The sequence below is a fragment of the Cupressus sempervirens genome, chromosome 8 (genome assembly GCF_028749045.1).
Source record: "Cupressus sempervirens isolate cs-2001-9-10 chromosome 8, ASM2874904v1, whole genome shotgun sequence".
Lineage (NCBI taxonomy): Eukaryota > Viridiplantae > Streptophyta > Pinopsida > Cupressales > Cupressaceae > Cupressus > Cupressus sempervirens.
The window spans coordinates 374086334-374158422 of NC_143125.1; the positions used below are offsets into that span (position 1 = coordinate 374086334).

At 34.3% G+C, this 72089-nt stretch overlaps 1 pseudogene; it reads left to right on the forward strand.

The window, feature by feature from the left end:
- The first annotated feature begins 14444 nt into the window (after nt 1-14444).
- LOC149542870 (cyclin-A1-4-like) lies at nt 14445-17471 on the forward strand (annotated as a pseudogene).
- Nucleotides 17472-72089: the final 54618 nt, after the last annotated feature.

The following is a 72089-nucleotide window of genomic DNA, read 5'->3' on the forward strand; positions in this document are numbered from 1 at the left end:
ATCTTTTAGTCATCTTCATTAGTTGATGCATTAATCAAATTAGTCATTGCTATCAGGATTAGTCATGGCATGCTACTGTTAGCACCTAAGTAACTTTTAGCTTGTGACATCTCTTTGAGGCATTTTCTAAATAACTAAGATACATTTTCTATAAATCCACATTTTGCAAACATCTAGGCCTTCTAGAAATTATAGGATCATTTTAGTTACATTTGAAAACATTAATCAACAATTTCCATATGTGCAGATATAAACATTAACTACAAAATGTCCAATTTATTTACAGGTATATTTTCCTGTGAAGAAAGACCACGCCTAACAGTATGAACCTAGAACAAAATAATGAGATAGTGGCTGCATTGTGGGCTCAGTTATGAAGAAAACCTGATAAATGTTATTATCCTTGCAAAAAGTGTAAGGGCTTAAAAAATTGAAGAATTCTAATCACAATAGCCTAGAGTCATTGTAGGCAATATGGTCATGTTGAAGGGGGCCATGATTTTCATCCATTGTTGAATGTAGATTTCCTACTGGAGGAACATGGAGGTGTGAATATCCAAGCTGAGGATAACACTCCCATGGAAGAAGATGATAATGTGCTAGAGGACATGATTAAAGAAGATGGTATTGGGGAAGGTGATGAAGAGGCTCACAATGATGGTACTAGTGAATCTGATAATAATGATGAAGATGGTCTTGATATACCTTTACTTGAGAAGGCACACGAGCCCTTATACAAAGACTCCCAAACAACTCTACTACTGGCTATAGTGTTGTTGGTGAACTTAAAGGTTATGAATAGTATATCCAATGTAGCAATGTCACGTATGCCAAGTTATATCATTTTTGTCATCTTTAATGTTAGCATACAATTACTATTCATTATATTAACAATGCATATTTTTTATTGTAGGTTGATTAGTGAGTTTTTGTTACCACCATCAAACATTTTTTCTCGTTCGCACCGAGAATTATCTAACATTATGGATCAGATTGGAATAAAGTATCAGACAATACATGTATGTCTCAATTATCACATTCTATATCATAAACAACATGAATTTGCAACAGAATGCCCTAATTGTTATGTTAGTATATATCAATCAGATCAAATAACAAAAAAAGTGCCTCACAAGGTTCTTCGGTACATTCCCATTATTCCACATCTTGAATAGTTATTCACGTGTGCTAGCTTGGCATAATTTATGGATTACCATGTGCATGCAATAGAAGTTAGGATGACATTATGTGAATGCCTGATGATGGTTCTACATTTAAAGAGATAGAAGAAACATGGTCGCACTTTAAAAAAGAACCTCATAATCTGAAACTTTTAATGGCGGCGGACAGTGTCAATCCATATGGAGATATGAGATCTGTTTACTCAATATGGCCTATTTTTGTTATTAACAATAACATTCCTCCTTGGATGTCCATAAAGAGGGAGCACATAATGTTGTCAATGATTGTGTCAGGTATTTTTTTATTTTTTATTTATCTAAATTAATTTATAAATAGTGCATGAAAATGGCTATAATAATTACGTAATGTTTATGATCATTCAATTGCTAAGTAAATACCAAGTTAAAGATATGAACAAGTATATTGAGCCCCTAATTGATGAGTTTTTGAAGTTATGGAATGAAATCACTATGTATGACATCTCTAGACTGATAAGACATTGACAATTTCAATTCCATGCAATGCTTGTATGGACAATACATGATGCCCCTAGGCTAACTCATTTTTGCAGTATGTTATATTGTTAAGATCACATATTTTTGGTCTGTTATAGTGCTTACACATTACTATTGAATGCTTAAGTTGCGTATGATAATTGTACATGATCCAATTATACATGATCTTTTAGGTCTTCAGACAAAGGGAAAATTTGCATGTCCAGTTTGTGGTCCGAAGATGAAATGTCATCATTTGAGAAGTTTAGGAAAGTAGGTGTTTGATGAGTTTAGAAACTTTCTCCATAATAATCATAGGTATCAAATTGCTGAAAAACATCTTTTCAATGAGAAAGAAGAGACATCATCAAGGCCACAAAGAATGACACCTCATTTATGAAAGTTAGAATAGGATTGACTAAATCATCGAGGTAATGTCCAATTTGTCATTCAAAGTTTATAATTTGTATTTTAATATTGTCTTATATTTACTAATGCTATAATTGATGCTCGTGAAGGTCGTCAAGGCATCAATGACCAACTTCCTAGAGGAATGAAAAGTTATCCTACTCAATTTAGTAGGTTACCATACTACAAGAATCTCCCAATTGCACATTTGTTTGATGCTATGCATATTGGAAAGAATGTAACAGAGACACTATGGAAAATGTTGGATGGAAGGCATGATAGAGAACAAATTGCTAAAATTTTTACTGATATTCATGAATTCAATCATGCACTAAAATTTTTCATTGAATCAAATAGGAATGGAGACCGCATAAATACAAGTGCCCTTCCTTGGTTATTAATGGAGCAACAAAGTGATGCATTAAAAGAATTCATAAAAAAAACAAAATTTCCAATAGGATATAAGCACTCTTCTATCAAAGAAAGGTGATTTTGGGCTAAGGTTGAAAACACATGATTGGCATACCTTCCTCAAGGTAAGTCATATTTTCTATTTACAATATATTTGTAAGATTGAATGTAGTACCAATTGCATTATTTAATAATATATTGAAATGATTATTTTTTAATGATTGCAGTTTGTCCTACCTCTATCCCTTCCACAATAGTTTGACAATAGTATTAAACAAGTTATATATGGTTTTGGAAAATACATGAGGTTAGAAGAGTGTTTTTTCTTAGATTTGTAGCTTCTTATCTAAAATCTATTGTATAATTTTATTTGAAATCTCCTTTATGTGTTTTTGCATGTTGAATCTCTTTTAGGTGGTTATCATCTAAAGAAATTGATAAAAAAGATATAAAATATTGGAAGAGAAAAAATCCACAACTTATGTGTGAAATGCAAAAGTGTTTACCTCCAACATTTTTCAATGCTCAAGAACACTACCTCATACATCAAGTTGAGGAGATTGAATTGTGTGGACCTGTACAAGCTAGATCAATGTGGATGGTTGAGAGGCACTTGAAATTTATGAAGGGCTTGGTTCGAGAAAGAGCACATCTTGAGGGTTCTATGATAGAGGGATATATGATATACCAGACCATGGTATATATCAGTGAATATCTTCCAAAGTTTGCAGCAAGTATCTATGTAGATCGCATTTGGGATCCCAACTGTAATGACAAATTCAAAATGGAGTACCTAATGGGAAAAGGTATATTGAGGAGGGTGAGAGGTAATTATAAGTTTTTTTTGATAATTTAGCAATTCTTATCCATCATCAATATATATATATATATATATAAGTTGTTTCTAACTAGTGTAATTATCTTCTTTATAGTTGGTCATGAGTGGGATGCACTACACTTGTATATTGCAAACAATCTTGATTGGATGATAGTATGGATTGAACATTCTCAAAAAATGATCGCTCATTAACATGGGATGGTGTTGTATCATTGGTTAAAGAAGCTCATCATAATGGAGATCTCAATATTACACCAATGGTACTTGATCTAATATATAGCTTAAGAGATACAAAAGTATGCATAAGATTACTAATCATGAGACATAAGTTTAATATCAACTCATACATCAATGAGAAGATTCTTGACATGTTTGAATAATTGTAGGTCAAACACCGCAAAGTTATGTACTACCATGGCTATAAATTTCACACAAAAAAGTTAGATAAAATGAAAAAAATGTGTGATTCCAGGATAAGTGTTGTCTTCGCAATCACCAATATTTCATCTAGAACTGACATACATCCTCAACAATCTAAAAATTGATACTATGGCATTTTGGATGATATACTTGAGTGTGACTTTAATTCATTCAAAATAGTTCTATTTGTCATCAAATGGTTTAGGTTATGACTGAATCAAAATGATCCCGATAGGACTGTTATTGAACATGATAGTGAATTTACTATGATTAATACAAGGTCATTTGAGCCAGTTAGAGATGAGCCCTATGTTCTTCCAAGCCAATGCGAGCAAGTGTTTTACTTTGGTGTTCCACACAAACCAGGTTTGTCATTTTTTTTTAGACATGATCCAAAAGGAAGGCCAATAAAGTATGATGTAATCGAAGAAGAAGATATTGAAGAAGCACAAGAGGAAGTAAATGATTATCATGAACAAAAGTTACCCAGTGATGAAGAAGAAGAAGATGGTGATGATTTTGGTCATGCTAATGATAATGGTGATAATGATGATGATGATGATGCTGATGACGTTCATGATAATGGTAATGAAGATGGTGATGATCATGGCGATGATGGTCATGATGATGATAGTGATCAAGAGGATGATGATGGTGATGAAAATGGTGCTGGTGATGATGACAATTAAAGTGACAAGTACGATGATGGTGATGATGATGATGATGATGACATGGATGAAGATCATGATGATCAATGAAATATTCAAGTAAGATCAATGTCAACTATGATGGGGTCTTATATGACCAAATATTTGTTTCCAAACCATATGTGCACATATAAACATTAAGTAGAACATGTCAAATATTTTTTTAGATATAAACATTAGTTACGCTAAATTTTTAACTTAAGAAAAATGATTTACATATACAATCTACTTTATTATTAATATTTTTTTGGTAAGTCTATTACTTTAATTTTGCTACTGATTTCTAAGACTTACTAATTTTTTTCACAGGGTGATATGGATGCACCATCTCAGACACCTTCAATAGAGGTAAACATTAATTATTGTAAATTTTAATGTTAATATAGAAAAAAATGGCATATTATTATGTTCTTTTCTTTATGGCTTTGGAGTTATTTTGATGAAATTATACAAATATTTGATGTCACAAATGACAAGAAAAAACTACAATGATCGTTGATCAAATGCAATCTGAAATATGGGCGTCATATCTACATGGCATTGGCCTTAGTACTGACTCTGTATCCATCACCCAACAAATTATGCAAAGATACACTAATGAACTTGTTAACATTATCATCAAGGGTGATAGAAGTGAGGAGAAAGAGGCACTGAGAATAGAATTGGACCGTAGAATCCAATCTTTGAAGGTAAGCAATAATTCGACTAAAGCAATAATAGAAGTTCAATAGATATTAATATTTTATAGTATCTTATGGATCATGATCTCTAATTTTATGTGTTCTTGTATAGACATATGTGCCAGTTGCAACATTACATGGTGAACATGGTCAAGGTTGTTGCACAGTACCTTCATGTAAGTAACACTTACTTTGTTTTGATCAACATTATAACACTTACCTTTTTTTTGTGGGCGTTTCTTGGTAGTATCCCATTTTATCTTTATCCATTGCAAATATCTTTGCTAACAATATTCTATTCTTTAGCTCATGATGAAGTGTGGACTCCTCCTTCAGTTGGTGGTCCACTATTGTTTGCTACATTATCGGCAACAAGGACCATGCAAACATCATCGTCTATGCCCACTAGAACTGGTAAAACCTTATTTTGCTATATTTTGTAATGTCGTTCTACAAGTTGATGAACAACGAAGTAGCATATCAGTGCTTAAATGATGTCTACAGAAGGATACATACACACAAACACATGCATACACACACCACACATACATACATACATACATACATACATACATACATACATATATATATATATATACACCCACACATAGAGAGACATGGACATAGGCAAGGAGGTAGACCAACAGAGAGCAGTGCTAAAATTGTCATTTACTTGTTATGATGTTTTAGTTGATAGACCAACAGAGAGCAGTACTACTAATGCTAATCCATTTCCTGGAGCAGTTTGTGTGATTAGTACTGGTTCGTATGAAGGGACATTGTTGCTGAATAAGAAAACTATGTTTCCATTAAAAGAACGAAAGCTTCCAGGTGCTTTAAAATTGATATTATTTAAAGTGTAAATTTATTTTACTTTTACATTACTCATTTTGGACTGATAAATCCTTTTTATTTTTGTAGGTAATAATGCTTTCTTTGAACATCTTTTTCATATGACATTGAGACTATTTGGACCCACCATACGTAAAAGGTACGTAGTTTCATATCATTGCTACATAATTTTTATTTTCTTCTATTTATTGTAATATATTAAAGTTATTGATCTAATAATCTATTTGTTTTTAAAGAGGTGAAATTTATAAGCTGTGGAATTAAAATATTAGCTGATTGCATCTATTGAGGAGAAATTTGGGAAAAATATTTTTGACATTGGCCTACTTCTAAAAAGAGCAGCAAAGCATATAAAGATTGTGAGGGATCAATATAGAAGGGCTCTTAAGGATAACCTAAAGTATGATCATCCTCCTATGATTCTACCAATGGAGTGGAATGAAATAATAGAAGATCCAAAGGAGAAAAGACTATGTGAAGATAGAGATAATGAAGTAGCACAGGGAAAAAAGAGGTATGTCATTATAGTATTATGTACATTGTAATCATGCATTAATTATTGATATTTGTAAATATATAATCTAAGATGTTTGAAATTGTTCATAGATTGTAAGACACATCTGTGGCTACAAAAGTGAGAGTAGAAAAGGTTGGCCAACACAAACTTGGCTCTGGTGGCTATATGAATCTATAGTCTCAACTTGTAAGTAGAGCAATGAATTTTATTTTATTTTTAATATAATGTTGCAAACAGTTTTGTTTAATGAAACCATACATGGAAAAATGATGTTATCAAGCAAAAAACATAGGGCAAAAAGTTCAATGTGGAGGTCATAGATGAAGATAGAAAAATTGCCTTGAAGGAAGGTTATAAAGTTGTGGTTGCACACCTACATGAAGAATCTGTAAGCCTTGCCCAAGAATCCAGTGCACCAAATGATATCTCACAGGTAAATTGGTCAAATGAAAAGTAAATGAAATTAAATAGTTGAGAAGATTATTTTTTGGTATTAGTTTTAAACGTAAATTGACTACATAACAATGTGCATAACATTTTACTGTAGCCTTCATATCCTACCACAGAACTTGCTCATGATGAAGGCCATGATGTGTATATAGTGGTGGAGGTATTAATTTGCTATTGGAAATTAGTTATGCAATTATGAATACAATTTAACATCTTCAATTGGAATTTGACATGTATCCTTTTTTTGAATATTTCAGAGCATGTTGAACATCATGCTAAAGGAGTGGACCATGTTCCAAGTGTTCAACATGTTGACATGGTGGTAGATCAAAATGTTAATGTACATGATATGGCATTGTCAGGTAAGAAAAATGCATTTTATCTTGTACTTGTACTTAATTACAAACTTGTAACAGTTAGAAAAAGAAAAAGAGTATGGCAATTTATCCCATTCACTTGTTCTTGCAACAGAGCCCCCTTTAGTGCAGCAAATTCCTACTCCTCCAAAGAGGATCCATCATAATTTGACATTACACGTGCTAGAAGAGGAGGAGAATGAAGCAGATATGGATGCTCCTATGAGCACTTTTCTTAAGAGAGCTCAGAAAAACAAAAAAAAGAAATGATGTTTTAAAAATCTTCTTTGATAAACCTTGTTGGATAATGAAAGAACTTTGTTTAAAGTAATTATGTATGAATGATGCGTATTAATACAGATTTTTATATTATGTTAATGAATATTGTTATGTGTTAATGAAGTTTTGATTAGTATTGTGTATTAATAAATTTTATATCATATTAATGAATGTTATTTGATTGTATTGATTGAATGTTATAGTTCATAAATGGATGAATGAATGAATGAAGTATGTAATTAGATGATAATGGGTACTTTAGATTGATGTTAGGGGGAGGGGGGTGAGGCTAGATGAGCTTCCACCTTCACATGGTTGGCCTTGTTAAGTAGAGAATATTATAGTATTCTTGAAACCAAGTGAAGTTCAAACATAAAATGGACACTTTGCATGTCGTAGGTCTAAAATGATCCACAACTACTGTTGCCCATAACATAAAATGCAAATGTGATATGGGATTAATGTGTGACTACCTACAATGTTTGATATTTGATCATTTTTTTCCCTTTATATATTTACCCTTTTTTCTTTGCCCTCAGCAATAGTTGTCAATAATGATATTCTAAACTATGCATTAGGTGACTTAAATGACCATTATGGGTAAATACTACAATATCATTCTAATAGAAATGGTTGATCAAAGATTCATCTCCATCTTTGGGGAAGAATGCTTATAGGATTTTTGACAAGGGAACATGCTTGCTTGTGACTGAGCTAGGTTCTATAGCTATATGTCTCTTGTTTTTCCTCTTGATGTTAGCTCAGTTGTTGAGGTGAATTGTGTTTATAGGCCAGGTTTGTTTAAAATCTTTGATTAGAATTGTCCTACTCATGAGATTGTTTCCCTTGATTATATTTTGGATAACTAGTTGAAAATGTTAAACTATTGTGGATGCAATGTAGAGAGTTTGTTTTAACTCATTTGTTAAATGTGTTGATCATGAACTTCTTATGTTTGAACTGCCCTTGACATCAACAATAGTATTTATTCAGAATATGATAATAGCTTTATCAAAGTTTAAGAATTTATGGTAATATTCAGGTCAATAAATTATAGCTTTATTTTTTGAATTAGAGGGCTTCATTAATACCAAAGACCCTATCCCCAGTATGTCAAGTGTAGGCCCTAATATGACAAGACTAAGGACCCTGAGTGTATATTATATATATGCCATATATTTGGTCAATATATCTAGCTCAAAGCTTCAAGCTAAACTCTTCATTCTACCATATGCATTCAACCTTAGGATTCATGGCACTAAATTTTGCTTTAAGGTTAGATTTCCATTTTAATATGAATAATGACATAATATTTTATTAATATAGTTTAAAAAGATTAATATGGTTCTAGATTTTTATGGATATAGAAGTTTTAGGCTTCATATATATATATATATATATATAATCTATGTCTTGCATTGACATACCCAGATTGTACCCTGACTTCTGCTACTCGACTAGAAACGTAGGCTTAAGAAGGGGTCCCTATAGTGATAGTTGTGTAGCTACCAATGACCATATATAAATTGATACATGTAACCTTCTTCAAATATTTTTGCATCACTAAAAGTTCTTAATATTTAACAGCTATGTGCAATCTGATTTTGTTTAATAGAGTTCAGTCAAATTTTATAAAAAATTGAAGTGTTCAGTCAAGTTTTATAATGATTAAATATCAACATAATGATTTTCAAGGACATAAAAAAAATGAATATGCTCATACATGCATTAGTAGTATTGAAGCTATTTTACAAGTCTTAGATTTGTAATTGGAATAGCTACAATATGCAGGGTCTGAAGCAGGAAGTGATTATAGATCTTGTTGGACAATGTCATACTTACAAGCAACACATGATGCATCTTGTCAATACAAATTTGTAAGTTGCATTTTCTATTTATGATTTTCATTTGGAATCCATTGTTTTAGTTCTGAGATGAATTTGGTAAAATTCTTTTTGAAATGAGTGAAAACTCTAAAATATTGGGATGTCCTTTGTAAGTTATTATGTTGAAACATTGTAATCATTTTAAATGCTAACTTTCATTGGACACACCAATTCTAGTTTGGGTAATAAGGTTATACAGAGAATAACCTCTCTTAGTGCAATCTTCACATTGTCTCCAATAATGAACGAATTGTACTTAAATATTTTAGATTGAAGCCACTACAAGGAGATTTGCACATCTAGAAATATAGGTAAAGCATTTTACATATGCCAAATGTCTCAACTGTAACTCCTAACAACACCTATAAGGATTTTAATTCTAAGCCTTCAGACAAACAAAATTACAGTTCCAAGTACTTCAGAAGACCAAGAAACAACATTGTATTGTCTTGTCCCTAGAAAACACACAATGTAACTTTCTTGTTGGTCTGATATGCCATGTTGAGACCACAACACCTCATGCAACAACGATATTTGGCTTCTTGTGCTCTATTATGGTTGGTCATTAAAGTATCTATCCTTTCATAAAGTGCTTGAAACACATACAACAATTATTACAACAATGCTTCACCTATAGAACCTATTGCTAGACTCGTATATACATAAAATATTTTTTGCCATCTCATTTGGAATAACTGCAGCCCACATCCAAATTTTGTTTAGTTGCATCTAGATGGTCTTCTAAACTTTGGCCAGTGATAATACTTTTACAAGAAAGAATTTAATTTGATCAGCTTAAACTTATTTTATTAGAAGTTCCTAGGAGTCTTGGTTTCTATACCCAAATGAATAGATACCCTTTGCCTACAACATAAATGTACAAGTCAATAGAAAGTGCCCTATATGAACTTAGCTTAAAGGTACTAGTCAAAAGAATATATCCCCTCCACATGGCATGTGACTATCCAACAAACTAAACCTCAACCTCATATAAAGATTTACTTGAACCTCATCTAAAGACAACCTTTAAAAAACACAAAATGACCCCTTGGTAAGGCATGTGTTTTAGTTTGTTGTTTGGATGTTTCCCTTTGCATGAGTTTCCCCTTCATAAGGCATGCATTTTAGTTTTCTCCTTAGATGTTTCCATTTACATGCACCTTAAAAGCATATGTAGCAAAACTTGTTGCATACAACAGTTTAGTTTGTGCACCTGCAAGTTCAGACAACTATAAATTGTTGCCACTTCAAGAGTTATAATATACTATTTCTTGGTACCAATAAATAGGTGTTAGTTGAAGGAAACAGTTCCCCTTTTGATTTCAAAAGGACACAAAATCTAGTCAAGTTGAACAATGCTTGGGCTTTTCAAGGATTTAAATGGCTAGAATTAGAATATAGAAAACTTGTGACAGAAACTAAATGTCACATTTCCTTCAATTCCTCTCTCACAACACAAAGGAATTTCCTGAGCAACACAAAAAGCTTACTACATCCACCATTTAACACATTACATGAATCTAGTTATTATTCAATATAAATGAGGGAAATAAATTCATTCAGGTACCATGAGCCTAATCATTCAGGTAAAATTATTTTGAAACCCTTGCACCCATAAAGACTTGCAGCCCCAATCAAAAACTTTTAATTATGTACAAATGTTTTCAATTCCTAATATTGCCAAACACTTGGTTGATTCTAGCAATCATGCACCAATTGCTTTGTCTAATATCATTGTTAGCCCTCGTAATGCACAAGAGTGCTACTTATCTAAATATAGTTTTGTACTCCAACCCATCTTTTAAACATCTTGAACCTTCTTTTTTCCTTTTCTTGGTTCAGTATACTTCTTGATTGGATAAGAAACCCTGATTGGCCTATCATATAATTTCACATTATCTTTTTTCATGGCATTTTCTAGGGATCCATCATCAACAAAGAATACATGTCCAAAACCTTTCGGGCAAGCCAAACTACAAAGATTATTTCTTGGAACATTTCCAATTCATACTGTTCCAATTTTGTAAACCCCAGGTATGTGGATTGCAAGATAAACCCTTCAGCTGTATTTCATCATCATTAGCCTGCAACTCCTAATATTTTATAAATTTAATTGTAATATTTTTTTTTCCAAAATTGTTTGTTTTCAAAATCCTTTTTGGGGTTATTTTGTTGGAGATCATGGAATCATTATCTAAATTAGTTGAAGTGAAAGAAACTATATTTGAGATGTCAATTGGGGATTGAAGATTTCTTGATGAACATTCAATTATAGACTTCTTTAGGCCATTGGAAGAACCCATGAAATCTTGTACCAAGTTATTCCTTGGTAACATAAGTTTTGGAGCAGAGGCAGCTCGTGTTGCAAATAGAGTCTTGATGGGTATTCAGAAAACTTTAACAGGGGTGGAACTTTTAAATTTTGTCATTAGAAGGTCCTAGTCTGAAGCACTTGAGGTCATTGCAATATTATCATCTACTTTAGAAAGGTGCATGCTTAGATCCTTGACTTTTGATTTGTATGAATTGAGAAAGATGGGAGTTAAAGCTTTTCGACCACTCTTGAAATCTTAGAAGACGCTCAAAAATTTGAAATTCATAGATACTCACATTTCTAAAGAAGCTACTAGATTCATTTGTGAGATTCTTCCATCTCTTGAAAGGATTAAGGGTTTGCATTTTTGTCACAACTACTCAGAAGATGATGCGGCAGAGGCCCTTTTAGTGCTTGTAAAAAAATGCATTGCTCTAGAGGATTTTGAATTCTCAAGAAGTTGTATAGGTATCTGAGGTGTTAAAGCTTTAGTAGGAGCTTTGAGCCAAGGCGGTAGGTTGAAAACACTCAATTTATCAAATAACATGTTTGGGATAGTCGGTGGTGTTTCTTTAAGCCAAGTCATCTGTGGACAAATAGGTCTCTCAAAAGTTCATTTAAACTATATGAATCTTGAGGATGAAGGCACAATTACCATTGTGGATAGCCTCAAGGATGCTGCTCCATCTCTAAGAGTTCTTACAATTGTTGGAAATGGTATCACTCCAAAAGCAGCTCCAGCATTAGCTGCATGCCTTGCTAAAAAAAGCTTGTTGACAAAGTTTGTTGCAGCACAAAACAAACTCAAGGATGATGGAACAATCATGATATGTAAAGCAATTTCGAAAGGTCACGAGTAGCTTAGAGTGCTTGATTTGAGTACTACTGCTATCTCTAGAATTGGGGCTAAGTCTGCTGTAGAGGCTGTTGTAGACAAGCCTAATTTCAGTCAACTTTTTATCTATGGGAATTTCATTACTAAAAAAGGAATTGAGATGGTCAAAAATGTGCTAAGAAAATTAAGGTACCAAGGGTGAATATGTTCTTGGAGTGTTGTATCATATAAATATTATGGTCACATGATGTATCAATATAAAAATGAGGGTCTCAGTGATAGTGACTATGAAACTGACAGTAAGTTAAAGTGGTATGGCATTTATGATTAAGAGCGCTGCAAGAGGTTTTGATTTCAAAGATATTTGGAAAAATTTGTTAAGTATTCAAACACACATCCCAATTCTCTTTAATGAGATTGAAGTTTTTTCGCTTGTAATAGTCTCATTGCAGTCATCTTTTGGTTCCTTGAACAATAGTCAACGTGGTCTTTTTTGTTTCCTTAAACATATAGTCATCTTTTGGTTCCTTGGCAGTGAAGCCCTATTTTATATGATGCTAAACTTACTGACTCTATTTTAGTGTCCTTGAAGAATTGTCTGATATCATCTTCCTTAACAACTCGAGGAAGGTTACCAATATATGCAATTTTGTATCCACTAATTCTAACTGGTGGATTTTTTTCTTTGGTCTAACCTTGGACAACTCAATTTTCATGGATATGTCCCTCCTGAATACAAAAGTAGAAACAAATAAAATTTCTTTTACATTCAATTAGTATACCTGACTCATCGAGTCATTTCCAAGTCATGAGCAAGTCCAAGCTGGGTCACAAGTTGAATTGCCCTTGTTGAATCAGAGCTAAGTTCGAATCTCATTACTTTGGGTTGAATAACATTGGAGTTGAAAATTCTAGTCAATACTCATTACACATCCTAATAGCCATATTACTAGATTTGTGCATCTGGCTTGTGGACTAGATCTAGGTCCATATTGGGTTTGGATTCTTGAACCAGTATGTACTAGATTTGCATAGTGTTCGAATTTGACCCTATGGATTTGTGATCTGTGAATCTAGACAAACCCATAGGGTCAAATCTAAACCATGCATGAATCCATCATGAATCCATATGAATTCTGATGTGAATCTACATAGATCCCTAGAGACCCATATGCCAAACATGGAATAAATACACATGATTCCATACATAATGCATCCATATGTTCTTATATATAATACATATACACATGAATCCATATGAATAATAATAAGAAAAAAAATGATGAATCATATTTTGGTACCTAAGTCCATCCCTAAATCTGAATGAGCAACTTAACCTAATAGTTGTAATGTTACTCCTATAAAAATGAACATATTTCTAGTTACTCATAATCCTAGTTGTGGGTTTTTTAACTGTTGTACTACATTTTTTTCTCTATTTTCACTAGTTTATAGTGTACCCTTAACACCTCAACTAGTTTTAGATTCTTGGATCAAAATTGTATTCTCAAGTTAGTTAGCATTTAACAAAAACATCCATTTTTAGCCTATTAAAATGTTTGCCATATCGTTAACCATGTTTTCGACTAGTTTTAGCTCACAATATTGATTCGATAATAATTAAACTCTATGATTTTAGTTGCATTTCAACATTTTGTGCCTACAAATTACAACTTGTGATTTGTTCATTGGAGTAATAGATCATGTTTCATGATAGATTTTATCACTTGAATCTTCTGTGCAAACATTATTTAGAAATTCAGGGTTAGAAGAGGTAAGCTTTGTACATTTTATTGTTGCTTAAGTGACCAAGCCATGACTGGGCCACAACAACTTAATAATGTCTACATTACTCAGGCCAGGGTTGCAAAGTCCACATCTAACAATAACATTGTTTCTTGTGAAAACCAACTACCCCCAGCTTTTCCTCCAGTGGGCCAAAGGAAGATGAGGAAAAGACCAGCATCTGAGGATTCCACCATGCATTCTTTGCATCATGTTACTAGTCTAGCTAAATGTCGAGCAGTACTTGGAGATCTGACTAACATGTATAAAGATGGAGAATCGACTTTGCCAAGAGTTAGGACATGTAAGGTAAAATTGAATTTTATTTTGCATACTTATGTTCATTTTTAACTTTTATATTTTGCATGTTATTTTAGGGAGATGATTAGAAATGATAGTGTAGTCTAAATTGTATGGCAAAAGTCTGCTTTAATTTAGTATTCTATGCACATTGGGGTCCGAATTTAAATTTCGCAGATCTTCAAGAGAACCTGATACTATTTGTGTCATATCTCCTCTGTTCTCACTTGAAGAAATTCTCACTATTGTATGTTGAATAGTTTATGCTTTCCTTTCAGATATATATAATTTATTTGTATTGTGATATGAGCTTAGGTTGCATCCTTGGGTAACAATTGCAAAGAAAAATGCCAAGGAATTATTTAGAACATCAATACAGATACCAAAGTTGCAAAAATTGAAAAGGATATGATACTTGTTCCTTTCCATTCCAAGGATCATTCTTCCAATGATGATGTTGGGATTGGTGAAAAAAAGAGCAATGGAGAGAATGTGTAGGATATACAGGTTAATTCTAAAGATCTAACTACAACTATAGAAAATATACTAGTGCAATTACAATGCAAACAACTTGTAGCCAAACCAAATAATGAAAATGCTTCAGCATGTGCTAATGAGGCATTAGTGTCTTGTCTAAAGCAATAAATTTGCCAAAATCAGCACATATCAAGAGAGCTCAAGAAAAATTCAAAACAAGGTAATTTGATTGGGATTTCATAAACTAATTAAGAGTACGTAAACATATAATTCATTAATTTTTTATTTATTTTTTGATCAATTTTTCCAAATTCTCTTCTTTCTACTTTTTACTCATAGTTTTGATCTTCTACAAATGTCAGGAGTTCCTGCCATTCTAGTCAAATCTCATGAAGGTGTGGGGTGCTCAAGCCATTCTCACTATATTGATATTGATTTGGACCATGGTGATCCTTAGATGTGTACTGCTTATGCCACAGAAATTTGTGATAAATTACACATTATAGAGGTTTGCTCTATTCACAGTGATCTTTTATTCTTGGTCCAGAAAATATATATTGTTCAATTGAGTTGATTTGTTTCTATGCACTTTTCTAATTCTTGTTAGTATAATTCTCACTATTGTTAGATGTATTATGCTTTTAACAACTTTAGCTTATTGTTGTAAATTTTTTGTTATAGGCATATAACTATAGATCCTTGGATGGATCTACAATGTTCTATAGAGGAAGTTGTGAATTAATTTTTTTTTATGTGGTGTGCTAGATATAGATTTAGTTGACACATATCTTCACTAAAAATTGCAAATTTTTGTTGATGTTCTAAGCTTAAATGAAGTAATATAGGTACTTGAAGCAAAAAAGTTATCGATTTTCATGTGTCAAGCTAGACTGGATTTATGACATTTTCTTGAAGCTTCTTTTGATTAATACTTATAGTCATCAATTACTTTTTCAGCTAAAATGGCGAGCATTACCTTGTTACATTGAAATTATTCAACATGAGATCAATATAAATATGAGGGACATGCTTGTTGATTGGCTTGTTGAGGTTTGTTACTTATTGCATTTCTTCATGCTATCTGTATATTTTTTCCCCTATTGTAGTTGTGCAATTAATTTTATATAATCAATTCAAAATTAGATTTTTGTAACAGGTTGCCGAGGAGTACAAGCTTGTGCTAGATACACTTTACTTAACTGTGTCCTAAATTGATCAGTTTCTCTTTGCAAAAGTTATGAATAGACAAAAGCTTTAGCTTCTTGGGGTTACTTGCATGCTTGTTGCCTCGTGTTTACTTCTTGCCTATTGTAACATTTTCTTTTCTTTTCTTTTCTTTGGTCAATTTTTAACTACTTCTTTGATGTCACTTTTAGGAAGTACAAAGAAATTTGTGCTCCACATCTGGAAGAATTTTGTTTCATTACAGATAATACTTACACAAGGGAGGAGGTACAATTTTCCTTTTGTATTGCAAGATGATTTGTCACATCTCTCTTGGACGGTATTCTTAAAATGAGAATTATCCTTATCTTAATACTAATAGGTGTTAGAAATGGAGATTGATGTCCTAACTTATTTGCGATATGATCTGACAACACCAACAACTAAGAGTTTTCTCAGGTAATGTTTTTTGTGGAGCAATCTTGGTGACTATTTTCATTAAAGTTAACATGAAAAACAAAAACATTAATATATTCAAATGTAAGCCACAGAACAATCATGATAAATTAATGTTGCACTCATTTTTCATTTTCCCTTCTCAATTCGAATAGGTGCTTTGCATGTACTACTCAAACATGATATAAGGTAGCTTTACATTCTAGTTTTCTTTTGTTGTATGTGGGAGATAAAATTATTTAATATATAAAAGTATTTTATTCTTACCTTCATAATTTTTTTCATTCAGGTTCCATCTCTATGTTTGGAATTCATGGGCAATTGTCTTGCTAAACTCACCCTTGTTGAGTATGAATTTCTTTGTTATGTTTTGTCAATGATAGCTGCATCAGCTGTATTTGTGGAAAGGATGACTCTTGATCCTAGAACTTTCCCCTGGGTAATGTAAATCCCATCAAGTCATTTTTTTGTTTGGTCTTGTCTGTACTGAAATTTGAATTGGATTTTATTGTCCTCGATCTTCAGAATCCTATGCTAGAACATTACATAGGCTATAAAGTATCAAAGCTGAAGGACTGTATTCATGGATTGCATAATTTATAACTAAATAGAAAAGGGTGTGCATTGACTACAGTCGGGGAGAAGTATCACCAACACTAAAATTTGATATGGGTGATGCACAACTCCCTCCTAGATTCACGTTCCATCCCACTGATGAAGAGCTCATAACACATTATCTCATTAGAAAGGTTTTAGACAGAAATTTCATAGGAAGGGCCATTGCTGAAGTGGACCTCAAAAACTATGAGCCTCAAAAAAAAATTTACCAAGCATTGGTCAAAATTTTGACCAATGCCTAAAAGTTTTCTACCAAGAATTGGTCAAAATTTTGACCAATTTGCAGCAATTTACCACCAAGAATGGTCAAAATTTTGACCAATTCCTAGTAGTTTTCTACCAAGAATTGGTCAAAATTTTGACCAATGCCCTACAGTTTTCTACCAAGCATTGGTCAAAATTTTGATCAATTACTTAAATTTTTCTACCAAGAATTGGTCAAAATTTTGACCACTACTTGGCAAACTATGTCCTTGCAATTACAAAAGTTTTTGACCAACGTATTGGTCACTATTTGGTTGAAGTTTGGTCAAAAAATGGGTCAAAATTTCAACCAATAAAGGTCAAAAAATGAGCTCAAATGTACTAGTGTAGGTTTCCAAGGTACTAAAAGCAACAACAATGCACACATGAAGATTAATTTGGGATGTTTGACACATTTTGGGTTGATTAAGACTGAGTTTAGTTGATTTCAAGTAGATTTGGGGTGATTCCACCAAAAGATAGTTTCCTCTCCACTTCCAACACATCATTTCACCCTTCTAATAGCTACATCTCTAGCACTAAGGAGACCATTCCAAATATGAGAGCCTCTAGGAATAGAATCACAAAAAAGAAAATTTCTAAAAGAAGGTCTATGAAGATATTTATCTTCCATGATGTCCCTCCACTCCCCTCTACTAGAAAAGGTTCTCCGTACCTATTTTTCTTGGAGGGATCTACTGAAAGGACACAGTTTCCTTATCCCCAAGCCCCCATTCTATTTAGAGAAACACACATTATCCCAAGCCACTAGGTGCTTGTTGCTTTCCAATATAGACCAAAGAAAGTCCCTCTATATTTTCTCCATGTGATCTACAAACTTACTATGAATCCCAAAAAGACTCAAAGCATAGGTTGGAAGGTTCTGAAGAGTACCTTTGAGAAGTTGAATCTTGCTAGCTTAGCTAAGAGTGACTCCCTTCCAACCAGCCAATTTTTTTGTTAAACCTATCTAAAATATTATTATAGAAAGAATCTGAAGGCCTCAACCCCAAGGGGAGGCCCAAGTAGCTAGAAGGAATACAACCAATATCACAGGTCAAAATAGCAACAATCTTTGTCTAATGCACATCTAGAGTATTAATGACGAAAACCAAACTCTTGTTCCAATTAATAAGCTGCCCTGATCCCCTTGAGTAGGAGCAAAAAATATTTTTCACTACCCTGGCCTCTCCAACCATAGCTTTCCCACCCATAATATTATCATTAACAAACTATTAATGGTAAAAAACTAGGGGGCTTGAAGAAGGTTTTATACTAGTCAGATCTCCTAAAATTCTATTAGCAAAAATCATCCTTCAGAGACAATTAGCCAAAATAATGAAATGAATAGGGGAAATTGGATCTCCTTGTCTAAGACTCTGAAAGGCTTAAGAAATCCAAAGGGGAACCATTAACCAACACAACCAAGGAGGTAGTGGTAACCAACTAGCCAATAAGTTTGATAACCCTAGAATTAAACACAAAGGCCCTAAGAACATTGAAGAGAAAGGTCCAATCCACATGATCATAGCCTTAGATAATTCAAGCTCAAGAAGAAGCCCTTCTCTCTTCCCCTCCTCCAAAGAGTGGATCACCTCATGAATTGTCATAATAGAGTCTAGTATTTGTCTTCTAGGGATAAGATCATATTGTTGTGGAGCTATTATAGAGGGGAGAACTTTGATGATCCTCGATGCCAAGCCTCTAGAAATAATATTATAGAAAGAGTTACATAATCTGATAGGTCTGAGTTGATCCATAGAGTCCACCCTAGCCGCCTTTGGGATGAACACTAGGAAAGTAGCGTTTAACTCCTTGAGAAGTCTTCTAGCTCCAAATAATTTTTGCACCACTTTAGTTACATCCTATTGAACCACATTCTAGAATATTTGGAAGAAGGATAGAAACCCATCCAAACCTGGGGATTTTTCTACAGCAAGGGAGAAAAGAGCCTATTCTACTTTCAGAGGAGAAGGAATAGCCCCAATCATCTTATTCCCCTTGGGTTGAACCAAATATGGGATGTTAGATAATATTTTCATCTGATCTTGTTCCACCAGCTTATTATCTTTCTCAAGAAGTTCAAAAAACAAGAAAATAGCCTCTCCTACTATTTCAGCTTCTTCTTCAAAAACCACTTTCCCCTTCTTGATGTTGCTAATTTTGTTATGTACTCTATGTTTCAAAGAATAGGTGTGGAAGAACTTAGTGTTCCTAAATCCCTCTTTCAATTAGACAAATCTTGACCTTTGCTTCCAATAGGTCTCTTCCTAACTAATAACATTGTCAAGATCAAACAGGATAGATTTCTCCACCTCCATCCTTTCAACATTATATCCCTCCTAAATAGCTTCCTAGATGATTCCTAGATCCTCTAAGATCCAAGCTTTTGAGTGAAAGATATTTCCAAAATCAGATTTGTTCCACAATCTAGCATCCAACTTCACATTCCTCAATTTCTTAGCCACCTTAAACATAGAAGATCCCTCCACATGGATATTCCACCACTCTAATATACACATCAAGATATTCAGGTGAGAAGTCCACATTTTCTCAAATCTAAAAGGGAAGTTACACTTTAAATCAAAATGATCTAAAGTGAGAGAGATGGTAGAGTGATATGAACCCACCCTAGCCATTAATGAGAGATTGAAATTGTAAGACTTTAGCTAGTCTAAGATAATAAGAGCCCTATCCAAGTAGACCTAAATACAATCTCTTCCCACTCTCCTATTACATCGAGTGAAGAGACCTCCCTGGAGATCAACATCCAAATATTCCAAGTCATTGATAAAATCTCAGAGGTCCATCTGACTATCTAGGTTCATTAGAAATATCACCCTTCCTTTCATCCTCCTTTAAAGGGGTGTTGAAGTCCCCTATTATAATACACCTTCCCACTTTGAATCTAGCTATAAAATTCTTAATTTTACCCCAAAAATTATTCCTAACATTCTTAGTATTAGGAGCATAAATATTTAATAAAAACTAGGATTCTTTATTTTTATTGTTTTCAACAAAAATGAGGAGTATATTACCTTTAGGATTAACAACTTGAGACTTAAAAAGATAAGACTTACAAAGGGTAAACAAGCCACTTAAGCTCCCTTCAAATTTTTTGCAAAGCCTTCCATAATACTACTAAAAGAGATTCTTTCCACTACCTCCTTTCTCATTTTTGTTTCCTAAATCAAGAAAAAATTAGGCCTATGATCCCCAATCATATTTTGTATAATCTTTTATTTGTGGACTTCATTGAGCCATGTTATGTTCCAGGATAGGACCTTCATTTCTTCTTGGCAAAGTAGATCTCTGGGATGATCTTTTGGCTGCCATCTACTAGGTTCCTTCTAGTCTCTTCTTTCCTGTTCTAACTATTACTATTCCTTCTAGGAGTCTTAGGTCTTGCTCCTACATCAACTTTCTCTCTACTTCTTGTTGTACTTGGGGACATAGGAGAAGGGTCCCAACTTTTCCTTTTCTTACTTACCTCTATCCATTTTCCTTAGCTTTCATCGATACATATTACAAATAGGGCCTCCATTCGAGTGAGTTTCCTTGGAGATGAGGATCTAACCATCTTCGCCACTCTAAAAATCTTTCTAGGAGAGGCAATCCCCTTACTGGGATTATCACCTTCATTGAGTAAAGACTCACTTGAGATAGCTTCCTCCTCCTTTTCCACCCTATCCTTGGGAGTGTGAGATATTTCCTTTGCTCCTACTAGATCTAGACTCACCTTTCCAGGTTGAACCTTTTGCACTACTTCTCCCTTAGGGGATGACTCTTTCAAATTTCCTTTGTCCTCAAGCCCATTTGTCCTCCTTTTCTTCTTAGATTCTATCCTTTGTGATTCCTTACTACCATTTTTGGTACATTCTAGTTCAAACCCTAGGACTCCACTTCCACCACAATAGGAGCATCCACTAATACCTCATGTGGCTACTCTAGACTTGTAACTTTGTTAGAAGTTTCCTTTTGTTTCCACACTTTTGCTCCCTCTTTTGAACTTTCAATTATGTTCTTTGAGAATCCCTTTTCCCTGATCTTACTCTGGTTCTATTTTCTAGTTTTCTCCTCTAGGATCCTTGGGAAATTCTTAGCCACATGGCCCACCTTTCTACAATGAAAATAGGAAAAATGGACACTTTTAAAATCTAGCTTTTGAATATGGGTACCCAGCTTTGAATGTAGGAACACCACTTCTGAAATATCTCTATCCTTACTTACTCTAATACATATTCTTGCATAAGTTAACCTAATCCTAGCCAACATGACAGGGTCAATGGATAAGAGCTCCCCAAATGACTTAGACATGCCATCAAAAACATCCTTATACCAAAATTCCATTGGAATTTCTGATAGCCAAACCTAGACAAGAGCTTGAATAAAGAAAGAATAGTTAAGATCCAACTTTGAAGTCCAATTCTACAAGGCTAGCATCAAACATCTAAAGGACCAGAATCCAACAGATAGAATCCTCATGGGATCCTCCATACAAGATACCTCAAAAGAGAGGAAATCCTTAGCCATCTATGGTAACCTGATGTGTAAGCTCAAAAAGGGTGTTAAATTTTGTATCATGTGATTATTATTTTATCTACTTGTGCTTGATTGTTACCAAGTTGGTCTTGAATCTCCAAGATCAGTGGGTGGTCTCATAAAGACCTAGGTTGGGAGGTGAACTCTCCATGGTTTTCAATGTTATTTTCTATAGGTTTCTAAATAGATTTTTTGTTCAAGAAAATCTTGGAAATTTTCATTTTTTGTTGGATATTTCAAGAAGATTTATTATGAATATTTGTAAAAGTTATGTATTGAAAAAGATTAGTGTAGATCTTCATTATATAATTTTTAAATTTTTGTGAAGATCCAATTGTGATTGTAATATTTGAAAAATCTTTTTAATATTCAAGGGAGATCAGGGAGTTGATTTTACTTCATCCTCCCATATTCAAGGGAGATATCAATGGTATTGCTACAGAGGCATGGTTATAGAGATTACAATGATTCTTTGGACTATGTCCTTATGGAAGCAATCAAAAGGAGTGACTTGTGATACATCTCCTTCATGAGTCATCTTCTTCCTATTGGCAATAGGAGAAGGCTTTAGGTGAGGTGCATGTTGATACTCTAACACATGAGTCTTTTCTGAGTAGGTTTAGGGATAGGTATCTTTCTAAGCATTTTAGATAGAGACAACTAGAGGCTTTTCATGACCTTCACCAAAGAGGTCTTATAGTAGCATAGCATTAGCATAGGTTTCTCAAGCTCATTCCCTATGTTTAGTATATGAGAGATGAGAAGCTACATACTCATCATTTTGTTAAGGGACTTAGTGTACCCCTTTAGGATTCAATTTAGTTAGCTTTTCCATCTACCTTCAAAGAGATATTTAAGATAGCCCTAATAGTAGAGGATATCCATAAAAAAGGACATAATTAGCTTTAGAATTAAAATAACTTAGGACAAGTTTTAGGCCAGCAGAGGCCCCTTTGGAAAGGGAATAGGAATCAGTCATAAGATCCTTAAAGGTTCCTCATCCACAGCAAGATTATAAATTGGGATCATCACAAGGATATAGGGAATCTAAGCCTAAGTAGTAGTGGAAGCCTCAGGGCCCTAAATTTTATCAAAAGATATAGATTACTTGCACATAGCTAGGTAGGACTCACTAGTCCAATAGGGGTGGTTTCAGGGGATCAATTTGGATAGTTCACAATAGACTAGGTCACATGGTATTTAAATTTAGGCTAAAGGACCATGTTATACTTGTGGTGGCATGGGTTAGATTGCTAGATATTTTCCATAGGGTCAAGCATTAGGCTATCAGAGAGGGGTTACTTCAGAGCTCAAAGTAAGTGACATGGGTAGATCTCATAAAGTTTTTACAATGGTTGATAACTATTATGTGGATCATTAGGCCACAATCATTGAAGTATCAAGTATGATACAAGGTAGTGGAGTTTCTATTTAGTTTGATTTTAGAGCTACTAATTCTTTTATATCTCCATTTTTCTAGAGCATTATGGGCTAGTGGTGTTAGACAGGGTGTTAGTTAGGAGGTAGAATTAGCCTAAGGTGCTAGAGTGTTAATTGATTCCTTGGTTCATGATTGTGAGATTCAAATTAGAGACATGACTACCATGGATGACCTTAGAATTACCACTTTGGGTACCTATGATGTAGTTCTTAGCATAGATTGGCTATATGCCCACAATGCCAAGATGGATTGTCAATAGAAGAGGGTAAAATGTGTAGATAGTAATAGCACTTCCATAGTGATTTTTGGAGTACATACATCCATATCTCTTCATATGATATTTTCTATGCAACTAAAGTAGTGCATGTGTAAGGGATGTTAGTTATTTTCCATCACTATCAGTGACAGAGATGAGGATTCCAAGAAGGTAACATCCCTTGATGATTTTCCTACCTTGTAATAGTTTACAGATGTGTTTCCCTCAAAGCTTCCCAATATTCCTCCACCTAGAATGATTGATTTCCACATTGATCTAGTGCTAGGAGTTGAGCCTATTTATAGGGCACCATATAGGATGACCAGATAGGAACTCAATGAGCTCAAGATTTAATTAGAAGAGCTCTTAGAAAGGCCATATTTTTCCTAGTGTGTCATCTTGGGGTGCACCACTCATCTTCATGAAGAAGAAGGATGGGTCACTTAGGTTGTGTATTGACTATCGAAAATGAAACAAAGTAACCATTAAGCACCAATACCCAATAACTAGGATTTATGACTTTTTTTATTAGCTAAAAGGTGCTCGTATCTTCTCAAAAATATATTTTAAGTCAGGTTATCATCAGTTGAGGATAGTGGAGAGTGATATCCATAAGACTACTTTCCTTACAAGGTATGGGCACTTTGAATTCACTGTAGCACCATCTGGCCTTACAAACTCTCTAGTTGCATTCATGAGTCTTATGAATGGGGTATTTTATACATTTTTAGAAATTTTTTTGGTGGTGTTCCTTCATGACATTTTGATTTATTCTCAAGATGAGAAAGAGCATGAGGAGCATTTGTGACAGGTACTACATAATTTGGGGGAGACTTAGTTGTATGGTAGTTTGAAGAAGTGTACCTTCTTTAGACCTAAGATACATTATCTAGGCCATATTATTACAAGTGATGGGATATTATTAGACCTATCAAAGATTAGAGCCATTATGGATTGGCCTACACCTTCCAGTTTCATAGAGGTGAGTAGTTTTATGGGATTAGTCGATTACTACAGATGCTTTGTAGTGGGATTTTCTAGGTTGGCTCATACCGTCATGTCTCTTTAGGGGAAGGGAAAGAAGTTTGAATGGATATAAAAATGCAACATAGCCTTTCAAGAGCTTAAGAGAGCACTTACAAGTGCACCTATTCTTGTAGTGTCAGATCCATCAAAGGATTTTGTTGTGTACATAGATGCTTCCTTTGATGGCATAGGAGTAGTCCTTATGCAAGATGGTCAAGTTATAGAATATGAGTCTTGGAAGCTAAAGAATCATGAGGTTAAATATCCTACTCATGATGTAGAGCTTGTTGCAATAGTTCATGCTTTGGTGATATGGCAACATTTCCTCTTAGGTCACCATTTTGAGTTTCATTCAAAACATTAGGGCTTACAATGTATCTTTTCTTAGCCAAACCTTAATGCTAGGAAAAGTTGATGGATGGAGTTCTTATGCAAGTATGATTTTGATGTTCATTACATCAAGGGAAAAGAGAGTGTGGTTGTAGATGCTTTGGGTAGGAGATGACATATGATATCATCCATGACTACTACTACAAATTTTAGAGAGCATATCTTATGTCATTTTCCTAAAGATCGGTTGTATGTAGAGGTTAGTCATATTGGTCATTCTAAGAGACCCCTAATAGGGAAGTATGTGGATTATTCCTTGGATTTTTTCAATGGAATTTTCTAATATAAAGGTTGCATTTATGTACCTTCTATGTATAATAGCTACATGTATTGGCTACTAAAAAGTGAAGGTAGAGCACATTCATCTAGAAGGTCTTTTACGGCCACATGAGATACCTGGGTGGAAGTGTGATGTAATTTCTATGGACTTTGTTGTTGGCCTCCCTATGTATTCTTGTCATCATGATCATATTTTGGTGATAGTTGATACACTAACCAATGTTGCCCATTTTTACCTATTTGTACTACCTTTATAGCACAACTCGTAGCACAAGTGTTTTTGTGAGATGTTGTTAGACTTCATGGAATTCCTCATAAGATCATTTCTTATCAAGTCTCATTTTTCACATCTTCATTTTGGAGTGAGCTTCAAAAAGCTTTAGGTATTAATCTTAATTTTAGTACAACATATCACCCTTAAACAAATGGACAGACTAAGAGAATCAATTAGGTTTTGGAGGATTTGTTACAAATGTATATCATGGATCATCAAATCAAATGGGAAGAGTACCTTCATCTTGCGGAGTTTGCCTATAATAATGAGTTAAATATCCCAAACCAAATATCTACTCATTCTTACCCAACATACATTCAGAACTTAACAATATGCAGATGTGATATGATACAACAATAAACCCAGAAGATTCTCCACAAGATAATAACCAATTCTTTCTAAAATAATATTTAGAATACCAGTATATGAAAGTATATTACATACAAATAGAATCAAACTAGTAAACTCTCATTTAATTCCTTCAAATATGTTATTTCATAATACAACAACAATACAATAACCCACATTCAAAAATCCAATCTTAAATACAACTTTACAGTCAAATTGGAAAACTTAAGAAAAAAATCTATAAGCACATGCAAGACACCTGATGTGACATCTCCAAGGATGATGGGTTTGTGTCCACTATCTTCTAGCATGAGGGGTTACATCCTCATACTAGCTAAAATTTGAAGCATTCCAAATACTCTTGCAAGAGAAAAACTAAAATTTTAATAATAAAACAAGCATACCCAAATGAAGGATTCTCATCTCCTTTTATCTTTACAGTTGTGACTCTTCGAATCCCCTTCCTAGCCTTTCATCTTATCTCTCTTTTTCCTATTTAGCCAACTTTATAATATTAAAATGACCCTTTTATAATTTGAGTCTACACTCTCCAAGTCAATTTTATTATTATATACTTATGTCTTTAACTTTTCTAATGTCCCAAAAAGGGACATTACAAATCTCTCCTCCTCAAAATTGCTTGTCCTCAAGAAATTAATACCAGGATCCAATATAGATCTATAAGTATCTCTATAGCCTAATCTAAGAACATGTCATACCATACTATAAAGCATGGTGTCAAACTAGAATCCATCCATTAACTAGATCCTTGGATCCCATGTTAATCCAAGTAATGTCATTGCACCTAAGGGTTGTAAAACTTTGAATGTCATCATATCCAATCTAAAACTAAGTAGAAATGTGACTCAACTCTCAACAAGCCATAGATACATAGGGCCAACAACTGGATCCCAAATACTAATCTCATAACTAGATAATATGATGAGATAAAAATATATCTAGAAACTATGTATACCCCAATTGGCAGTGACAACCCATCCTAAATAGATGATGTAGAAAATGAGCTGCCCAAAAGCTAAAATCAACACCAAGGGCACATAAATTATAATATTTCCATCATCACTCTAAAGAATCCCTAAATACATAGGGGTCATGAGAAAGAATGAAGCTGAAAAATCATTCCCTATGATCAACACATAGCTCTCCTCAATCCTTCACCAGGACCTATTTAACTACTAAAATAAGAGATCCATCCAACCTATATATAAGTTAGAATTTGGAACCATGGAAAGGTAGTACAAAAGAGGGGCAACATTAGTCACTCCACCACACTAATCCTGTGACCAAGGTTTGTTTTTAAGAACTGAATCTTGATCTAAATCTCTAAAGTCAAGGTCATCCTCTTCCTGGGAATCAAGAGGAACTCTTTCCTCTACCTCAAAAAGTGGGTTATTAGAAAACCAAACAAAATCTACCTCAAACAAAGGGTTACCTATAAGCTAAATGTGATCTAAAGTTTTGGAACTTGGTTGCTTGGTTCAACTATCCAAATCATACATTTTTTGAATGCCATCAAGTTAATTAATTACCTATAGGAAAAATTCTTGTCTCCCTTTACCCTCATGTTCCCTTAAAAACATTTGTGCCTCAAATCTAATTTTTTTCTTTCTGAAGAGAAAGTTGGTTATCAACCAATGCCTCACGTACAAAATTAATCTCCTTGTTGAGGTCCATAATCTCATCCCTTTCTTTATTCAGCTGATCAACATGTATATCAGCAACCTTAAGAATGTAATCCTTGTCAAAAAGAAAATGTAAATGGTCTGATTTCATAGTTTTAAGAGCTACTTTGATCACCTACAAATCAAAAAAAGGCCAATCTCCTTTCTCTTTCCTTTGTGCCTTCCTATAGATATCCTCAACCATCTTGTGAGTGTTATCATAATGTACCAGATGCCACAAGTCTATCTTCATTAACCTTCAACTAGTTCTTTAAGTTATGCATTTCATGATTGTCATTTTGAAGTGGTTTATTATTTTGTAGTGTCATCTCAATATGTTCCTCTAGTTTCATGTCATGGGTATTAGAAATATATGGTTCATCAAACAAAGATTCCAATATGCTATTACAGGTCATGTGCAACTAGCCTTGTCAACCTTCTTGTCAAAGCTAACCTCCAAATCACCAATGAAGAAACTTGCACCCTATATAACATCTTCTACATGATCATGAGAAAGCTGCAAATCAATGATAGTTGACTATTATTCTTTTTCAAAACCCTCTATTTGATGATTTTGGTCTACCATAAATTCCTCATACACATTTTTGCATTGGTCCATTGCAAGGAGATCCTAAACCAATCCAAAATACTTTCTTTTCACCATATCAGTCTTATTTTGCTGCTCTAGGAGAAAATCCATATAACCAATGAATGGTAAGATATTCTAAACTTGAGTAGGAAGTTTTTGATACTCTTTGTAAATGTTGAGTATTTTTTTTCTTATATCTATGGATTGGGGCACCAACTATCTAGAGTATTCAACTCTTTCTTTAGAATTGCTATAACTCATGAAGGGTTGCCTATTGACTTGCCTTTCATCCCTTTTGTAATTACTTATAGAGATAGAAGAGCAGAATCCATTGTTTATATAACAAAGCTTAAATTTGGTGGATGCCAACTCCTATTGTTACAAGACCTTTATTTCCCCATTAACATCAAAGGTACTTTCCCAAATTGTATTTTCAACAAGTGTCTCCATGTTAGAAAATCAATAGATGCTTTGGTTGTAAATTTCAATATGCTATGTAATGGACTTAGTTTTGAACTCATCATACCTTCAGATTGCCTTCCAACTATGGTTCCCTAGGTAGTTGGGTTGCTATTGGCTACTCTTGTTTTAGGTTGTACAGGGATAATAGAAGAGGTTGCCACTATAGTAGAATCATGCTTCTCGAGTGTTCCATCTGCACCTTCATTATGTTGATGATTCAACATGCTACCTAAAATGGGTAATGTCTCAATCACATTCCTTTGAATTGTTTCCCCACTTGTATCAAGCACTTCTAATAGAAATTTGTTGTTCAAATATCAATAATTAGGTACTTGAATTCTTCACAAAAAGACCACAACTACTATCAAACAATGCATTTGGATAGTATTTATTAAGCATGGAACTATCAAGGCTTAGGAAGTTCATACAAATAGTCAGTCTCCACATTATCTTTTGCACTGTTGCCACCCCCACCATTCAATGTTGAATATTTTATAGTATAAGAATCTATCCCACCTTTAGTTGGGTAATGTACACATGAATGTGGGAATTTTTAACTAACACCAAGTAGTTTAGTTGTTTGAAGGAAACAAGGATCACATTGTAGATATAACTATTGTTGTTTAACAATGATATTTTCAAGCTCAACTCTCACAAATTGTAGCTTCCAAGTAAATATTTCATTGAGAAATATTCAGGTATTCATAGCTATCTAAAACTTTTTCTTGATTTCCAAATCTTTATCAATCTATAATCAATATCAATAACTTCTACCCCACTGGGTACTTAACACTGAATGTGTTGATGATAAAACTAATTCCACCCAAAACAACATATCTTATGCATATGTATGTGCTAAATGTACTCATATTAATATATTTTCTCTCCAGATGCATATAATAACTACAAGACTGAGATTTATTTGTTTTTATAGTTATTGTCTTTACCAACAAGGAACACATTCCACATTTTAGGTGTTGTCACACTCTTGTGAATGGATGTTTCTAATCACAACATAGTTTAGAAGTCTCTTGTATTAAAATTGGCATGCATTGTCATCCATGTGTTATCCTTTGAAAAGATTCCTCCAATGAAATGGATAGATATCACCACTAGAATTAGAAATGACTTCCATATGTTAACCCATTAATACACATCATGTCATTAGCTCTACCTTCACCTTTCCAAACCAAATATTGATGAATTATACTATCTTTGGTATACGTGGATGATGATTAAATATATGGGCCAATATATAAGTAACTACTACACCAATTCTTAATATTTAAACAAGTATGATAAACCTTCAATATGTCCAAACAAGTTTGGCCATTTGAGTCAACATTGCAATGGTAAATTTGATTTCTATACACCACTTGTAATAATATTTATCCATCCACAAATACAAATCAATGACTATCATTACTCTATCGATTCCTTATACCCCACAATTCCACTTGTTTGTCTTAGATGCCAACCTAGACCATTAACATTTACTATTTTCTTTCCTATTTGTTTTCATTATTAAAATCTCTATTTTTAACATGTTTGTGCTAGAGATGGAGAAATCATTCGATTACATTCCATAATCACCAAAGTTTAGTTATGTCCTAGATAGGACACATTGCAATTTTGTGGTAACATTTCTATTGGTGTAAATCAAAAGCTTCCTCAATTGGTACCATATGTATCATCACTAAAATTGGTTAGTTCCTATAGATATGAAAACAACCCAAATCTCCTTTTAGGTTATCATGTGCTATGAGTATATGCCTAATTCTCATCTCCTCAACACACATCTAGGAGTCTATAAGTGAAGGTCATCAATTATGCTTAAGATTTCATGCCTTTTAAGTAGCTACCAATTCCTAGTACCCATCATCCTCAAAAATCAAAAAATCTTCAAATGCTGCTTAATAAATGGTTACTTCAACATATGCTTTTATTTCTCTAGTCTACTCGAAAAGCTCTAGGGTTTAGAACTCATGCAATTGAAAAAAATCTTTATAGAAGAACTTCACTATCTTTGGTTCCCATTAATTGCTAACTAGTTACATATAGTGCTCCTTGTTGATAATAGTTTGAGCACTTGAGTCAAGCCTTGCATGTTGTATTACTTTTCTTATACCTATTACTAATCTGCACTGCTCTCCTACCGATCGATATAGACCATAAAAATTCCCATCTTGAAATATGGATTCCCTGAATGATACTATTACCCTTCTTGACAGACTCCAGCAACTACTCTTATGTTTAGTTTCTAAAAATTTGAGACACCTAGTAAAATTGGTTCTGATGATGGAATGCTTAGTGTTTTTACCTTGTTAAATGACGCAAATCACCCATTGTGTTGAATTCAAACCCAACATGTTTCTAGAAATTCCTTCCCTCAACATTATTATTTGTTCGTGGAAGCCAATCCAAAATTCACCCAAATCTACCTTTGTGCATATATTGCAAGAATTATTTGAAATTGACTAGTTTTTTGAAATTTTAACCTTGTGAGTAATTTGAATATATGGTTGACAAATGAATCACTTCTAGAAAAACTTGCCAATACTCTATTTTGCCCCAACTATCAAGCATTATAATAACAAGTCATTACTAGAGGATCAACACCTCAAAATGTTATCCTCTATTCTCATAAATAAATTCCACATATAGTTTTGGCAAGAAATAGCTATATCTAAAAATTTTCTTTATTACTCAAACCCAATAAGGACTTTTGATTGATTTTTTTTCAATAACCACATAGGCTGGCACAAAACATGGCTCTGATATTACTTCATAGGCTAGTAAGAGAACCAGCTCTAATACCATTGAAATGTCCCAAACTAGATATTTACTCATTCTTACTCAACATATATTCAGAACTCAAAAATATGTAGATGTAATATGACAAAACAATAAAACTAGAAGATTCTCCACAGGATAATAACCAGTTCTTTCCAAAATAATATTAGAAAAACCAGCATATGAAATTACATTACATACAAATAGAACCAAACCAATAAACTCTCATTAAATTCTTTTAGACATGTTATTGCATTTTACAATAGCAATACAATAACTAGCGTTCAAAAATCCAATCCTAAATACAACATTATAGTCAAATTGGAAAACTTAAGAAAATAAATTATAGGCACATGTGAGATACTTGATGTGGTGTCTCCAAGGATAATGGGTTTGTGTCCACTGTCTATCAGCACAAGGTGATACATCATCATACTAGGTTGAAAGTTGAAGCTTTCCAAATACTCTCACAAGAGAGGAACTAAAATCTAAATAATAAATCAAGCATACCCAAATGAAGGAGTCTCATATCCTTTTACCTTTATAGTTGTGACTCTTCCAATCCCCTTCCTAGCCTTTCATCTTATCGCTCTTTATCCTATTTTGCCAACTTTATAATATTAAATTGACCCTTTTATAATTTGAGTCTGTACTCTCCAAGTCAATTTTAATATTATACAATTATATCTTTAACTTTTTCAATGTCCCAAAAAGGGACATTACAATGAGCATCACTCATCTATTGGTATGCCAACTTATTAGGCATTATATGGAAAACCTTGTAGGACTCCTTTGAGATGGGATATGAATGAGGATATAGTGTCTAGTGGACCATAGTTAGTTAGAGATGCATGGAGCAACATGTTATTTTGATTAGACAATGTCTTAGGGAGGCTCAGGATAGACAAAGGAAGTATGTTGATGTGAAGAGGGTATACAGAGAGTACGTGGTTGGTGATAGATTTTTTCTCAGAGTGCATCCACACAAGATTTTTATCCATTTTGGAAAGGGTTCTATTTTGGCACCTAGTTTTGTTGGACCATTTGAGATTCTAGAGAGGATAGGATCAGTTCCCTACCATTTAGCTTTGCAACATATCCTATCACACATCCATGATGTGTTTCATGTTTCAATATTAAGTAAGTATATTTATGATGAGTCTCACATGATAGAGTAGGATTCCTTACAAGTGGAGTTAGATGGGAGATTAGCACTAGAGCCCATTCAAATTTTGGGCCAGCAAACCCTAGCACTTTAAGGCAGAGAGCTAGACCAGGTTAGAGTCTAGTGGGACTATTATGATGAGATAACACCTTCAATATGGGAGGACATAATATAGATGAGATCACAATACATGTACCTCTTTGATGAACTCTAGGAGGATGTTCATGCTTGGGGGAGATGTGAGGCTTGAACCTGGTCCATCATAGCATAGCATAATAGATAATTTGCATTGAAGATACCTTATATTTTGAGACATTATTATATGTTGGACTATTATTCAAACTATTTGATGCTATGGGATGCTTTAATTTTATCATGATTATGTATGATGTTAGAACTTATTGATGATGCTTAATGATTATTTACATTCATTTACTTGGTAGGTTACTTTATTGAGAATTATACAATTATGTTTGAATGCAAAGATTAGATTGATCATATATTTGAAAATCATGAAATGCTGCAAATGGTCATATCATACTTAGTTGATTTTGCTAGTATTATACATGCAGTCATTTAGAAATGGAAAAATGTTATTTGAAAATTAATTGAGATATATTTTATATTTTTATTCAATTAAGAATACAAAATTGATTTAGGATTTATATATGCATATGACTTATATATCTTGGACTACTGATATACGGTTTGGGTGTAGAAATATAACCATGGTATAATGGAGAACCAAGACTATACCTTTGTATCTACTAAGAATGCGAAGGCTACATCTAATGAAGAGATCTTAGCCTCATTTTTTAGTATTTTTCTATGTGAACATGAGGTGAATAAGTATGTTGGATTAGATTTTTTGCTCATAATGTTAAATGTATATTTTATAGTGTCACTTGGCACTTGTATTGTTATGTGTACAAGTGGAAAATCAGTTTTAGATATAGAAAAAAGACATCCAACCTTATTTCTAAACAATTAAAAATGTTTAAGTTATATCCCCTTGCATAAAAGTATCATATGAAGGCTTTTATTAGATTAAATTTAGATTTTAAGTTTAAGATGACTTTAGAAGGATTTATTAAAGTCTTAGGGTGTTCTTTTGGTAAAATCAAGTTACCTCCATGTTAGTACTATATGTCAGGGCTTTAATTTTTATTGTAATTTAGTTTAAATCACTTTTCTAAACCTTTTAAAATCCCATTTTTCAAGTATTGCAAAAATGAAATAAACCTTATCCAAATTCTCACCTTATCTTCAGTGAGTTGGAGTTCCAATAAAATAGGGAAACTTAGGTGGAGTTAAGGGGATTTTTCTATTTCATAATGGACAAAAAGAAGGAGTTGTGTTTTTTTATTAAAGGGGATTTTGAAAATAGGGGATTCATTCACTCACTCTCTAGTTTTAGAGATTTTCTATTTTTGGAGATTTGATCAAGGAAGGATAGAGGGCTCTTCTCAAATTGGTTCATTTGCCATAGCTTGGAGAAAGGTTGGATCTTTTTCCATGTTTTACAAATTATGTATTGTATTATTTTTCTGAATAAAAGTTATGTAAATTTGGATACAGATGCATATGTGTATTGTTCATTGTCCATGTTGTATTATTGGGTGCAAATGAATTTCTATTTTTTTTTTCTTTCTCTTTGATTTTGAGAGTATGATGCTATTGGCGTGGAAGGACATCACTCACCCTTGGGAGGGAAGAACTAGTCTCGAGTGAAGGGGTTAGTTGGGTTATTCCCTTGAGTTTAGAGACTCTTCCTTGGAAGGAAGAGGGATGTGCATGTAGTATGGGTTGCATGTGTTAGTAATTTGTTATGTACTTTGGGGTAATAAGGGAAGAATTTCTATGAGAGTTTCATCTAGGCTAGAGGTTCAAAATAGACTAGGTCACATGATTTTTCAAATTGATGCTAGAGGAAAACATATTACACTTATGGTGGCATGAGTCACATTGCTAGATATTTTCCATAGGATAAAACATTAGGCAATTAGAGAGGAGCTGCTTCAAAGCCCACAGTAGGTGACATAGAAAGGTCTCATAGATTATTTGCAAATATTAATAACTATCAGGAAGATCATCAAGCCATAATTAGTGAAGCATCAAGTATGATACAAGGTAGTAGAGTTTCTATTCTATCTTATTATGGAGCTACTAATTCTTTTATATATCTATTTGTGGTGGAGTGTTGTAGGCTAGTGGCAGTTAGATAGGGTGTTAGTTGGGAGGTAGAGTTAGCCTCAAGTGCTAGAGTTTTAGTTGATTCCTTGGTTCATGATTGTGAGATTCAAATTGGACACATGACTATCATGGCAGATCTTCAAATTATCACTTTGGGTACCTATGATGTAGTTCTTAGCATGGATTGGCTATATGCCCACAATGCCAAGATGGACTATCAATAGAAGAGGGTAGAATGTGTAGATAGTCATGGCACTTTCATAGTGATTTTTAGAGTACATAGGCTATATCTCTTTGTATGATATCCAATATGCAACTGAAGTGGTGTGTATGTAAGGGATATTAGTTATTTTCCATCACTATCAGTGAGGTATGAGGATTTCGAGAAGGAAATCTCCCTTGATGATTTTCCTATCTTGAAGGATTTTATAGATGTGTTTCCCTTAGATATTCCTTGTATGCCTCCACCTAGAGTGGTTGATTTCCAAATTGATATGGTGCTAGGAGCCGAGCCTATTCCTAGAAAACCATATAGATGACCACATAGGAGCTCAATGAGCTCAATATTCAATTAAAAGAGCTCTTGGAGAAAGGGCATATTTTTCCTATTGTGTCACCTTGGGGTGCACCAGTCATCTTTGTGATGAAGAAGGATGGGTCACTTAGCTTGTGTATCAACTACTGAGAACTAAACAAATTAACTATTAAGAATTGATACCCAATACCTAGGATTAATGACTTTTTTTATTACCTAAAGGTTGCCCGTGTCTTCTCAAAAATAGATCTTAAGTTAGGTTATCATTAGTTGAGGATAGTGGAGAGTGATATCTATAAGACTGCATTCCATATGAGGTATGGCCATTACAAATTTATTGTAGTTTCATTTGGCCTCATGAATGCTCCAATTGTATTCATGAGTCTTATGAATGGGGTATTTCATGCATTTTTAGATAAATTTGTGGTGGTGTTCTATGATGACATTTTGATTTATTCTTGAGATGAGAAAGAGCATGAGGAGCATTTGTGATAGGTACTATAGCATTTGAGGGAGAATTAGTTGTATGGCAGTTTGAAGAAGTGTGCCTTCTTTAGACCTAAGATACATTATCTAGGCTATATTATTAGAGGTGATGGAATCTCAGCAGACCCATCAAAGATTAGAGCCATTATGCATTGGCTACCACCTTCTAGTGTCACTGAGGTGAGAAGTTTTATGGGATTATCAAGTTACTACAGACACTTTGTAGAGAGATTTTCTAGGTTGGCTCATCTTGTCATCCTCTTCAAAGGAATGGAAAGAAGTTTGAATGGATAGAAAAATGTGGCAGAGTCTTTCAAGAGCTCAAGAGAGAACTTACCAATGCACCTATTTTTGCAGTGCCCAATCCATCAAAGAATTTTTTTGTGTACATAGATGCTTCCTTGGATGGTATAGGACTAGTCCTTATACTAGATGGTCAAGTTATAGCATATGAATCTAGGAAGCTAAAGACTCATGAGCTTAACTATCCTACTCATGACCTAGAGCTCACTGTAATAGTTCATGATTTGGTGAGATGGCAAAATTTCCTCTTAGGTCACACATTTGGGCTTCATTTAGAACATTAGAGCTTACAATATATCTTTTCTTAGCTAAACATTAATGATAGGTAGAAGTGATTGATGGAGTTCTTATATGAGTATGATTTTGATGTTCATTACATCAAGGGGAAAGAGAATTTGGTTGTAGATGCTTCAAGTACGAGATGACATATGATATCATCCATGACTACTACCAAAAATTTTAGAGAGTGTATCTTATGTCATTTTCTTAATGATAAGTTGTATGCAGAGGTTAGTCAAATTGGTCATTCTGAGAGACCCCTAGTAGGGAAGTATGTTGATTATTCCTCAGAGTTCATCAATGGAATTTTGTAATATAAAGGATGCATTTGTGTACCTTATACTAGTGATCTGTGTGAGTGCATTGTATTAGAAGCCCATTAAGCACCATATGAAGCACATCCTAGTGTTAAGAAGTTACATGCATGTTTGTGGCAATTGTATCATGGGCTAGGCATGAGATTGTAGATTGCTAGTATAGTAGCTAGATGTATTGAGTGCCAGAGAGTGAAGATAGAGCATAGTAATCCAAGAGGAATTTTACAACCAAATGAGATACCTAAATGGAAGTGGAATGTAATTTATATGGACTTCATTTTTGGCCTCCCTATGTCTTCTCATTGCCATGATGATATTTGGTGGTAGTTGATACGCTAACCAAGGTTGCCTTTACAACACCACTAGCAGCACAAGTGTTTTTATAAGATGTTTTCATAATTCATGGCATTCCTCATAAGATCATTTTTGATCGAGACTCATTATTCACATCTTCATTTTGGAGTGAGCCTCGGATAGCTTTGTGTAAGGAAACTTGCAAGAAAGAATATAATCACTTCCACATAACCCATAATAGATTAAAATAAATATGCAATTAAAATCCACATGCAACAGAATACACAACATACCCACAAAATGCAACACAAGATATACCTTAGGAAACCCTCATTGAGGGGAAAACCTAACCTCCAAAAGTATCCATCAACATGTATTATTCAACAAAAAAAAAAATTACAATACAACCATAGAAGCCTTCAAAGCCATAGCCACAACCAAGCAATCCATGTGAACAAGCATGAATCCACACATCCCATGGCATGCTTCAAACTTTCACAATTGCTCCCTTGCTAACTTGTCAAGCTTTGTCCTGCTCGACTCTTTCTTTTTTTGCCTTTTGTCTTCTCACCTATCTCTACAACTACCCTTTTGGTTGCTTATATAGTAGAAAGTCCCACAAAACCACCAAGTGGTATTATATAAACCATGTGCTAAAACCATGTGCTAACTAACCCATTCACCCTACATTTAATATTTAAAATTTAATTTTGTCCCCAATATTAAATAATTACATGATATATTATCACAATGTTACGATACAACTCATCAAGTAGATCCCATGTGAATCTCTACATGTTGCATGTCCATCTAGGTGCAACATTACATAATAAAATAATACAATATAATAATATTATGTAATGTGTGCAACATGCATTATCTCAAAAATCTCCCACTTGTTGTATATATTACATAGGGTCAATCTATAGCCACATATATGAGTAATGGAACAATCCCTCCTAGCATATCCACCATCATGGATCAAAGTACAATATGTGCTCCATCCTGGTACTCACAACAAAATCAAAGTATTTAGCATCTCAAACAAGAATGATCTCACCTTCTATAATGCCACCACTGAACATATATAGAAGCCATCCAAAGAGAAAGCCACCCAAATTTTCACATTATAAGATCATAAAATCCTTCACCAACTAAAATACCAAGCACACAAATCTGATCCAAAGATAATCACATGTATCCATAGCTGAAATAGCACCCACAACAAGTGCCAAACCCATCCAACTATACATACCTCCACAAGTATAACAAGTAAATCTCACATCATCAATATATCCAATCTATAACCTACAATCACAAGCCTCAAGAGCAATACCTACCACACATATACCAAGAAGCTCCCATTGCAATAGATAATGTCAAATCTATGACCAATCCACTCACAACATCTCAAAGAAGTGAATCCATGTAGTCTCAAGGACATGCACAACACAAAAACCAATAATATGCAAGAACAAACCTTATAACAAATCTCCAACACTCTCCCAAGTTCTCCATAGCCAACAAAGGAAAGAGATAAAGGAATAACCATGTCATCTCTCACATGGAATAGATGAGCACAAAACCAATGATCACAATATCTAACCAATTTTAAATCCAATGTAAGAAAAACTAAACATCTAGGAAGATAACCAAACCCAAAGAGAAACCATGCAAATCATAACCTGTATCATGTCCTTCTACACACACCTCTAGATGTAAATTTTGCAAGTGTGATCTCCTCCATAAAACTCCAACCAAGAAGCCTCAACAACACCCAAACTATAGCATATAACTAATTATGGATGTAAGCCTTTCACAAGAAGATCAAACTTATAAACCATTCCTAATCTAAGGAATATGCCCAATATAAAACCATCTCCCAAACTCAACTAGCATAACAACATATGAAAATAGAGATAACCAATGCTAAACCATCTCTCAAATGAAGCCTCCAAAACTAACTCATGTACAGTAGCTCAAGATCAATATCAATAAAGAACAAGCATAAACATAATGCACTTGAGAGAAATAATAGGATATACCTCTCAAGTAGCAAACCATCGAGTAGACCAAGAGTGGGGAATGAGAATGATCATAAAGATATCTAAGTCTCCAACCAAGACTCAACTAGGAATAATCTCCACTCAAGTCCATATTAGGTGAATGCCTCTCAGATTTCTTGCTAAAATCATCAATCGTCCTAACAAATACTTCTCTAATCCAAGAGAAATCAACATCACCACCATCTCTAAGTATCCATGAGCACCTATAACCAATCAATCCATGCCAACTCCAAATGTAACATAGAAATATCATGAAGTATCCAAATTATGATCAATGTACTGAATACCAAGAAACTAAACCAAGATCATTGTCAAAGTTCCAATGATGGCCTCAGGAACATAAACATGACAACATCATCTAAATCATCTCAACCAAAGAGATAACATGCTCTATATGAACATACTATAACATGTCACAATTTTAAATGTGTATCAAGAGTATACCATGACCTAAAAATGAGACCATCTTGACACCAAGGATAACATGTTAAATGAAATCATAAACCACACCTTTACTAAGAACCCCATTAATCCTCAAGATGCAACCATCTCCACACAACATGAAGAAAAACCATCTCCACATACCATGAAGATAACCAATTTGCATCATGAAAATGTAAAAGATGCTTCTGCAACAACAATATCTAAGACCAATCTCCATTATTTGCAAACACTTAATAAATATATCAATGTCAAAATAAAACTCCCACTCAATCATGGTACCAAGTCACCTATGGCATCATAAAATTTATCTCCTACATGATGACCCTCCAAGTCTCATCACTGTCACAAAATCCCACTAAACTGTGTATCTAAGCTATCCATGACATCATGATGAAAAGCCATCATCTAACCATGAGAATCAACCAAACCATCAAACCATCAATGAACTCAAAGTGCACGTCAGGAGCTCTTGAAAAGAAACTAAATAACCATAATCCTCAACCAAGAACATATACCACCATAACCAAATCAGGAATCCAAATCAATGAACATAAAGGATGTACCTATATATCCAATCATGGCATGCCAAAATCTATGGCACCATGATCACATCCATGAATCGAGCAACTAACCCTCAATATGTCCAACCTATTAGTATAAAATAGTCAACCATAATTCTCCACCATGATAGTACTTGGTAACAACATTTCATCCCTTATACATGAAGAAAAATCAAAAAATCATGTGACTTAGGACATAGACAACCCAAATCCAAGCAACCAATCTGAATATGCATCAATAATGAAAGACCAATGGACAAAGACAACCCATAACCAAGCCATAAATGCAACATGTAAGTATAGACCACTTACAACACTACAAAACGTGTAGACCCAACAAGTCACCATACATATCTAAAGCAAAAATTGATAGCCATATCATCATAAGACCAATTTGAAATATGAACTGGGTATACAATGTCATCAAATCCAAATCTCCAAAATATACAATGCGATAAACTTACAATGTTACCATAGTAAATATATACCATAAAATGTTCAAATTAATATATCACCAAATAAACCATGTGAAACCTGCACCAAATCTAAACAAATGTATAGAGATCTTTAAGAGCTTTCTATTGACTACTTGAAGTCTAAAATCTGACTCTGTATACCCAAGTTATGCCCTAATCTATGCTCAACATGTGACTATTGGGCTCTTAAAACATAAAAAAATTTCAATATCATAAAACCAAACCTATCCCAAGTTGTAGTGCTCTAAATTATCTTTCCAACACCTATAAGAAGTCTAAAATTTGATATCCTGAGAGAAAGTTATGGCAATTTTACTAAGGCAGTCTTTTTACCATTTACAGTGCAATTTTTTTTTTGTGATGAAAATTCCAACAAGATTAAATTTGACGGCCATCAGAGGCTAAAATTTAAAAACCTCTTTCATTTCCTCTAAAAATGGCCAAACTAGGGCATATACATATAAAAATTTATGAAAACATCAACCTAAATCCAATGGTGAGGTCTATTTTTACATAGGAGCTTACTTCTACAAGCTCCTCCTAAAACTCTAATTTAAATAAAACATTCAGAAAACCCTTTTATCCAACATTTTTACATGCCCAAAATATACCTAGCCTTTCATCTTATCTCTCTTTTTCCTATTTAGCCAACTTTATAATATTAAAATGACCCTTTTATAATTTGAGTCTACACTCTCCAAGTCAATTTTATTATTATATACTTATGTCTTTAACTTTTCTAATGTCCCAAAAAGGGACATTACAAATCTCTCCTCCTCAAAATTGCTTGTCCTCAAGCAATTAATACCAGGATCCAATATAGATCTATAATTATCTCTATAGCCTAATCTAAGAACATGTCGTACCATACTACAAAGCATGGTGTCAAACTAGAATCCATCCATTAACTAGATCCTTGGATCCCATGTTAATCCAAGTAATGTCATTGCACCTAAGGTAGTTGATACGCTAACCAAGGTTTCCTTTACAACACCACTAGTAGCACAAGTGTTTTTATAAGATGTTTTCACAATTCATGGCATTCCTCATAAGATCATTTTTGATCGAGACTCATTATTCACATCTTCATTTTGGAGTGAGCCTCGGATAGCTTTGCGTAAGAAAACTTGCAAGAAAGAATATAATCACTTCCACATAACCCATAATAGATTAAAATAAATATGCAATTAAAATCCACATGCAACAGAATAGACAACATACCCACAAAATGCAACACAAGATATACCTTAGGAAACCCTCATTGAGGGGAAAACCCAACCTCCAAAAGTATCCATCAACATGTATTATTCAACAAAAAACAACATTACAATACAACCATAGAAGCTTTCAAAGCCATAGCCACAACCAAGCAATCCATGTGAACAAGCATGAATCCACACATCCCATGGCATGCTTCCAACCTTCACAAATGCTCCCTTGCTAACTTGTCAAGCTTTGTCTTGGTCGACTCTTTCTTTTTTGCCTTTTGTCTTCTCACCTATCTCTACAACTACCCTTTTGGTTGCTTATATAGTAGAAAGTCCCACAAAACCACCAAGTGGTATTATATAAACCATGTGCTAAAACTATGTGCTAACTAACCCATTCACCCTACATTTAATATTGAAAATTTAATTTTGTCCCCAATATTAAATAATTACATGATATATTATCACAATGTTACGATACAACTCATCAAGTAGATCCCATGTGAATCTCTACATGTTGCATGCCCATCTAGGTGCAACATTACATAATAAAATAATACAATATAATAATATTATGCAATGTGTGCAACATGCATTATCTCAAAAATCTCCCACTTGTTGTATACATTGCATAGGGTCAATCTATAGCCACATATATGAGTAATGGAACAATCCCTCCTAGCATATCCACCATCATGGATCAAAGTACAATATGTGCTCCATCCTGGTACTCACAACAAAATCAAAGTATTTAGCATCTCAAACAAGAATGATCTCACCTTCTATAATGCCACTACTGAACATATATAGAAGCCATCCAAAGAGAAAGCCACCCAACTTTTCACATTAGAAGATCATAAAATCCTTCATCAACTAAAATACCAAGCACACAAGCCTGATCCAAAGATAATCACATGTATCCATAGCTGAAATAGCACCCACAACAAGTGCCAAACCCATCCAACTATACATACCTCCATAGGTATAACAAGTAAATCTCACATCATCAACATATCCAATCTATAACCTTCAATCACAAGCCTCAAGAGCAATACCTACCACATGTATACCAAGAAGCTCCCATGGCAATAGATAATGTCAAATCTATGACCAATCCACTCACAACATCTCAAAGAAGTGAATCCATGTAGTCTCAAGGACATGCACAACACAAAAACCAATAATATGCAAGAACAAACCTTATAACAAGTCTCCAACACTCTCCCAAGTTCTCCATAGCCAACAAAGGAAAGAGATAAAGGAATAACCATGTCATCTCTCACATGGCATAGATGAGCACAAAACCAATGATCACAATATCTAACCAATTTTAAATCCAATGTAAGAAAAACTAAACATCTAGGAAGATAACCAAACCCAAAGAGAAACCATGCAAATCATAACCTGTATCATGTCCTTCTACACACACCTCTAGATGTAAATTGTACAAGTGTGATCTCCTCCATAAAACTCCAACCAAGAAGCCTCAACAACACCCAAACTATAGAATATAACTAATTATGTATGTAAGCCTTTCACAAGAAGATCAAACTTATAAACCATTCCTAATCTAAGGAATATGCCCAATATAAAACCATCTCCCAAACTCAACTAGCATAACAACATATGAAAATAGAGATAACCAATGCTAAACCATCTCTCAAATGAAGCCTCCAAAACTAACTCATGTACAGTAGCTCAAGATCAATATCAATAAAAGACAAGCATAAACATAATGCACTTGAGAGAAATAATAGGATATACCTCTCAAGTAGCAAACCATCGAGTAGACCAAGAGTGGGGAATGAGAATGATCATAAAGATATCTAAGTCTCCAACCAAGACTCAACTAGAAATAATCTCCACTCAAGTCCATATCAGGTGAATGCCTCTCAAATTTCTTGCTAAAATCATCAATCGTCCTAACAAATACTTCTCTAATCCAAGAGAAATCAAAATCACCACCATCTCTAAGTATCCATGAGCACCTATAACCAATCAATCCATGCCAACTCCAAATGTAACATAGCAATATCATGAAGTATGCAAATTATGATCAATGTACTGACTACCAAGAAACTAAACCAAGATCATTGTCAAAGTTCCAATGATGGCCTCAGGAACATAAATATGACAACATCATCTAAATCATCTCAACCAAAGAGATAACATGCTCTATATGAACATACTATAACATGTCACAATTCTAAATGTGTATCAAGAGTATACCATGACCTAAAAATGAGACCATCTTGACACCAAGGATAACAAGTTAAATGAAAGCATAAACCACACCTTTACCAAGAACCCCATTAATCTTTAAGATGCAACCATCTCCACACAACATGAAGAAAAACCACTCCACATACCATGAAGATAACCAATTTGCATCATGAAAATGTAAAAGATGCTTCTGCAACAACAAGATCTAAGACCAATCTCCATTATTTGCAAACACTTAATAAATATATCAATGTCAAAATAAAACTCCCACTCAATCATGGTACCAAGTCACCTAGGGCATCATAAAATTTATCTCCTATATGATGACCCTCCAAGTCTCATCACTGTCACAAACTCCCACTAAACTGTGTATCTAAGCTATCCATGACATCATGATGAAAAGCCATCATCTAACCATGAGAATCAACCAAACCATCAAACCATCAATGAACTCAAAGTGCACATTAGGAGCTCTTGAAAAGAAACTAAATAACCATAATCCTCAACCAAGAATATATACCACCATAACCAAATCAGGAATCCAAATCAATGAACATCAAGGATGTACCTATATATCCAATCATGGCATGCCAAAATCTATGGCACCATGATCACATCCATGAATCGAGCAACTAACCCTCAATATGTCCAACCTATTAGTATAAAATAGTCAACCATAATTATCCACCATGATAGTACTTGGTAACAACATTTCATCCCTTATACATGAAGAAAAATCAAAAAATCATGTGACTTAGGACATAGACAACCCAAATCCAAGCAACCAATCTGAATATGCATCAATAATGAAAGACCAATGGACAAAGACAACCCATAACCAAGCCATAAATGCAACATGTAAGTATAGACCACTTACAACACTACAAAATGTGTAGACCCAACAAGTCACCATACATATCTAAAGCAAACATTGATAGCCATATCATCATGAGACCAATTTGAAATATGAACTGGGTATACAATGTCATCAAATCCAAATCTCCAAAATATACAATGCGATAAACTTACAATGTTACCATAGTAAATATATACCATAAAATGTTCAAATTAATATATCACCAAATAAACCATGTGAAACCTACACCAAATCTCAACAAATTTATAGAGATCTTTAAGAGCTTTCTATTGACTATTTGAAGTCTAAAATCTGACTCTGTATACCCAAGTTATGCCCTAATCTATGCTCAACATGTGACTATTGGGCTCTTAAAACATAAAAAAATGTCAATATCATAAAACCAAACCTATTCCAAGTTGTAGTGCTCTAAATTATCTTTCCAACACCTATAAGAAGTCTAAAATTTGATATCCTGAGAGAAAGTTATGGCAATTTTACTAAGACAGTCTTTTTACCATTTACTCTGCAATTTTTTTTTGTGATGAAAATTCCAACAAGATTAAATTTGATGGCCATAAGAGGCTAAAATTTAAAAACCTCTTTCATTTCTTCTAAAAATGGCCAAACTAGGGCATATACATATCAAAATTTATGGAAACATCAACCTAAATCCAATGGTGAGGTCTATTTTTACACAGGAGCTTACTTCTACAAGCTCCTCCTAAAACTCTAATTTAAATAAAACATTCAAAAAACCCTTTTATCCAACATTTTTACATGCCCAAAATATACCAATATATCATCATTATAGCAAACCCAAAGCCCTTAGATCTACAATAAACCACTCATATATCTTGCCCTTTCTTTTATCCTCTTATACATTCCCATGGATTCAAACTAGGGTTACAATAATAAAACCATAGATCTGATACCACTTGTAAGAAAATTTACAAGAAAGAATATAATTGTTTCTACATAACCCATAATAGATCTGAAATAAATACATAATTAAAATCTACATGCAAAAGAATAAACAACATACCCACAAAATGTGACACAAGATATACCCTTGGAAACCCTCATTGAGGGAAAAACCCAGCCTCCAAAATCATCCATCAACATGTATAATTCAGAAAAAAAAAACACCATTGCAATACAACCATGGAAGCCTTCAAATCCATAGCCACAACCAAGCAATCCATGTGAACAAGCATGAATTCACACATCACATGCCATACTTACAATCTTAACAAATACTCGCTTAGCTAAGCTATCAAGCTTTGTCCTGCTTGACTCTTTTTTTTTTTCCTTTTGTCTTTTCACTTATCTCTACAACTACCCTTATGGATGCTTATATAGTAGAAAGTCCCACAAAACCACCAAGTGGTATAACATAAATCATGTGCTACCTAACCCATTGACCCCACATTTAATATTGGAAATTTAATTTTTACCCCAATATTGAATAGTTACATGAAATATTATTACAATTTTACAATACAACTCATCAAATATATCCCATGGGAATCTCCACATGTTGCACATCCATCTAGGTGCAACATTACATCATAAAATAAAATTATACAATATAACAATATTATGAAATGTGTGCAACACGTATTATCTCAACACTTTGGTTACTGGTCTTAATTTTAGTACAACATATCACCCTAAGACAGATGAATAGATTGAGAGAGTCAATCAGGTTTTGAAGGATATGTTATGAATGTATTTTATGGATCATTAGATCAAATGGGAAGAGTACCTTCATCTTGTAGAGTTTTCTTATAATAACAAGTATCACTCATCTATTGGTATGCCACCTTATTAGACATTATATGGTAGACCTTGTAGGACTCCTTTGAGTTGGAATAGGAATGAGGATGTAGTGTTTATTGGACCACAGTTAGTCAAAGATGCATGGAGAAATAGGTTATTTTGATTAGAGAACATCTTAGGGAGGCTTAGGATAGACAAAAGAAGTATGTTGACATGAAGAGGGTAGATAGAGAGTAAATTTTTGGTGGTAGATTTTTTCTAAGAGTGCATCCACACAAGAATTTGATCCATTTTGAAAAGGGTTCTAAGTTGGCACTCATTTTCTTGGATAATTTGAGATTCTACAGAGGATAGGACAAGTTGCATACCATTTAGCTTTGCCGCCTAACCTGTCACACATCCATGTTGTGTTTCATGTTTTAGTATTAAGGAAGCATATTTATGATGAGTCTCACATTAGAGATTGGGATGCCTTGTAGGTGGAGTTAGATAGGTAGTTAGTGCTAGAGCCCATTTTCATTTTGGGCCAACAAACCCTAACACTTTGAGGTAGAGAGCTAGACCAAGTTAGAGTCCAGTGGGACTATTATGATGAGGTAATAGCTTCATGGGAGGACACAACATAGATAAGATCATAGTACCCATATCTTTTTGATGAACTCTAGGAGGATATGAGGTCTCGCCCTAGTCCATCATAACATTGCATAATAGTTAATTTGCATTGCAAATACTTTATATTTTGAGACATTGTTATTTGTTGGACTATGTTGGACTATAATTCAAACTATTTGATACTATGGGATACTTTATTTTTATCATGATTATGTATGATGTTAGAACTTATTGATGATGCTTGATGATTATTTACATTCATGTACTTGGTTGGTTATTTTATTTAAAAGTATAAAATTATGTTTGAATGAAAAGATTAGATGGATCGTACATTTAAAAATCATGAAATGTTGCAAATGGTCATATCATGCTTAGTTTATTTTTCTAGTATTATATATGCATAATGGTTTAAAAATAGAAAAATGTTATTTAAAATTCAATTGAGATATATTTTATATTTTGATTCAATTACAAATAAAAAATTGATTTAGGATTTATATGTGCATATGATTAATATATCTTGGACTACTGATATGCAGTTTGAGTATGTAGGAAATATAACCATGGTAAAATGGAGAACCAAGACTATACCTTTGTATCTACTAAGAATTCCAAGGCTACATCTGATGAAGAGATCATAGCCTCATTGTTTAGTATTTTTCTTTGTGAACGTAATGTAAATAAGTGTGTTAGATTAGATTTTCCACTCGTAATGTTAACATATATTTTATAGTGTTGCTTGCACTTGTATTGTTATGTGTATAAGTGGCAAGTTAGTTTTAGATTTTGGAAAAAGACATCTAACCTTATTTCTAACTAGTTATAAATGCTTAAGTTATATCCCCCTACATAAAATTATCATATTCAAAAGATTTTATTAAATTAAATTTGGATTTTAAGTTTAAGATGACTTTAGAGGGCTTTATTAGAGTCCTCGGGTGTTCTTTTGGTAAAATTAAGTTACCTACATGTTAGTACTATAAGTTAGGGCTTTAATTTTGACTTTACTTTAGATTAAATCACTTTCTAACCCTTTTAAAATTCCATTTTTCAAGTATTGCGAAAATGGAAGAAATCTTACCCAACTTCGCACCTTATCTTCAATGAGTTGGAGTTTCAATCAAATAGGGAAACTTAGGTCGAGTCAAGGGAATTTTTCTATTTCATAATGGAGAAAAAAAGGAGTTATGTTTTTTTTTTATTAAAGAGGATTTTTAAAATAGTGGATTCATTCACTTACTCTCTAGTTTTAGAGATTTTCTATTTTTGGAGATTTGGTCAAGGAAGGATAGAGGGCTCTTCTCAAGTCGATTCATTTTCCATAGCTTGGAGAAAGGTTGGATCTTTTTCCATGTTTTACAAATTATGTATTGTATTATTTTTTTGAATAAAAGTTATGTAAATTTGGATACAGATGCATATGTGTATTGTTCATTGTCCATGTTGTATTATTGGGTGCAAATGAATTTCTATTTTTTTTCTTTCTCTTTGATTTTGAGAGTATGATGCTATTGGTGTGGAAGGACATCACTCACCCTTGGGAGGGAAGAACTAGTCTCGAGTGAAGGGGTTAGTTGGGTTATTCCCTTGAGTTTAGAGACTCTTCCTTGGAAGGAAGAGGGATGTGCATGTAGTATGGGTTGCATGTGTTAGTAATTTGTTATGTACTTTGGGGTAATAAGGGAAGAATTTCTATGAGAGTTGGTATTTATTTTGTATGCCTTGTAAAGGAAAATTTGGTGTTATGTATTTGGCTTCTCCTTAGGGTTTTAGGTAGACCTTCACCCATTCTATTGGTTGCTATGGTAACTTGTTGTGTAAGCTCAAAAAGGGTGTAAAATGTTGTATCATGTAATTATTGTTTTATATATTTGTGCTTGATTGTTACCTAGTTGGTCTTGGATCTCCAAGCTCAGTGGGTGGTCTCATAGAGACATAGGTTGGGAGGTGAGCTCTCCATCGTTTTCAAAGTTGTTTTGAACAAGTTTCTAAATGGATTTATATTGAATAAAAGATTGGAAGATTTTCATTTTTTATTGGAGATTTTAAGAAGATTTGACATGAATATTTGTAAATGTATTGAAAAAAATTAGTTGTATATCTTCATTATATAATTTCTAAATTATTGTAAAGATCCAATTCTGATTGTAATATTTGAAAAGACTTTTCAATATTCAAGGCAGATCAAGGAGTTCATTTGACTCTAGCCTCCCATATTCAAGGAGGATATTAATGGTGTTAGTGTATAAACATTGTTATAGAGTTTACAATGATGTTTTGGATTACATCCTTATTGAAGCAATCTGAAGGCACAACTTGTGATGCATCTCCTTCATGAGTTAGCTTCTTCCTAGTGGTAGTAGGAGGAGGTTGTAGGTGAGTTTCATGTTGACAATCTCACGTGAGAGTCTTTTTTGAATAGGGTTAGGGATAGGTATCTTTCTAAGCATTTTAGATAGAGACAACTAGAATCTTTTCATGACCTTTGGTAGAGAGGTCTTATAGTAGCATAGTATGAGTGTAGGTTTTTTGTGCTTATTCTCTATGTTTAGTAAATGATGAACAAGAAGCTATGTACTCGTCATTTTTTTAAGGGACTTAAATTACCCCTTAAGGATTCAATTCTGTTAGGTTTTCCATCTACTTTTAGAGAGATAGTTGAGATAGCCCTAGTAGCAGAGGATATCCATAAAAGGGAACATAATTAGTTTCAAAATTGAAATAACTTAGGATAGTTTTTAGGTCAGCAGAGGCCCCTTGGAAAGGGACTAGGAATTAGTCAGGAGGATCCTTTAAGGTTCCTTAGCCACAACAGGATTATAGATAGGGATCATCACAAGGATATAGGGGCTCTAAGCCTAAGTAGGAGTGGCAGCCTCAAGGCCTTGAATGTAATCAAAATATATAGATGACTTGAATATGGCTAGGTAGGACTTAGTAGTCCAATAGGGGTGATTTTAGTGGATCCATCCATACTAGAGGTTTAGAATGGAATATGTCACATGGTGTTCAAATTCAGGCTAGAGGGCCATGTTACACTTGTGGTGTCTTGGTCACATTGCTAGAGATTGTCCATAGGGTTCAACATCAAGATATTAGAGAGGAGTTTCTTCAAAGTCCACCATAGGTGACATGGAAAGATCTTACAGAGTTTTTGTAACTATAGATAACAGTTAGGTGGATCATCAGGCCACAATATTTGAAAGAGAAGGTATGATTCAAGGTAGTATAATTGCTATTTTATTTGATTCTAGAGCTACTAATTCTTTTATATCTCCATTTGTAGTGGAGCATTGCAGGCTAGTGGTAGATAGACAAGGTATCATTTGGGAGGTAGAGTTAGCCTTAGGTGTTAGAGTGTCAGTTGATTCCTTGGTTTGTGATTGTGAGATTCAAATTGGAGACATAACTACCATGTTCGGTCTTTGAATTAACACTTTAGGTACCTATGATGTAGTTCTCAACATGGATTGGCTATATGCCTACAACACCAAGATGGACTATTGATAGAATAGGGTAGAATGTGTAGATAGTCATGGCACATACACAATAATTTTTGGAGTACATAGGCTCATATCTCTTCATATGATATCCACTATGCAACTAAAGTGGTGCAGGTGTAAGGGATGTCTGTTATTTCCCATCACTATCAGGTACAGGGATGACAATTCTAAGAAGGAGACATCCCTTGACAATTTTCCTATCTTGAAGGAGAAATAAAAAGTGGCTGCCATCAAATAAGGATAAAGGAAAATGATGAGTGGAAGACAACTTTTAAAACTATAGATGGATTGTATGAGTGGGTTGTGATACCATTTGGGCTCTCAAATGCTCCTAGCACATTCATGAGACTCATGAATGAAGTGTTGAAGGATTACACTGGAAGGTTTGTGGTTGTGTATCTTGATGATATTCTCATCTTTAGCAAGACAAGAGAAGAACACCTAGAGCATGTGGAGATAGTGCTATGGAAGTTGCATGAGGAGAATTTGACAATCAATTTGGAAAAATGTGAGTTTATGAAGCAAGATTTTGTATACCTAGGATTTTTGGTATCCAAAGGATCTTTGAAGATGGATCAATACAAGGTTACAACTATCCTCAACTAGCCACCACCTACTACAACAATAGAGGTAAGAATTTTCCATGTTTTAGCTTAGTTTCATAGGAAATTCATTACGAATTTTAATGGTATCTATGCACCATTGGTAGATACCATTAAGGGTAGAGTGAAGACCAAGTTTAGGTGGACTCCTAAAGTAGGAAATGCATTTGAAAAGTTAAAATAAAAATTATCCACACAACCTATCCTTAAACTATCGAGTTTTGATAATTTTTTTACCCTAGAGTGTGATGCAAGTGGGATGGCAGTAGAGGGTTTGTCGAGTCAAGAAGGTAGGGTAGTAGCCTTATTTAGTAAGAAGCTAAATGAATCTAAGAAGAATTATTCTTTCTATGACTTGGAGTTGCATGCCCTAGTCCAATCAATTAGGAAATGGAGGCACTATCTTCTACCCAAGGATTTTGTGGTATTTACTAACAACCAAGCCCTTAACAACATCAATACCCAAGAAAATTTAAGAAATAGACATTTGAAGTGGATGGAATATCTTCAAGAATTCACATTCACCATCAAGCATAAGAAAGGCATATGAACAAGGTTGAAAATGCACTAAGTAGGAGGATGTTGACCATCCAAGAAGTTCAACTCCATGGCATTGGTATAGAGATTTTTAAGGGTCTTTACAAGGATGATGAAAACTTTGCTAAAGCTTACAAGGTATGCTCTAAGTTTAAAAATCACTTTCATAGCTATTTTGTTGATTATAAATTGTAGAGTGGATTGTTGTTCAAAGGGTTCTATGAGGGAGAACCTTATCCAAGAAAAGTATAATGGAAGCCTAAGTGGACATTTTGGTATCAACAAGATGGTAGATTTAGTCTAAAGGTTCTACAATTGGACAAAGTTGTCAAAGGATGTGACAAGATACATTGAACAATGTGTAGTGTGCATGAAGGAAAAAGGAAGATCTAGTAATGTAGGTTTATACCAACCTTTACCAATCCCTAATAGACCATGGGAATGTGTTAGCATGTAATTCATTATGGGGTTACCCAAGAAAAAATAGGTTGTGATGATGTTTCTATTGTGGTGGACAAATTTAGCAAGATGGGCCACTTCATACCTTGTAAGACTACCCATGATGCTAGCCATAGAGCACATCTATTTTGTAAGGAAATTTTGAGGATTCATGGACTACCCCTAAGTATTGTGTTAGATAGGGATGCCAAGTTTATGATTCATTTTTGAAAAACTTTGTGGAGTATTTTGGGAACTAACCTATCTTTTGGATCTAGTTACCATCCTTAGATTAACGGTCAAATTGAGGTGGTCAATAGGACATTAGGTAACTTGTTAAGGTTCCTAACTAAGGAATATGGTTAGACATGGGATGTGAATATTTTTCAAGCATAATATGCATATAATGATAGTGTAAGTAGGACAACTAGAAGAAGTCCATTTGAGATTGTTTATGGGATGCATCCAAGGGGTTTGTGTGAACTAAGGGACCTTGGAGCTATAGAATATAGGAATTAATAGGCTGAATACTTCACTCAAACCATGAAGAAGATTCAAGAATAGGTTAGGAAGAGTATACAAGAAACTACACAAAAATTGAAGGCTAAAGTGGATGAGAAGAGAAGGGATGTTCAGTTTGCAATAGGTGAAAGAACATCACTTCAATAGGATATCTGTGTAAACACCATGAGGTGTGTTTGTAAGCACAACACTTTGAGGTCTTAGTGAGATCGTACTAAACTAGAACCCCTAATATCTATGTCCCCTCCCCTTGCCATCCATCTCTTCTATGTTTGGGGGCAGCTTGCCCCCTTTGAGTGGTGAGGGTCTAAACATGCTATGAGTATGTCATGGTACATTTGAACAAGTCTTGGTTATAGAAGGGTGTACCTACCAAACTAAAGATAAAGAAAGTGGGACCCTACAAGATCATAGCTAGATATAGAGTTCCATGTGTACAAGGTGGATCTACCTAGTGACTTGAACATCTCACCAAACTTCAATGTTGCATATCTAACTAAGTTTAAGGGGCCTTTAACTAAAGTAGATGTGAACATATGCGAGGTGAGAAAGGATGTAACATTTGATGTTCTACCTCCCAAGATATAGCTAGAGGCACAACAGATATTAGACTCGAGAGTCAAGAAGACTACTAGGCACAAGGTATACATGGAACACCTTATGAAGTGGAAAGATAAGCCAGAGTCAAAGGAAACATGGGTTGCAGCTATAGATTTAAAGAATATGGGAATAGATGATGACATACTATCTACAAGAGTAACATGATTTTCTCTTGTGGGGAGCATGGTGCAAGAGCACCTAGGTAAGGCTACCTAACAACCTAGGTTTCATAATTTGAGTTTTTGGCTTGTAGCAGCCTTAGCCAAGCCACTAGTCTAATAAAGATAATGATGAGTCCTAATGTTTTTCTTTTCCATTCGGAGGTCTAACTAGGTCCTTAGGACTATGAAATATTACATAATTATGCAAAGTTGCTAAGTGAAATGCAAATATTGTCATTTTTGCTAAAAGTGACTTTTGTGCATTTGGAGGGCTAGAATGGGAAAGGAAGAGGTAGAATGGTGGTTTTATGTCCTAGATGAAATATTCAAACAATGCACAAATTTTTAGGAGGCTTTGACCAAGCCTGGTCCATATAGACAAAAAGTTGTCAAGTTGCATTACAACTTTGCAAAAATTCCAAAAGTTGTCATGACAACTTTTGTTGGAAAAAGAGAAAATTTGATCAAATGGTTGTACAACCTCATCAAAGATGTTGGAGAATGTGTATTGGGTCTACTTGAGGCCTCCCTTGACCTTGAACAAGGGTTGGGTGGAATTGTGGGAGAATTTTGTGTAATGAGTGAGAGCATTATTGTGTTATTTTGAACATAGTACAATTTTTTTTGCTTCTTGGGGGCATTAGATGGATTGATTTCTATATTTTACCTAGTTCAAGTGTTGTTAGATGTTATTAGCTAGCTTTTTGTGTGATTATATAGATTTTGGAATCCATTTCTTTTCCTTTTTTGTAAATAGTTTGGCTTGTGCATTGTTGTTATTCTGAATCGAGCAGTTTGTGAAAATGGGGTCGTAACTCACCTTTCCACTATGACATCCATATGGTACCTTGGAATGTGTGAGGTGAGCATGGTTAGGGATTACAAAGTTTTCAACAACGAATGAGGGGGTTGAATGTAGTGAAGACTTCAATCCAAGTGGATAGAGAAGGAAATGAGAGTGGAAAATCCTTGTGCTAAAGGAGACCTCTTGTTGACATGTTATAATGGGGATTTCAATGAACCCTAGGAATTTCTGTTAGAAAATTGGCAAACCCTTGATTTTAGGCTTAAAACCAACATTGCACTATACGAATAGGATGGGGAATTGAGACCAGGTGAATCTTAAAGTTCTCCCAAAATGGTATCTAGATATGAAGTTAATTTTCCACCTCTTTAAGACTTTTTTTGAATTAAGTAGGAGAAAGTGAGTTTGGAGACCTAATTCATTGTAGCCCTTTTAGACCTAAATTGGATCTATTTCTTGGAATCGATATAGATTTCAATGGATTTTTTTATGGGTGAGTGTTGTAATGGCCTCAAAACCTTATGAACACTTCTCCCCCTTCATGTTAAGTAGAGTGTGGCCATATGTGGGTATTTGGCATAGGTGAGCGATTAGAGCATCTAAGAAGCATTTCTAGAATGAAGCTAGGTTCTATATTGGTTGGACAAGGTGAAAGGGGAAATGATTGGAGTTGTGATTCTTCCAAGTTAGGGTTAGTGCAAGAACCTTGTTAGGCTATGGAATAGGCCTAGAGAGAACCCTACGAGAAGTTAGGGTTAAGGAGCAAGACTTTTCCTTAGATCAATTAGGATTTGGAAGCTCCTTTGAAGTTGAGGAAGGAGACACATATTAGGAAGAACTATGATGTTTCTTGAAACCTATGGTCCTGATTGGAGGATCTAGTTCCCATTTCAGAGAAGCGTTGTCAACAATGGGATAAATGAAAGAAGTCTATAATAGGGTAAACTTTAAGCAACCGCCCTCTAGGAAAAATATATAAAAACATTGGTGAATCTTACATTATTTTGAAAAATAAAATAATTTCTATTATTTAATTAGTGAATCTTACATTATTTAAATATTTTTAGAACTAAATTTTATAAAAATATGGAAATTTTAAATATTTTTAAGAACTAAATTATCAACCAAAATTTTCTAATATTAGCCATTAAAAAATACCCTGGTGTAGAATACATGACCCTACCAAAGTGGGACTCAGATATAGACCCTTCTTTAAAGGCATAACAATTATCAATATGAATCATTAGTCAAAATTTCTCTTGTATGGTCGCCAGTTGGCCAGACCCACCACACGAGCTCTACATTGTCCATAAATGTGGATTACTTAAGACAGTTGTTAACTGTGCCTTTGTGTTTAAAAACACCAAAGAGACCAACTACATGGTCAATATTGGATTAAAAACCCTCATAGAAACTAGCTGCTCTGCTCTTTGTTTTCATCATTCGGGTCATAGTGAAATGGAGTGCATGGGACTCATCTATACCAGGGCAAGATTCTCTCCTCTAATATTCTTAATGGTTCATACCATTCATCATAGTAGGTATGGGGTCTAGATTTATTATTTGGTAAGTTAGTAGCTCTCCTACACTAAAACTAAGGTGGCACACCTTTTCATCCTAGTTCATGAGTTCCCATGCATGACTTCAAAAATGTAGACATGTGATCTACCTACTACAGTCTTCTCTAGCGACCCCTCATTGAAAAACTCCATTCATCTTCTTACATTGATTTAATGGTCTTTCCACTCCAAATTGGCATCTGAAACTATTACACATATATCCATGCTTATTTTATAATAATTCTACTTTTTTAGCTAACAAGAGATGCTTCTGATCTTCATCTAGTGCACCGATTATTGGAGACCCCTGCATACATTTTACAATAGACCTTCTCCATAAAACCATGGCTTGCTCTAATTCTTTTAATGTGGGTGCTATCTTCATTTCTAAGTTACCACCTTCTAGCTCTTTCTTCTACTATAGTGGATGCTCTATTCCCATTTGTCTTCATGGATGTGGACTGTAGCTCCGATGACATCTCTCTTGTGTCATGGATGTCCATGTACTTAATGTTGACTTTAATTTCATGGTTCCTCTTCAACACTTGGCACATAAATCATACTTAAAAAACTATTTTTTCCAATAGGGCACTAACCCATAAAACTATATTTTTTGGCATTAGTGGTGGCAACTACAACATTGATCTTTATGGGAGAGGAGCTCAACCATATTTGGTAAGATTTGAAATTATGCACATAACTCACTTTACTCAATTTATACACAATCCTCCCCAAATTTTTTTTTCCCCTGACAAATCACCTTCTACTTGCTAGTATAGAAAGACATGTTAAATGTAATGTCATAACATCACTACTTGATGCCCTCTTATGTATCTCAATCACACATCAACCCCTTGGGCACCAAAGCCAACCATGTGAAACATTTGAATTCAAATGAAACATGCATATTATTAAGATCATTATAAAATTACTTTTAAAACATTCTTAATCCTCTCAAGTTGTCATTAATCTAATGAAATTAGTCGGGCCCCAAAGTGGGTTTGGCTAAAAAAAAAAATCATTTTTGAACAACTAATTCCTCAAAATGTTCCAATGAACATTTGACATTGATTAAAATCAAATTCAACCACTTGAAACATCATTAAAACTTATTTTATCACTTGTCTTCAAACTGTGATTTGTTGATAGGAAGGCCCATAGGCTAGCTCTAAAAACTGACTAAAACACCTGACTGAGCCTTGGGATCTAACATACCAGTTCTTTGTTCATAATCCTTGCACCTTGTCAAATATTGTCACATGAAAACTTTGGGGTCAAAATATATTGACCATGAAACTTTCTCAGTTAAAATTGTCTGCAAATAAACATGTTAAAAAATAAGAAAGTGCATTCAGTTTTGGCTTCAAAAATAGGGCAAATAGATACTTGGGAGCTTGAAAACTAGGGCATTAGTTCATTGTCATGAGGAGAATATAAATATATGATTTGGGCTCATGATAAATAATAGCTTACATTTGGTGAGCTTGCGAAATGAGCTACTTATAATTGTAGGATTGGAAACATTAGTAGAAATGTGGTTTTCACAAATGGAATGGTCCTGGGAAAGTGTGCAAATTGATTCATCAATATTTGGAAACTTGTATACTTGAAGAATTTTCAAATTGGAACACAATAGTATAGACCATTTGATCTCATATATTATGGATTTAGAGATATAACATCCCAAACAAGGGTACTAATCAATTTTCCTTTCATGATGCCAGTAAAAAGTTATAAACTGCATTTGGAATCACATTTGAAAACTCATCAAATGAATTCCTCATAAGCTCAAATATGGAAAATAGAAAGTGTGTGACCTCTAGAATACAATGAAAAGGTAATTTTATTAGTATATTCAACTGGATCAAAGTTATATTTGGTCAAATAGGGCTTCCCAAAATTTAGGGCAATTTGTATCTGCATGCCAACAGTAAATAGCCAACTTTGAGGGATTCAAAACATAGTCAAAACATATTGAAATGATTTGAAAATTGAAATATAGGCTCATTTATGTGTATATTAAATACTTCCAAAATGATGAGTCATAAAACATAATTGGGTACAAGATATTCAAATGCAAACTAGGCTTCCTGTTGCTGTTTGACACTTAGGCAAAAATGCAGAACTGAACATTACTCAATATGGAAGTTTGTAAAATGACTCAGAATGATAGTTTATCATCATAGCACAAATGGATATGCTGAATGTAGATTGTTAGAAACATTAAACACTTCATATTCCTTGAAATGAAAACTGGGTATATATGCAAGAAAATGCACTTATGGGGCTCAAAATGACCCAAAATTTTGGACTGGTACTCAAAATGAGAACACAATTTTGAGTCCCACCAAACTGCATAGAAGATAGAATGTTGAAATGCAATTTGACTAACAAGATGAACTTAGATTTTGATTTTGATCTCGAAAATGGATCCAAGATTTCAAAATTAGCTAGGGGTGCAATTTTCACAGAATTCCAAGGAGTTTGAAAAATGAGTTGAAATGAGGTCAGAAGTCTACATAAGGGGTCCAAGTGTCATTTTCAATTCATTTTTCTTTTGTTATTTTGAGATCTTTTGAGTAGTCTAGAGAGACAGAATATCTTTGGTAGGTGTTCTAATTCACAAACATCACTTTGAGCACAGTTGGTTGCACAACTGTGCAACCGACTATGAGGCATCGATAAGTCATCAAACTTCTATCATTTTTTAAAGCATGTTATGTCATTTTTTGTATGTTTTAGGGGTTTAAAAAAGAAATATCATGTAAAAATTTAAACTTATCACATAGGTACTTTAAGAAATATCACACGATATTTCTATTAATGCAAAAGTATCGCCCCTCTTTGAAAGTTATATCATTTTAGCCATACCCAAATGTTGTCCCATCTAGTGCAAAATATCACCTTAGCAAAAAGTATCTCCTAGATACTATGAAAAGTATCATATGACACTATGTTAGCAAAAAGTGTTACCTGTCTATAGAAAAAGTATCATACAGTTTATTTTTTGAGTTTTTGAGTTGAAGTTTTCATGTTTGAGCACTATTTTGATGTTATCAATGTTCATTTTACTTTTTTTGTAGATTGTGTTTCCCACACTTCTTATCATGGCCCCCAAAGTAGTGGGGTTGCATGTTCTATGGTGTTTGACTAATGATGAGAGAGCCACCATATTGAATATGGGACTAAAGTGGGTGACACAAATGCTCCATATACGAATGAACCATGGGTTGTTGACTGTGCTAGTCAAGTGATGGCATAGAAAGCACAACACCTTTCATTTTTTGACTAGAGAGGCCACCATCACACTAGAGGATGTATATCACATCCTTCAAGTACCATGTTATGGTGATCTAGTGATTTTTATGTTTGTTTTCTCTTTTGCATTTTAAGTTTTTGATATCCATGCAAGGCATACTGATGTGAGTTTTTTTACATGTCATAGGTTTATTATGATCAGACCTCGATAGAGGGGAGGGCATCCATTTAGGAGATTTTTTAGGATGTTACCATCCTCGACTACAATTTCATCTAGGAGAGGCTCATAGATGAGTATGGGGATGAGTACCCATTACTATATCTCTTATGTTCATTGGTCACTTAGGCTTTGGTTATTGATAGGGGCCAAAAGGGCTTCCCACTAGGATGGGGTAGATTGGTGGCAGATTTGATTGGGCAGCCCTGGAGGATGGCATGGGGACCAGTAATCCTAGCAGATATGAACCATGAGCTGCACAAGTTAGTATATCATGGTGGATGGACCTGGGCATGCTGATTAGTGTTGACTCATATTTGGTCTTAGGAGCACATTGAAGTGATTTGACCACAGGTGCAACTGTGAGAGTGCAGTGAGTTGTTCATTTTCAAGTACACAAGATTTATACCCCAGAGCCATAATTGGGATGTGACCTATTATTGGTTGATCTTGGATTAGCTTAATTCTTTTATGTGGTAGTTGTACCACCATTATCATAGATGGTCTACTCCAGGGAGCTAGAGTACATGTATTACAGTCAATCACTAGTTGGGAGGCATGCAGATATAGTGGAGCATTTTGTGATTAGTCAGGTGTGGCATCAATTTTCTCATTGGTAGGGGTCTCAGTGGAGACTACAACATATGTGTAGTTTCATGGAGAGGAGGCATAGGGTTGGTTGCCCATGCTTAATTATCATGCAACCCTATGAGAGACAATAGCTTTGATGCTTGAGCCCTAGGACTATCATCCAAAGGTACTAGACCCAACATACTTATATGAGATGCAAAGGCATCCATTTCCTAGATTCACATGGATAGATTCTATACTACTGATAGGAGGACATGGGGAAGATAGTGATAGAGACAGAGGTAGAGGTGGAGGTGATAGATGAATGGAGGTCGAGAGCACTTCCCAATCATGGAGGAGATAGATATGAGCCTAGGCCATGAGGGATGAGGAGGAGGAGGAGGAGTTTCCATTGAGACATAGGAGAGTAGAGTGGGTGGAGACATGGTAGGAGAAGCCTATCGAAGGAGATGATGATCAAGATGCTAAAATTTGAGCCCTAGAGGTAGATGTACAGGGTTTAAGGATGATCATAATGCTTAGGGATCAATAGCTAGTGGATGTAAGGGCCAAGGTGAACAAGTAAGGGAGAGTTTTGAGAGATGATCTAGAAGAGGCTTGGTAGGAGATGGGGTGACAGTCAACTAGGGTGGCCTACTATCATGGGGTATACATTGTTGCAATTCTAATGGACCAACAAGTACCTATGTACTTAGAGAGGGCTAGTAGATCATATCAACCACCAGTAAGAGTAGGGGAAACTCCTCCCCTAGCACAACCAACTCATGAGGGAGGAAGCTAGTTATAGGTCTAGGCTGATGTTTCAAGATAGTTGTATTGCATCATATGTATTATGAGAAATGTATCCAAATTTTAGATCTCACATTGTATATGTATAGTAACACATTTTGATATATATGAGATATTGGATTTGAGTGATAGTCTTGTGTAATTGTCTCATTTTATAGATGTTTCAGCATTTTTATGTTTCCATGTGATGTTTCCAGTTTCTTGCTCATGTATGTGTCATTTTATGTTGATATGCTCATGGATCTCTCTCATGTATTATTTTTAGCTCTCATTTGTACAATATAGACTCATGTTTTGAAAATGTAATACCTAGATAGATTAGATGTGACTTTTAGATTAACCCGTTGTGATGATAGGATAGCAAAGAAGCAAAGTGAAAGATCAAGGAGGTGAAAAGACATGATCAAGAAGAAAATCAAAGAAGATATGAAAGTAGTTAATCAATTTGTCTGAGAAAAGATGAAGAAAGAGCTCTCCCCATATGCATAAATGCAAGACTAATCTAGAAAAAAAATGATCCTATGATGAAAACTAATATGCAAATTGGTTTACTTGCAAGGGACACAAAATATTTAGACTCTAATTTCATCATTGAGCATTTATTAGGGACATCATAAGATCATATAACCATCACTAGTATAACTATGAGGATATGAATATGATCAATATCATATAAGAATATGGAAATCCAATATAATCATCAAAGATAGGTAAATCAAGATGGCTATGCGATTAGATTCCCTAAGTTTAATATAGAAAGATTACACCTATATCAAGGCATAAACATTAGGATAACCCCTAAGTGTGGTCTTACAAAAATAGACAGGATGATACATTTGTAGGTCCAAAATGTCGAGTAGGAAAAAAATGAATGCTCTAAATAACATAGGAAAAAAAATATACCCACAAGTAGAAAGTACGTCAAACATGCCCCATGCCCCCAGTCTTCTAGTCCATGATATCTTTGAAAGACTATTAGGGAGGGAACACTCAACAAAGAAATCATCATAAATAACACTCAAAGAAAAATAAAGTTCATCATAGCTCAACAAGTTTAATGTTTAAGTGCATGTGTGTAAGTCACGTGGCCATTTCTTCAAGGATTGAATCTGATAATGATAAATATTGCAAAATTTGAGGTTGTAAGTAGACTATAGAAAATGTTTTGAAAAACAATTGATGTCAAGTTGGGGATAGTGTTGAGAAATATTATTTTGTGATTTGCCAAAGAAACCTTAATGCACAAGGAGACCTCAATAGGCTAAGAAGTTGTGCCCTTGAGATGAGGACAAGAGATAATTCCAAGCTAGAAAATGTGTTATAGAGTGAATAAGTGAGACTGATAGACATAGGTTTGATAGTCTCAAGTAGCACCTATTTCTAGTTTTTCACCACTTGGCAAATTTTTTTAGGACTTTTTTTCAATTTTTTTGGTGATACATCAAAGCACCTATTGCTAGGTTTTCACTAAGATGATTATTTTTTTAGGACATTTTCTACTTTTTAGGATTTTCTAGGATCAATAGATATATACAAAGAGTTGAGCCATGTGCCTTAAAGAATAGAACTTTTTCAGATGTAGCACATTGATAGGCTCCACAAGTTGTTACCCTTCCAAAGTAAAAAGATGATAGGCACTAGATCCAAATGTTTTTGTGATAATGTAAGGGCCCAACTAGTTAGGCTCAAATTTCCCTTTTTTCTCTTTGTTCTACTAATTTTTTGGATTTTCTCTAAGCACAAGCTCACCCTATAATTTTCCATTGGTTTTGTGTGCCTAATAGCAATTACCTGTTGGTCATGTGTGCTTGATAGCCATTTACTCATTGGTCCTGTGTGCCTAATAGCTAGTTACCCATTGGTCCCATGTGCCTGATGGCCAGTTACCTATTGGTCCCATGTTCTTGATGACCAATTACCCATTGGTCACATGTGCCTAATAGCTAGCTACCTATTGGTCCCATGTGCTTGATAGCTAGTTATTCATTGGTCTCGTGTGCATGATGGCCAATTAATTATTGGTCTTGTGTTCCTAATAGCTAGTTACCCATTGGTCCCATGTGCCTAATGACTAGCTACCCATTGGTCCAATGTTCTTAATGGCTAGCTACCCATTGGTCCCATGTGCCTAATAACCAGTTATCCATTGGTCCCATGTACCTGATGGCTAGTTACTCATTGATCCTATATGCCTAATGGCCAGTTATCCATTGGTCCTATATGCCTAATACATAAAATGAAATCCAAACTAGAAATTGAACACAAATATCCTTCAATTAATATTTGTAATAATATGGTGTTCTAATTTTTCAAATCTGAACAAAGTATTACATGCAACAGAATAGGGTGAGGGTTGAATCCCACTGAAACCAAACAAGCCAAGTACGAAAGATTTTTCACTTCTGAAATGGTGAATAATAGAGAATCCCAATGGGAATTTGTAATACAAAATAAATAATTCAAATCACATACATACAACTACCTACAAGTTGTGCTTAAATACCTATTGGGGAAAATCATTTCAAGGGTGTACAAAGATAGCTGATGACAACACTTACCAACAGAAACTAAAATAAAAATAGGTCTAAGATATATTAAATCAATCGGAACCACAAATACAAATATTAACTTGAGCCCCATATTAATTAATTAAAGTAACTAATTGAAGGTCCTTTTATTATATTATTTAAATTCTAGGACAAGTTAATTAATTAATTTAATTTAATTATTACATTAAAAATTGGGGATATTACAAGTCCTCACTAGCCAAAGATTTTTTGTCCTCAAGCAATACGTGAACTCCAAGATCCCAAACCATGTATGGATGTAGATTACTAAATCTGCTAAAAACTCCATGCTTCTTCATGATAACAAATTAAGTTGAGTTGAGTAGACCACCATTCAAGCTCCATTGCACCACTTTGATATAAACATTTTTATATCCAAAACCACTAGGATCCCAAGGGTACCAATCATTAAACACATTAATGTCTAGATCCATAATCTTCATGTAATCATTGATCTCCTCAAGAACTTCATAACAAATGTAGATTCTATTATTTTTCTAAGGAATTACTTCACATAGAAAAATTGTAGTCATCCATGACTTAGGCAACATTGAAGGATAAACTCCATATTCAACCAACTATAGTTGCTTTGGCAAGGAATCATCCATAACATCTCCAGGAAGTTGAACAACCATTGATGAAACCTTCTCATTTGGAGGGCCACTAAAAAAACCCAATTTTCATTGAGATGATCATTGGGTGTTGGTTTGACAATATGTGTGTCAGTATCTTCCTCCAGAACCCATTCCTTCATTTTTGATTTGGGTACCAAATAGATTCTATCTTTGTGTTAAATGATATCGCTAACCACCTTGTATTTATCATCTTGCACTTGTCCATCCAATTGTTGGCATGAAAAAATATTCTTGGAGTATTTGACTAACAAATGTGCTCTCCAATTGGCTTGAAATTGAGCCATAGTGTCATCCAAGTCGAAGCTCTCCATTCTCCCAACAAGTTGGAAAAATCACCAGCTCTGATACCACTATAATATTCTATTAGTCTCATGTACCTGATAGCAGTTACCCAATGGTACCATGTGCCTAATAGCCAATTACCCATTGGTCTCGTGTGCCTAATAGCTAATTACTCATTGGTCCCATGTGCTTGATGGCCAATTACCCATTGGTCCCACGTGCTTGATGGCTAGTTACTTGTCGGTTGCATGTGCCTGATAGCTAGCTGCCTTTTGGTCCCATGTGCCTGATATCCAATTACTCATTGGTCCTATGTACCTGATGGCCAATTACACATTGGTCTTGTATGCCTAATGGCCAGCTACCCATTGGTCTTGTGTACCTAATGACCAGCTACTCATTGGTCATGTGTGCTTGATGACCAGCTACCCATTGGTCTTGTGTACCTAATAACCAGCTACTCATTGGTCATGTGTGCCTGATGACCAGCTACCGATTGGTCATGTGTGCCTAATGGCCAGCTACCTATTGGTCTCATGTGCTTGATGGCCAATTACCCATTAGTCCCATGTGCCTAATGGCCAATTACCCTTTGGTCCCATGTGTCTAATGGATAGTTACTCATTAGTTCCATTTTCGTAATAGACAGTTACATGATGTCATATAGAGCTGAATGGAGTGAACAATGATGAATGAACTATTTGGGGTGGGTCATACAATAGCTTGGAATGGAGTATGGATGATGGTGTTGATTGGTCATATGGTAGCTTAGAGAGTCATATGGTATAGTGATGTTGCAGTATGAATATAGATGGTTGTACGATATGGTAATGTTGTAGCATGGGCAAAGATGGTCGTATAAAATGGTAATGCTATAAAACAGACAGATGCACTACATGCTGCACCAAACCAATGGTAGTGGATGGTGTACAAATAGGTGGGTTTAATCTTGAAATCATAAACAAACTTATAGTCCTGAATACATTAGATGAAAGCCAATCAAGAATAGAGATTGAATATGAATATCCTTCAATTAATATTTCAATAAGAAGGTGCTTTGATTTTCTAGATCCAAGTAAAGTATTACATGCAACAAAATAGGTTGAGGGTTGAATTCCATTGAAATTGGACAAGCCAAGTAGGGAAGATCTTTCAGTTCTGATATAGCAAACAATAGAGAATCTCAATGGAAATTCACAATACAACAGAAATAATCCAAATCACATACCTATGATTACTTACAAGTCGTGCTTAAATATGGATTAGGGAAAACCTTTTCAAGGGTGTATAAAGATAGTCGATGGAAACACTTACCAACAAAAACTAAAATAAAAATAGGTCCAATATATATTAAATCAATTAGAATTACAAATATAAATATTAACTTGGGCCCCATATTAGTTAATAAAAGTAACTAATTAAAGGTCCTTTTATTATATTATTTAAATTTTGGGACTGGTTAATTGGTTAATTTAATTTAATTATTACTTTAAAAATTGGGGACATTATATCACTTTGAACTCATGGGGATGAACCTTCTTGTTGTATGTAGTAGATATTTTCTTTTGATAAGTCGTCATATGGTTGAAAATAGCCTTGCGATACTCATCAAAGGTTTCTGGCTCTTGTACTCTTATAGCCCTATGGTCTTCATTGGTTATCAACCCATGTAGGGAGACTTGCAATGAGGAAATCTCAACTTCTAAGGGTAGGACAACCTTAGATCTATAGAATAAAGAAAGAGGTGTGGCCATTGTAGGAGTACATATGGTGGTTCTATAGGCCCATAGTGTTAGATTGATTTTTAAGTGCTAGTCTTTGCTTGATTTGTGATTTGTTCTATGTAATATTTTAAGCAATATTTTGTTAGAAGATCGGCTTGTCCATTCCCTTGGGGATAGTAGATTGAGGACCAATTTTGTTTGATTTTGAATTTCTTATAGAATTGTTTTAGGTTCTTGTTTTTGAATTATCCTCCATTATCAGTAATGATGGAGGATGGGATGTCATAGTGATGAATGATGTGGTTGAGTATAAATAAGGCAACATGTTTTCCTCTAGTAGTAGATAAAATTACAACCTCAACCCATTTGGTAAAGTATTCAGTTGTCGTAATAATAAACTTGTGGCCACCAGATGAGCTTGGATGAATCTTTCCTACCAAGTCAAAGGCTCATTATTGAAATGGCCAGAATGTAATAGAAGGTATAAGCTCATGTCTAGGAGCATGAATCAAGTTACCATGAAGTTGACATTTCTTACAAGATTTAGCATAGTGAACAGTGTCATATGTTAGAGTAATTAATTAGATATTTCCTAATTAACTCTAGTTGCTTAAGCTAAACTTTAGGCATTTGATAATTAATTCTTTTATTAATTATTTTGATGCAACCTAGGTTAGATCTTTTTATGGTTTTGATCTCCTTTATAAGGATGATTTGTCATTGTAAAAATTCATTGAGAATTGAGGCAATTCATTCACTTTTGATAATAGAAATTTCTCTTTTTTCTCATCAAGAATGTCTCATCTATGGATCTAAAAATTCCAACCTCCATAACTTTTTGCTTCTCTCTTTCTTTATGATAAATGTTTGCATGCAGGTGATTCTTGGGAGCTATAGGGTTGATCTTTCATCAACTTCAATATGGTATCAGAGCTTTAGATCTTTTGCTTCACCAAAATCCTCAAACTACCCATAGAGAATACTTCCTTGTTTGGAAAACCACTCAATGTAATTTGAACACCACTAGTGAAAAAAAGTGCAAGTGTTAGTAAAAAATTTAGTATTTTGAAAAATGGAGCTTTCTTTTCTAAGCGTGGAAGGAGTTAGTTTTTTTTATACATGACCTAACTATACTCAGGCCTCCACATGTATTATTGGAGGTGAAAATTTGTTTTTGGGAGATTTCATCCAAATATCACTCACATTTTATTATGCCACATGTATTTCCATAATTTATTCCTTCTTACTTTTTTTTGGTATAAATGCCTATGATTGGATGCTCTATTGGCCACTGGATGTTTTTCTGGCACCCACCCTTTTCCCTACTCTATATTTCTGACAATTGAATATTTTTTTCCAATAGGGATCACTTTTTCAAGTTTTTTTTTGCCTCAATGACTATTTGATTGTCAAATTTGGGCTCATCACTTGCTGACATCAACACCACATCAAAATTCTATCAACATTCATGTCACCTCCTTGGGCTATTTTTTGACCTACCTTCACATTTTTGCTCACATCTTGGGCATACAGACTTTATTTTCCAAAAACAACATATTGCCAGAAAGCTAATTATAAGCCCATCATAATAGCATAGTTAGTTTTTAGTTTTGATACTTTTTTGATAGCTTTTTCTACTGTCAAAGTCAAGATTTCTCTTCTACACTCCTAGAGACATATCTTGAGCCTTCAATCTCTAATTTAGGAATTATCTATATCATTGTAAAGGTCTTTCTGAACTCTTTCGAGTGATGTTTGTTGTTTTTCCAAATTCTACTCTAGGACCATTCTATTCAGTCTTTTGCATTTTTCCATTCTAGTAGATATCTTGGTTGTTTTATGTCCAAAGATTAATTTCTTTGCTTCATATTATTCATCATGACTTGTACTATCTATTATATCAGTCTTATGTCTCTTCTAATCTATTTTGACATTATTTTTATGCATTCTTGCAAACACACTGAGATAAAGTGTCATACTACATGTGTATTGTTTTTTTCAATTATTTTTCCTTTTGATTTGAGTAGTGTCATCTAAAAACATTCATGCAAATTATTGTATTCTTGGGATTCACCATATCTTTTGCCTTATTGTACATGCACTACTCATGACTAAAGTGTCATGGGGGTTGATTTTTTGCCTTTGTTTTTTGTCTTGCTTTGTTCAATGAGTGTCCCTTCTATGATATTAGCCTTATGTAGTGTCAAAGATTGATCAACTTAGTACACACATGTGTACTCTTTTGTGAATCTTGATCATGGTTCTTTGACATGTAGTTCTTTTGGCATATTTTTCCAATTTCCTATCACCTCATCCTTGTCTGCATTAGGGCGGGGGGGGTGGTGTTCTTCTATTTTTTCTCATGCTTCCTTGGTTCAAATGATCATCTCTTCAGGATGTGGTGTTTCATGCCATCTATGTTTTTGAGTTCATTTGTTTTCCTTTGTGTGTCTCTTGATTTGATGTATATTATAGTCTTCTCTACCTAGTCAGGTTCTATTTCAGTGGAGGTTCTTCAAATTAGCAATTACTTTTGACAAAGTTTTGCAACTTCTACATGCTTTAGTGATGTTCTTCATGTTCATCTTTTGTTCCCATCTTCTAGGACATTCCCTAGTTTGGAGGCTTCTTCAGTCCTTCACTAGTCTTTTTAGCATGTTTTCCATCTCTTTTTGGAGTAAAGTTTTTCTCATGTGGTTTTCTCTATTTCTCCTCTTTGTAGAGATTTGGTTACGCTTGGGTACCTCAGCAAGTTTTGTTTGTTGAAACCCAAGTCTACTTTTAGCAGTAGTTTCTAGGTTTTTTTAGCTACTCCCTAAGTTTATCTTAAGGCCGGGGGGGTGGGGGGTGTTAGAGTAATTAATTAGATATTTCATAATTAACTCTAGTTGCATCAAACTAGGAATCATCAATTCTAAAACATGATCCCACTAGAATCTTTTAGTTAGACACCCTTTGGATTTGTGAGTGACAATGATTTCTTCCATGGTTGCAAGCCAAAGTCTTTTGGAAGGAGCAGTAACCACAAGCATTAGAAGAGATTTGGACTCATACACTGTTGAAAGATGTACCCTCAGGACCTGTAGAAGAATTCACTCATTTTTCCAAAGCTAACAGAATGCTTGATTCTCCTCCCCTTAGTTTTTGGTTTTAATGGAGATGATGGGCCCATGAAATAACTCTACCTCACTTGGTGGCCTTTACATGCATTAGTTCAAATATTGGTAAGACTCACCTGATCTTCATTAGAATCAAGATTTTTTGGCATTTTTTAATGGTGGAGCATGAGTTTTTTACTAATGTATTGGAAAGCATTGAATAGGTAGGTGGTTTTTGACTCACCTTGGTCTATGATTCAATTTTTGGCAACGTTATTGATTTTGGGTTTTTTGCCCATATGGACTATGTCAAGACTGCAAGTATGTTATGATAGCCTCCATACTTTTGGGGGTTCACTGAAGTAAAGGCCACCTTTTTTCCTTGATCTCTATAGAGATTTGTGCCTAATTTAAAGAACCACTATACCTATTTGATTTGCAAGTCAAGATGCCTTTTTGCCTTGGAATGTCCTCAACGTCAACTAGGTCTTTGGCCACCATTTTTTAATCTAGCACTAGCCATTTTTTTGTCATTGAACTAGTTTTTCTTGACATACTAGATGTTTTTCTTTTCAACATCAAGGGTCTTTTTCTGGTATTTTTTGCCTCGATGGTCATTTTCTTATCAATTTTGGGCTTGTCACTTGCTAATATCAACACCACATCAGCATTCCTGACACCTCTTTGGGCTCTATATGGATCTACATTCACAATTTTTCTCATATCTCGAGCATACAAAGTCTATTTTTCAAAAACAAGATATCATCAAAAATTTGGTTCCAAGCCTGTCACAGTGGTATAGTTAGTTTTCAGTTTTGATATTGTTTTTATAGTTATTTCTGCTATCAAATTTAGGAGTTCTTTTCTACACTCATAGAGACATATCTTGAGCATATGATCTTCGATTTGGGAATTATTTATATTGTTGGAAATGTTTTTCCAAACTCTTTCTAGTGATCTTGGTTGTTTTTCCAAGTTCTTCTCTAGGAACATTCTATTTAATCTTTTTCATTCTTGCATTCTAGTAGATATCTTGGGTGTTTCAAGTCTGAAGATCAATTTCTTTGCTTTAGATGATTTTTCATGACTTGTACTATCTATTCTATCATTCTTATGTCTCTTCTAGTCTATTTGGACATCATTTGTATACATTCTTACAAACACACTAAGATAAAGTGTCATACTACATCTATATTTTTGTTTTAGTTGTTTTGGCTTGTTTTGCCTTCTAATTTGAGTAGTATCATTTGATGACACCATGCAGATTATTGTTTTCTTGGGATTCATTGTGTCTTGTTCCTTATTCTACATTCACTACTCTTATAAAGTGCCATGGAGGGTTGATGTTTTACCTTTTTTTTCCATCTTCCTTTATTCAGTGAGTGTCCCTTCCATGACATTAGCCTCATGATGTGTTTGAGATTGATCACCTCAATACACACATATGTACTATTTTTTACATCTTGATCATGGTTCCTTGACATGCAATTCTTTTGGCCCACTTTTCTAGTTGGCTGTCACCTCACGGTTGTCTACATTAGGGGGGTTCTTTTGTTGTTTCGCATGCTTCCTTGGTTTGATTGATCAATTGTTCAAGCTTTGGTCTTTTATGCCATATGTATCTTTAAGTTCAATTATTTTCCTTTGTGTGCCTCCTAATTCGATGTGTATTGTTTGAAGGCTTCTTCAGTCCTTTACTAGTTTCTTTTAGCATGTTTTTCATCTCTTTTTGGAGTAGAGTTTTTCACATGTGGATTTCTCTATTTCTCCTCTTTGTAGAGATTTGGTTGTGTTTCGATTCCTTAGTAGGCCTTATTTGTCAAGACTCAAATCTACTTTTAGTGGTAGTTTCTAGCTTTTTAGCTACTCCCTAAGTTTATTTTAAGGGGGGGTGTTAGAGTAATTAATTAGATATTTCCTAATTACCTCTAGTTGCTTAAGCTAAACTTTAGCCATCTAATAATTAATTCTTTTAATAATTATTTTGATGCAACCTAGGTTAGACCTTTTTAGTGTAATGTACCCATTAATAGGGTTAGTTAGGGACAAGTAATACCTATAAAATAAATGTTAGAATCACAATAATAATAAAACTAACTATATTTTTCTACCCTCTAAGTTAACCCCAATCTTAAGGACATCTCTATATTGGGCTTCTTAGCTCATAGCTACCTCACCATCATCTTGGGAGCACACCTCTTAAGATTCTTCTTAGACAAGCATCCTCTATTCAAGGCCAATGACATATGCATATGTTTGACAACATTAGAATATTCTACCACATCGATTATCGATCATGGCAGATAATGGAGATCTTAATATTTTCATACTCCATGCGAGTCTCATTAATATCCATGGTGTTAACCCCATGAGCTAACACAATACTATCCACAAGTATGATTCATAAATATAAATAAATACATAAACATAATTAAACAAGTATAATCCATAAACATACCTTTCTTACCTTCTTCTTTTCCAAGAGTCACAACCCTTCATAATACAAATCCTTTGGAAAATCACAACACTTCATAACCAAAATCCTTTGGAAAGATCCCAATACTTTATAATCACAATATTTTTGAAGAGTCACAAACATTCATAATTATGACCCTTTTGAAGGTTCACATCCTTTCAATATCATTCAT